This window comes from Cryptomeria japonica, chromosome 7 (genome assembly GCF_030272615.1).
Source record: "Cryptomeria japonica chromosome 7, Sugi_1.0, whole genome shotgun sequence".
In the NCBI taxonomy this organism is placed as follows: domain Eukaryota; kingdom Viridiplantae; phylum Streptophyta; class Pinopsida; order Cupressales; family Cupressaceae; genus Cryptomeria; species Cryptomeria japonica.
Window position 1 is genome coordinate 664,074,706 of NC_081411.1, and position 72,089 is coordinate 664,146,794.

The window sequence follows — 72,089 nt, forward strand, 5'->3', positions numbered from 1 at the left end:
ATACAATCTATACATAAAAGGGAGTCTAATTAAATTACCACTCAAAAAGCTTTGAAAAACATTATCCATGGACTCTTTAAGTTTAGTGAACTTCTTATATGCATTTTGTCTAAATAAAGGAAAGGTAGTACTAGTGGCAAGTTGATGAACATTAAGCTTCATTATTAGCTATTGAAAATTTGTTTGACTTTTGTTTCTTTCGGGACCACGATCGATTTTGATGTGCTATGTTTAAACCATTTTTTGCAAACAATTTTGATGAGAAATGGATTTTATATATGCACACAAGTCCATGGAAGATATAATTTTTTTGGATACATAATATAGTTAATTGGTTTAAGAAATCCCTTACTAAGAATATTTGCAATTCAAAATTATACAAGAGAGTAATAATATTAGAGCATAAGGATTGGAATTTTATAACTTTGTCACTAATGTGTTCATTTGGTCCTTGGGCACACTCAAACAGATCCAAAATTATAACCTTGAGGCCCATAATGGCTTTGTTGCTTTAGGAATACTTTTGTCAAATCACCAAATGTGTAAATAGAGCATCAGGGAAGTGAAAAGAGCACAATATTTTAAGGTTTGTAGAAATAAATTTGTTAATACATTATCCTTATATATGAAGTGTACACATGAATTTGTGAAATATCGTAAATGCGTGTTTTGTCATGCCCCCGTTATGAGGGCCAGAAGACAATGCAATAATATGCAAATATATTTATTTATTTTTTGAAGAAATGTTCTATGCATTACAATGAACATCATGAACACACAAGAAAAGGATATAATATACATCAACATAAACCATCATCTGAGTGTCCTCAAGGCCTCACAACGAAACGACTCACATAACAATAATCAAATTTACATGAAGGAAGGAAATACTTTTACAAATAATATTACGTAGTCTTGTTGAAGGAGCATGGTTCAGATTATATAACCATGAATATACAAGTGGTCATAATTACATTACATGATATCACAATGGATACAATTTTCTAATACAAGGATGCCTAAAACTCTATAACTGGAGTGCAAAGTAGGTCATCAACCTTCAACTCGAACCATCATGAACATGAAAGATCTCGTACCAAACCCAGTGGGTGTGAAAAGCACTCCACCCAACCGTGTGGTACCATAAGGTCCACCCCCCATGCTAGGAGGTATCAGTCAGACCCCAGAGACATGAGAGAGGTAATAATCACGAAGCAATAACATAATCAAGGCTTACATGGATGCAACACTATTATATGTCAGATAAGAACAAAGGTTCTCAAGATTACCGAAATAACGAAACCACGAGATGACCAAAGAAATAATCAAGAACAATAATTAATACACCGGATTCAGAGGCCCGACAAACATAGAAGAACAACCAAGAAAACCACTAGGTAAGCAACCGGAAAGAGTGTCATCACTAGGCGGTCATGGGTTACCTTGGCAAGTCTTCACTAGGTCCCGACCCCCATCCTGGGTTACCCTGGTAACCTCTCCCGACCCTCGGCCCCCATACAGCTCTAGTGGACCACACCAACCTCTTGTGGAGACGAGATTGGTGGATTCCATTCCAGGCCTTCTCGTCTTACCTCAAACCTATATGAGCATTCGGGAGTAAGAGAGGCATCCAAAACAATTATCTTGTTAAGTGTGAACTAACTACCCGTTCCCAAGTTTATTATATTATGTTATCACTTATTAACAGACTTCTATTGGGTTACCTTGGAGACCACTTTGGGTCCCGAGCCCCAATGAAATCCACTCTCCCATTAATGCACCTAGGAATCAAAAACCAAGATCACAAAGGAAAATACAATGAAGAAAAAACAGTGAGATACCATAGCAAGGCATTACCCTCTTGCTAGATTAAATAAGATGAAGCTCTAGAAGGATACAAGAAGGGCTAGGAATCATCATCTAGATCCCAAACTAACATTCAGACTGGCAACTAATTCCAAGAAAAGAACATGACCTCACAAGGAGAAGACCACAATTACCCTTCCCTGGCCTCTGGAATGAAACATAAAACCTTTGAACTGGAAGTATCCCCCACAAGAACCGAAAGACCAATACTCGATTACGAACACGTAAGTCAAAACAATGAGATACATTTCAACCAAAAGATGAACACTATTACATACCAAAATCTTTACATCAATACTTCACAAAAACAAATACCACATCTTCATTATTCTTGCCCAATCAAAATAAAAATCTTATTACAATGAAATACATTAAGCATTACAACTAGTCATAGTCACTCTTCCACATTCTTTATTTATTATGCTAATAAAAAGGGAAATTGATAATATTCAAAAACAAGTATTTCCTATTAATAAAATTCCCTTTCCATTAATTAAACTAATATCTCTCTGACCAAGACAAAACATTATTCCTACTTAATGCATATAATCCAATTGAAAAAGAAACCATTATATATATATATATATATATATATATATATATAAACATAAGTATCTAAATCAATATATCCACATTGATTGAATAGAATCACATAATTAATCTCAACTAAAAACTACACACACACACACACACACACATACCAAAAAAACTTATCGAAATCCAAACATCACCATAAAGCAGCGAATGTTACTGTCGGCTCCAAGGAAGTGAGCACAAAGGAAGCCATGGAGGCCACGACTGGGGGTGTAACCCCACAGTCATGGCTACGCCCACAGTTGTGGGTATTACACCCCACAGTCGTGGGGTACCCACGACTGTGGGTTGTAAACCCACAACTCAACACAAATAGTGAGCGATGATAATAGAATACACCACGACAAAAAATAAAAATAAAAATTATTTCGACATCGAATTTTCTTGGATGTGTTTATATATATATATATATATATATATATATATATATATATATATATATATATATATATATATATATATATATATATATATATATATATATATATATATATATATATATATATATATAAACACATATACACATATAACACAGATAACACAGACAGAGCTTCAAATACACAGGAAGCTGAAAATTAAGAGATCAATATATAGGGACAATTTGATCAACGATGAATATATATATATATATATATATATATATATATATATATATATATTTGCATACAAGAAATCTACAGTCACAGGAGAGATCTAAAACTAAGTTTTCCCGATTTTGAATAAACTGAAAATTCAAGTAAACCTTATTACTAAATTCTAAATCCATATCAAAAAAATATGAAATTCTTCTTTATGGCAACCCTCATTCCAAATGTATTGAAAGTAAAAAAAAACACACAACAAATTTGATTTCAATTCACAACAAAATTTTTCCCAAACAAAACATAAAAACTCGAAAACTTGTTTATATTTTGAAAACTAAATTTTTCAATTTAATAACCCAAATCTCAAAACAATATGTGGGTAAAATTTCCTACCTCAAAATCGCTTTCCCGAGAGAAAATCTGAAGGAGTAACCAAGTCAAAAAACCATAGCAGACCTTCAATGCAAATAGTGAGATCCACAGATTCAACCTAAGAGCCACTTGTATCTATCAAACCTCCTCAAATATATTTCCAGATGATTTGTACGACAATTCTAAAACCCCCAAAGAATTTCTTCTACATGGACCAGATTAATTCACCAAGAGTTTTTACCAATTTTTTTTTTTTTTTTCAAAAAACCCCAAATTTTCAGTAGAAACAATTTTTCACTATTCGATTCCCAATTTTCCCTTCAAAAACTCCAGAGAATGTTCATAGGAAAACCTTCTTCCCCCAAAACTCCAAAAAAAACAACATTAAAAAGCACGTGCCTTCCAGATTCCTCCTTTACATGCACAGAAGCAATTAATTGCCCCACTAACAATTCTATTAATTTTATTATTATTATTTTTTAAAGAGAGAGTGGGGAAAAGGACAATTCATTTATTTATTTTTCACTAAAATTTTATCATTATTATTATTCTTTGATAGAGCGAGAATTTAAAATAAGATACCCATGACCACTAACTTATTAAAACCTCTCTCTCTCTCTCTCTCTCTATATATATATATATATATATATATATATATAAAATCTTAATATCTTAAAACAATAACCAATCTAATTAAATTTAAACATGCATAACAACATTAATTAAACCAAGTTATAAAATGCTATATAGACTAGAATTAATTCTTTGATGTCTAAGTAATTTAATCTACGCTAAAACTGTTTTCATTTCATTAACTTTAGTGGATAAACATGAGCATGAAAATTCCATTAACTTGCAAGGTCAATTTCACACCAACTTACACAGAGAGAGAGCAACCAAGGTTGCCAACACCACACATGGGTAAATTGACATCACAAGGCTAACCACAACCTCAAGATTACCTGACAAAAATGGGTTGAATCTAGGGTCTGATTGATATCTCCGGTTCCACTTTACCATTGGGCTGATGAGCACACTTAGACCTGCAAGTTCAGATGGAGGCGATGCTCGGTACCTACAACTGCAAAAGAAAATGTTGAACATGTGCGTATAACATATAGCATCTCATCATGAAAGAGGAATGGAAGAGACGTAGCTTGCCCATAAAGAGCAGTGCAACGCTTTTCCCCTTCACCCCAAACACATCAAAAATAATAAGCAATGTAAGATATATATATATATATATATATATATATATATATATATATATATATATATATATATATATATATATATATATATATATATATATATATATATATATATATATATATATATATATATATATATATATATATAAAAGAGCATCAAGATAAAATTCTAACATCACAATAATATTCCATCTATAATTATCTAACACATAGAGTGAAGATACATCACATAACATCACATGCTCAAAACATCATTATTCTAACCATCCACATAACATGAAATATCAAAGTTACATAGAAATCTAGGAAGCATAGTAAAGCATCACAATCCAAAACCAAAATCGACCAACACTAAAAGGGTCGAAGCCACACACAGAAAACTCATAAATATAAGGTCTGTCAAGTCAAAAGAGAGGGGCACTACATCCTCCCCCTAGAATCAAGCTTACTCTTGGAAGCCTGCAAAAAGATGAGGATAAAGCTCACGCATACGAGGAGCCTCCTCCAAAGTAGTAGAAGACTCATCATTAGGGTCCCACTGGATCCTGACTTGCTCGTTGTCTCTACCTTTGAGAACCAAATGCCTGTGCTCCAGAACGCCCATAGGCTCGAGAGCGAGCTGCCCGTCCTCGACCTGAAGAGTAGTTCAATAAAGAATGTGAGATATATCAGAATGATACTGACATAGAACAGAAACATGGAAAACATCATGAATGGGCGAGAGACTAGGCGATAGAGCAAGTCAATAGGCAATTGGACCAATCCTCTCTAAAATCTCAAATGGACCCACAAAGCGTGGTGCAATCTTAGAGCCCTTTCCATAATGGATTAGACTCTTCTGTGGTCGCACATGCAAGAACACTCGATCTCCAATATGCGCATCAACATACTTCTTCTGTCGATCCTGCGTTACTGTTAAGTGTTCTCTGATCCTCTCAACTCGCTGCTCCATATCCCTAAGAATATCCAGACCCAGATGCACCCTGTCCTCTAATCGGTCCCAACTCAAGGGAGTCCGACAAGGACGACCATATAATGCCTGAAAAGGAGCCATTTCGATGGAACTGTGATATCCATTGTTATAAGCGAATTCCACCAAGTATAGATACTCATCCCAATGTGTCTGTTGATCCATAACATGCATTCGAAGCATGTCCTCTAGCACCTGGTTGACCCTCTCGGTTTGTCAGTCAATCTTAGGATGATAGGCTGAACTGAAATTCAACTGAGTGCCCAAGGCCTGCTGAAGAGACTTCCAAAGGGCTGACGTGAACACAAGATCTCTATCTAAAATGATCTTTCGAGGAATGCCACGAAGTTTGACAATATCCTCCATGAAAATTCTAGCCACCATTGCTGCATTATAAGAAAATTGAACAGGTGAGAAGTGTGCAACTTTGGTCAACCTGTCCACAGTGACCATGATGGCATCATGATGATGCAGTGTTTTAGGTAAACCCACAATGAAATCCATAGAAACAATGTCCCATTTCCATATTGGAACAAGGTGCTGCTACAAAAGTCTTGTCGGATGATGATGCTCTACCTTCACTCTCTATCATCTAAGCACCGAGCTACAAAATCTGCTATATCCCTCTTCATACCTGGCCAAAAATACAACTGTCGAAGATCCGCATGCATCTTCTTGACACCAGGATGAGCAAAATATGGTGCTCGATGTGACTCAAAAAGAACCAAAATGCGAAGATCCTCGGAAGAAGGTACATAAATACGTTCCAAATGTCGCAAAAGACCATCAAAATCGAGGGAATAACCTGCGAATCTCCCTTCCAACACTCTGCCAGACTCCACCTCAGAACAAACTTCTTGATACTAAGTGTCCGCAGGGAGTGCTGCCAAAATACATCCTCTCAAATCCACCTCCACAGTCACTGCTAAAATCTCATGCCGACGACAACTAAGGGCATCTACCACTATATTCTCCTTTCCTATATACTTAACCTCAAACTCGTACTCACAAAGAAATTCCATCCATCTCCTCTGTCTAGCATTTAGGTTCGATTGCGTAAATATGTACTGCAAACTATGATGAACTGTGTGCAAATCGAATCGATGTCCTAGGAGAAAGTGTCTCCATTGAACCAAGGCATGCACTACAACGACCAGTTCTAAATCATGCGTAGGATAATTAAGCTCATGGTTCTTAAGTTTACGGGACTCGTAAGCAATCACTCTCCCATCCTACATCAGCATCGCACCTAACCCTTCCAAAGATGCATCTATATAGACCAAGAAATCCCTAGATGTATTGGGAACTGCCAAAATAGGCGCACTGGTCAACTTCTCCTTAAGAATCTGAAAGGCTTCCTGACACTTCTCCGACCATACAAATTTCTTCCGTTTTCTCTGTAGGGAAGTGATGGGATGAGAAATCCTAGAGAACCCTTGAACAAACCTCCGATAATAACCTGCTAAACCCATAAAACTGCGAACCTCAGATATGTTCATAAGTGCAAGCCACTCAAGAATAGCTTGGATCTTTGAGGGATCCACCACAATACCCTCTCTAGAAATGATGTGCCCGAGATACTTGATCTTGAACTTAAAGAATTCACACTTAGCCATATTCACATATAATTGATTCTCCCTCATACATTGTAATATTTGCCTCAGATGCTCCTCATGCTCCTCCATGGTTTTGGAATAAATCAATATGTCATCAAGGAACACAAGGACAAATCAATCTAGATATGTCCTGAACACATCATTCACAAGGCTCATGAAAATAGATGGTGCATTAGTCAACCCGAAAGGCACAATGATGAACTCATAATGGTTGTAGCGAGTGCGAAAAGATGTCTTATGAATATCTACCTCCATGATCCTCAACTGGTGATACCCCGATTTCAAATCAATCTTAAAAAATACCTTCGCCCCCTTTATCTGATCAAACAGGTCATCAATCCTTGGCAATGGGTAACGGTTCTTGACTATCAATTTGTTTAGTTGTCAGTAATCAATGCATAAGCAGAGATACCCATCCTTCTTCTTCACAAAAATGATCGGCGCCCCCCAAGGAGAGACACTAGGTTGAATAAACCTTTTTGCCAAAAGATCCTCCAACTGCATCTGAAGCTCTTCAAGCTCCTTAGTTGTCATACGATAAGGAGTACGCGAAATAGGTTTAGCTTTGGGCACTAAATCATTTTTTTAAATTAATGTCCCTCTTAGGAGGCATACCCGATATCTCACTCGAAAATACATCTACAAATTCTCTAAGCAAGGGATGATCATCAAGAGATTCCTCCTGAATTTCCTCCATCTCCAAGTCATTCACTAACACAACAAATAATTGACATCCCTGACGCATACAATGCTTCAGCTGCATAGCAGAAATTAGGCGTAGAGAAATAGGTCTCTATATGCCAACCACTTCCACCAAGTTTCTTAAATGGTCGAGACAGTTCACTATTTTATTCCGGCAATCTATGACTGCCTGATTATTTGACAACCAATCCATGCCCAATACAATATCATAGGAACCCAAAGGCATGATATTACCAATCCATGCCCAATAAGTATGAAGTTTACCAATCTGTAATTCACATCCGTGAACCAAGGTTTCTACCCCGACCTTAACCCCAAAGGATAACTCTACTTGCCACCTAACACTTTGCTCTATTGTCGCTAGTCCACATCACTTAACAAGAGAAGATGATATAAAAGAACCAGTTGCTCTAGAATCAAACAAAACAGAAACAGAATTATCGCGCAACACACCAGAAGTCTCCACTACAGTGCTCTGATGTTCTACTTGGTGGTTGTCCACCGTTGCATGTATCCTATGGCTCCTACCAGCATTCCCAACTGTAGGCTCTGAAGTAGCCGGTCTGTATCTAGATCCTCGAGTTCCCTTCTGAGGGCAATACCTAGCAATGTGGCTCTGCTGCCCACAAAAGAAACATCCTGTCCCTCCGTCATTACCACTGCCACCCCTAGCAAGTGCACTCGACTGCTGATGACCATCTTTGCTAGCTGTCATCTAATTACTACGAGAAGGCTGGTCATTGCGGTCACGTTTATTCCTCTTCCAATTCCTGTTCTTTCTTGATTGAGCTCCCTCATTCTGCTGATAGTATGAATTCTTACGCTTCGACGGTTATTATTGACCTCAGAAAGATCCTGCTCCCTAATTCTGTGCTACTCTAGAACCCTATCCACCAGCTGATGTATTGCTAGACTGCCCTCCTGAGTGAGACCCATGAGCCCTAGAAAGTTTCTCCTCAACCAATTGGGCTTTCTCAACTGCAACTTCCATGTTTTTTGGTTTGAAAATCCGCACATCACCACTGATTCGGTCATTAAGGCCCCTAATAAAATGTTGTACTAGCATCATCTCATCATCTCCTATCCCGACATATCTCTTGAGATCATAAAAATGACGCTCATACTATTCTACTAACATGGATAGCTGACGCAAATCATGGAACTCATTTGCTCTGCGCTGCCTCCAATGATCTAAAAGAAACCGTCTCTGAAAATGTTCCACAAACAACTCCCAAGAAATAGTATTGATGTCCAAGTGAAGCTTTTGTTCTTCCAACTGCCACCATGTGGATGCGAAATTCCTTAGATACATGATTGCACATCTATCCTTAGTATTAGTACTGAAGGGGTGCATAGCAAAACATCGATCCAATTCAATCAGCTAGTTTTCAGCCTCTAAACCAGTTCCGGTACCATGGAATTTAGGAGGGTTGTTCTCATCAAGTCTCTTGTGAATGTCGCCTCCCGTTCTGACAAATCATAAACCGAAGTGGTGACTATTATCCTAGCGGGGACCCAAACAGTCAAGGAGCTGTTCTAGCAATATCTGCAACTGATTTCCTGCTGCCCCAGACTGCTCACGCTCCTGATTGCCAGAATCCCCTTGGGAACTCTGTGTGGGGGTATTATCGGTTGCTACCTCTCTGCCACATCCCCTACCTCGGCCTCTACCGCGACCTCTTCCATGTGCTCTCGACATCCTTTTGGACAAGACAACAACATGCAAGGGACAAGCTTAGGACTAGAATCAAAATCACACGCAAAAGTTTAACACTAACAACAAAGAGAACCCAAGTACACCTAGAGAATCCCAGTGTTTGAACATGGGCTCTAATACCAAGTGTCACGCCCTCGCTATGAGGCCCAGAGGATAATGCAATAATACATAATAAAATGCAATTTTTTTTTTTTGAAGAAATGTTCTATGCATTAGAATGAACATCATGAACACACAATGCATTACAATGAACATCATGAAGAAATGTTCAGTGTTCTATGTGTTATTATTTGAACTCACAATTCCAATACATTACTAAAATATTTAAAAAAAGAAATGAACATTCTCTCTCTCTCTCTCTCTCTCTCTCTCTCTCTCTCTTTGATCGATGATTGTTGTTGACTAAAGCTTTGAACCAATGTGGTCACAATGAGGGAACCCATCCTCAAGTACATCATGTTTGATTTTGAGGTATTAACACCTCTTTTTATCTCTTTCTCTTTGATACCTTCTCCATTCTCCTTATCTCTAATCTCTCCTTATCCCTCCTATGTGATTTCTCTCCACTCCTTATCTCCCCTCTCCTCTCCTTATCTCTCCACTCCTTATCTCTTGCTCCTCTCCTTATCTCTTTGCCCATTTTTTTATCTCTCCATTCCTCTCCTTATCTCTCCACTCCTTATCTCTTGTTCCTCTCCTTGTCTCTCCACCTCTTATTTCTCCACTCCTCTCCTTATTTCTTTGTCCCCTATCTCTCCACTCCTCGCCTAATCTCTCCGCCCCCTTATCTCTCCACTCCTTGCCTTATCTCTCCATTCCTTGCCTTATCTCCACCCTCCTCCTTATCTCTCCATCACACACCTAGTAATTGCACCTTATATCACGTGCACTCCGCAATTGCTGTCTCCTTATCGAAGCAAACTACACTTCCTTATCACTCCATCAGACTCCTTATCAATCCAACATGACTCCTTCGCCTACCTTCTTCTATCCTTTGCCACAACATCGTAATGCCTCCCTACCACCTGGCCACATTGAGGGAATAGAGGTTTTAACACCTCCAAGGCGTGCATGGTCATCGGCTGACATCTCTCCTTTAAACTACACAGGCACACATCGACTCGTCCAACTTGCATTCACATGTGAACCATTGACAATCTCCACTATAGGATAGACCCCTGGTGAGATTTTAACATAAGACCCAACCGTAACACTGGGGTGCAACTACTATTGCACTATGAGGTCAACCCCTGAAATGAACTTTCTCTATGTTCAACTAGGTCTAATCAAATACAATACATACACATAAGTACAAATTAACAAAAACTAAATAATTAAAATTGCAAGAGTTAAAATATAATAATAAGTGTCAAAGTTAGAAAAAATACATAAGAAGGAGATCAATGACAATTAAGTTTCAAATTGCTATGAAGGATGACTTTGATATGATATCAAAACCGATTTATATTTAAATTAGAAATGAAACCTCTTTATTTGTGTTTTGCCTCAAACTTTACACAATATTTTTATTTTTTATTTATGCATTTTACTCTCTAATTTCTTAAATCCCTTAATATGTTGATGTTAGAACTACAAGAATTATGATGTTATAATTACTGTCAAAATTAGAAAAATGAGTACAAAGAATATCAATGACACTTATCTCTAAAATTGCATGTGAAAGATGACTTTGATATGACACTAAAACTAATTTAAAACTGTTGTACATTTTACCTCAAACTTTACACAATATTTTGATTTTTTACTTATGCACTTTTACTCTCTAATTTCTTGAATTCCTTAACATGTTATTATTTGAACTCCCAATTCCAATAAATTATTAAAACTAGAAAAAACAATCCCTAACAATTTTAATAAATTTTTATTTCATGAATTGCCTAATATGTTATAAACTCCCAATTCCAATAAATTACTAAAACAAAATTTACCATTACAAATATACCCGACTCCGCCATATTGCGTGGCGTATAACACACTATAAACGCAAGAAGTTGACTGACGATCGACCTTTCGTTGCCGTGACTTGTAGTGGAGGCCAAGTTTCTGTTTTCTTCTAGATACTTCCTCCATCATTCACTCCTACTATGCCTTGTCACTCATGTACAAATATTTGTTAATCTACCTCCTCTCCACTTGGTATAAATATCCTCCTCCATCTCCACATGGAGAAGAGGGACAAATACATAGGTGCTAAAATTGTAGTTGTAGCCCCCAACACAAAAAACAAAACTCATTATTAATTCCAGATATCTTATTAATGCCCCACCCACTTCAAGTCACAGCTAAAGTTAAAAAAGGATCACATGATGGAAAAGGTTCCAAGGCCCTAGTGGCGGCCACAAGGGAATATGTATGGATCTCCTATCAACAAGCTTAAATTATAAGCCATTTAAAAGGAAATGGGAATAAAGAGATTGTCTTGGGTGAAGGTTGTTCTCATAATTGAGTTTTTAATTAAAGGATTGAAGGATATATAGATTTTTTTTTTTTGGTTTTTTGGGTTGTGTCAGGTTTTAGTGCAATGTCCACTTTCTTTGTTTTGGATGTACATTTTACTATCAAGTGGGGTGACTTTGGCGAGACTAGTTTTTGGGGATGATTGTAATGGTTCCCAAGTTATGATCATCAAGTAAATTCGACTCACAAGAATCAATCTGAAGATTTATATGAAAAGAACCTAAATTCTTAGTTATCTACGACATCCATAAAAAGACTTAAAAATTTGGATGGATGTAACACAATGTCATATTTATTAATTCTACTCAACTAATTAAATTAAAGAAATTATTTTTTAATTAAAAATTAGATGGATTATTTGTAATTAAATAACCGAATAAACTGTACCTACCATGTTAAATATTATTATACAATTCACGTCGGTGGAATGCCACAAGCCTTTACCAAAGGCGTTGATGGATTTCCGACAGTGAATATGACTTATTTTATAAAAGCTTTGAGTCCGGAGGAAAAAGAGCGAGCGTACAGCAGCGCTGTGCAGGAAAACATAAAGAAAAACGCATTTTAAAGCATTACGGGAAATATAAACAGTGGTGCAATGTAGCGATAGCGAAAGGGGAGGAAGTTAACGGAACGCTTCTCGCAGCTCAACGAAGAGGTACGTCGCGGTTTTGAGTCTCTTTAAGTTTGAGCACATTGTATGTAATGTGAACTGGGAAGCAGTTTTTAGCAGTGGATTTATGTTTTTTTTTTCGTTTTCTTTTCACTGTAAATCTGAGCTTCTGGACTTGGAAATTTTGTGGGCTTCTGTTTATATACGGAGAGATTGTACGGCTGATGCTATTTGTGAAGTAGAATGGTTTGATGAGAGCAATTCGTATGAGAAATTTAGAATGGTTTTAATTAGTTTTATTAATGTATGAGGTGTTAAAGCGTATGAGATTGAAGACATTGTTGCTTCTTTCGGAAGGTTGGATATTCTTTTGAATGGAATTTTGAGTTTTTGGTTTGTTTGTGAGAGTACTTTTTTCGGGTGTTTTCAGAGAGCTCATTGATGTCTGCTCTTGAGATATTTAGAAAATTGAGAAAAATGGTTTGAGTTGTTACTTCAGATAAATCTGTTTCAGTATTAGCTAAGCATTCCATTACGAAGAATTGTTCCTCTGTTTTAGTGTTCTGCATATAATATGCATGGATCATTTCTTATTTTGTGCTGAGCATCTTGCTTTTCTCTAATCTGAGCTTGTGTGAGCGGCTCTTTATTTGAGCTATAGATATTTGTTAGCGTACTTTTTTTTGCGTTTTCTGGCGTTTTAGAAAGCTCCGAGATGTTTAAGAGAAATACTTAAAAAATGGTTTGAGTTGTAAGGCTTTGGGAATAATCTGTGTCACATTTTTGAAAGAAATTTCAAGATTAACTAGGCATTCCGTAAAGCAGAATTGGTAAACTGTTATAATGCATGGATCATTTCTTGTTTTGCGTTTAACATCTCACTTTTCTCAAATCTGAGCTTGTGTCAGCAGCTTTTTATTTAAGCTATAGATATTGTACTGTTCCTGATTTAACATGTAAGCAAGTAGAGCTAAATTATAGTGTAGCCTTGCCTATTTGACTATTCTTTAAATTTGTTTGATATGATTTATAAATGTGCAGGGGATTGGAGGTGGAGGTCTATTTGAGGAAAGCAAAGAAAATTCCTTCAGAGCTCCCCGATGCCTGGCGCCTTTTGCATCTAACCATGCTTGGATCGTGAATGCATTTGGGGTTTGTTAATTTGCATAAATTTGAGTATATTTAGCTTCATTACAGAAATCTCAGTGCGTTTGGCAGCATTTAATGAAATTTGCTTAGCTGGGAAGAGTCGCTTTCTCATGTTTCCTATATGCGCTTGAGCTTTCACATAAATACCTATTGCTAAAGAGGATCGGAATGGATTAGGTGTTTTTGCATAAATTTGAGGTGTGTAGCTTACATTTCAGGTTCGTTTGGTCACATTTTGACGAATTTTTTGAGTGACTTCAACGGAGAGTTTTGTTCTATAGAGTATTTTGATCAGATCAGGAAGCATTTAATGAAATGTAACACAGATTCAGGGTGTTTAAGTATTATAAATGCTGTGATGTTGAGGATCTGTTACAAAGCAGCCGCTTTGATTGTTTTGAAAGGGTTTGAGTGATGAGGGTAGGAATTCCATGGGAAAATATGGGCGATCTGGCCAACGTCGCACAGTTGACAGGGCTCGACGCGGTTAGACTGATTGCCTTGATCGTGAAGGCGGCCAGCAATGCACGGATGCATAAAAAGAATTGCCGTCAGTTTGCTCAGCACCTAAAGCTTATTGGGAATCTGCTGGAACAGCTTAAGATTACCGAGTTGAAGAAATATTCTGAAACCAGGGAGCCTCTGGAGCAGCTCGAAGATGCTCTCAGGAGGTCTTATGTTCTCGTGGATAGTTGCCAGAATAGGAGCTATCTGTATTTACTGGCAATGGGGTGGAATATTGTGTTCCAGTTCAAGACAGCGCAGGTGGAAATTGATAGATATTTGAAGCTTATTCCTCTCATCAGCCTTGTCGACAATTACAGAGTCAAGGTCATTATCTAAAACTCAACTTTCCTATTATTTTACGCCATTCTTTTTATTTTTAATTCCTGTTATTAAGGTCAAGCAGTATATGTGGCTCTTCATTAGCAGGAGTGGGAATGTATTGTTATTATGTGGCGTTCTATTCAGTTCCTAGTATATTAGAAAACTGTATGGAAGGAAGTTTTATGCCTTGCCGTTCACAGTTGCTTCAAATCCTCCTAGATCCATAAAACTCAAGTGTCAGCCGAGATTCTCTGGATATCTTCAGAGATTTATTAATTTGGAGAAATGGAATATGGCTTAATGAATTTTTTAGAAGGTTTTTGTTATTAGTAAAATCAAACAAACAAAAACTCCACAGTTATATTTTTTGAAGTCTCCGGGCCTTCGCTGCTTGTCCACACTTAGCTGTCATAGCCAACATCAATTCCCACTGTTTTACTGAACAACTATATCACATTCTAACTCAATTGTCTATCCCGAAGACTATTTTTACCCTTGAAACAGTGCAAATGTATTTATATATAATTAAATTTGATTTGCACTTCTCCCGTTTTCGTGTGTAGTGTTTAAGCCTTTTGTTGCTCCCATAACCTGGTGAGCAGTAGACTCCAGATCTTTCTTTGACTGGTTGGAACGACTGGATTTAGGTACCCACTGGATTGCGTGTTTGTTAGTCAATATGACAGTTTTGAGCAACTTTTTGAACTAAATAATAATTCTTCCTAGCAAAGACTTCTGTTATAAAGGAACTTTTACGGATGACATACCGTTTCTCTGAAATGGAACTTTTACGGATGACATACGGTAGGTAAATGCCGGTTTTTACCCATTACATTTTCCCAACAAACAACATAAGGAGGGGGTTATTAATATATTATGGACCGCCATATTCCATGCTAAAACATCCACACAGTTTTCGGATGGAATACATGGTTGGTTTGAGGAAGAAGGGATAGACTAACTGGCATACACCTCTTTTTTAGCGGCTCCCCCTCATGCTGTCTTAGTCCTAATCATTATACACCTCTTTTTTAGCGGCTCCCCCTCATGCTGTCTTTGTCCTAATCATTTCATTCTGTTTGACAGGATATTCATATTAGATGTCCGTACTTTAAAATTATATTACTCCATAATAATGTCGGTGGAAGCTCCCTTTCTTTGTATTCCATACAAATGATCAAGTTATGTAATGTTGTTAAATTTTGCAAGCGGGTCCCGGCTGTCATTTCCCTCCATCTATGGACAGCATCGTTGTCTACGTGGTGGGGCCCTATTGAGTGGATTATTATCATCAATTTGTTCGTGCGACCGAGACCATTGTCGACCTTTGTATGTTTTGACTAAAACTACAATCAATGAGCAGTGCGTAACTACGTTGAAACTTTTCACGGGGGCCTTTTAGTATCCAATCTATTTTGGAGACTATTTTGACGGAATGCTCCATAGTAGGTGGCTGATGCATAACGTTTTTCTTATTTTTGACGTCTTTTAAATACTAAAATCCTCCGTTAACTAAGGGGACCGTTACTGATGGTAGGTGACAAAACGAAACAAATCGACGGGTGCTTTTTTTTCCCTGGGATTTAAATAGAGTGTGCGATGGGGCATTATCATCCGAAAAGGTAACTATCCGTGAGCAGATGTGGTATGTACAGTCTGCAGGTCAGGCACAGATTGCAGTCTCTCTCGTACGCTTGCCAATTTGATTATTATATTAATCAGTATTTATTGATGAAATGATATAGGGTTGGTGGGCTTCCTGCACGAGAAAAGAAATTGGTGACAGATGATCTTACCTACTGTTTAATCTGATGTTTTAGATCGAATCTGGTACATAGTTTAGGTTTACTAAACACCTAACTACTGTTTCTTCACACACATAGAGTAGTTGTGCCATCATGCCGATAGAAGCTGTATTTGAGCGACATGTTGCTTTAATTATGTTGGTCAAAGCTATAGTAAGAGATTCAGTTTCATGGTCATGTCACATGAACATTTATGGCATCCTAGTGTTTTACAGGGGGTTTGGGAAAATAATGGTTGGGTTTAGAAAGTTAAAGGGAGATTCCTGTTGCCCATTCATCTGGTGCAAATGAAACCCGATTGTACTTAGCCTGGAGGTCTACATACCGTGCCCTCTCCAGATTTGAACTTGTGCCTTGAAGATGGAAACAAAGGGAAGTTTTAAGTGAAGAGACCTGTAACTGGAGCTCTGGACAGCAATTACTCCGTGTTCTGTTTGCTTGTTTAACTAGCTGGTTTCTTTCCCAGGGTTTTGTCATCTCAATGAAAATGTATGAATTAGTAGCTATGCATTTTTTCAGTCACTGGTATTTCAAGTCAAACCACTGTGTAGCATGTTCAATATTTTTTGGAAATTACTTTGGCCTCCTCCTGAGAATTTGAATCTGTTTCCTTATATTACTATGAATATTTAAATTCAGAACCCCAAACCCACTTTTTCTTGTCCAATTATGTTATGATACTTTTTGCATCCTTACAATGTCTTGGAGGACAACAATCAATCTATTTATAAAGCCAAAAGAGCAAACAAAATGATAGACAAATTGCTCCAAGCAGGCTGTCGGCATTCTTAATATCTGAGCTGTTCCTTTGGAGTGTTTGCATTGTCACTTGATTTGCAAATGATCAATCTTCCATCAATCAGCATGGCCATCATGGCCAGCTGTAGTGACTTGTAATGTCCACACTTTGAAATAGTATTTAATAAGAAATGATAATATTAAAATTAAAATATAAAATAATAATAACAAAATATAATATTATATAATTACAAGTTAATTAAGTTTTAATGAAAGGTCAAGAGGCATGACATGGAGAAGGAGGGGAGCATGTAAATGAAGGAAAGATTAATGGAAGAAGAAAAGAAATGGGAAGTAGATAAGGAAGTGACTCTTTCAAATGGCAGAAATTATGAAGGGTTGCATTATTTCAAGAGGGTGCTAATTGTGAAAGGTTGTGTCTCTTTCAAAGGGCAGAAATGATGAAGAGTTGAAAGATGTGGTAACCGTGAAAGGTTAGGTTGTGTCTCTTTCAAAGGACAGAAATTATGAAGGGTTGTACTATTTCAAAGCGGGGAATTGTGAAAGGTTGTGTCTTTTGCCAAAGGACATACATGATGAAGAGGTATGACCTCCCCCTCACATTGGGAGATATAAAGGGAAGAAGGTTCATTTGAGTAAGGGATCCAAGGGAGATTAGTCTGGAGAATAATATATTATTCTCAAAGGTGGCAATGAAAAGTGGGGACTCCATTTTTATGAAAGGTGGTTCCTCAATCCTTGTGAAAGGTGGTAACTCTTTCACCAATAAAGTATAAAGGAAACATTATTCAACTTAGAGCAGAGGGAAGAACAAGATAGCAAACCAAAAATTTGCAGATCTGCAAATCAGTAATCAGCGACTGGGCAAAATTAGGTCATTGGAAATGGGGACATCACATGACTACATACATTGGGCATCAATATGTATGTTGGAGGTTCCATTCTGTATTCAGTTTCAAATCTATTATACACAATGACTGTCCCAACTTTGTTTGCTTAACCACTCACCATTTTTGAGACATGTCTTGATATCATTCTGTTAAATCCTCTTTCTTATACCAATCTACTATAGGTTCTTAGGCATCTTATTTCAAGTTACATTCAGTACCAATATTGTTTGTAAAGTCCATTCTGTGTCCAGATGTAAAGTTACTATAGATAATGCTGCATATGCTGCAATTTGGTTAACTATGTCCCATTAATTAAGGTGCCAGATATCTAATTTCCACTTTTTCTAGATCAAGTCAGATAATATGACTAGTTTGATCTCTTGATGAGGGTATATTCATATAATTCAATTCTCAGCACACGGTAATTTTATGATATATATCTAAGTAGCAAAACCTGGGGAAATCCACAGCTAACTGTGGACACCTGGCACTTACCACCTATACTGTGCCATTTAGAACCATTTTGCCTAGGTTATTCTATGAACGAGTCAACACTGGTCAAAACTGGGTCAAATTGGGTAAAACTGTCAAAAAAAGGCGAAACTTTGAAAACAGATGTTTAGGACATTGTTAACTGGGTGGTTTTATCAAAATTGTGGCAATTGTTTTTTTTTTTCCCTAAAAACCCTGCAAAATTCATTTTTTCGCTTTCAGGCAGCAGGTGAATAAATTTTCAGACTTTCCTGGGTGGTCATGAACATCAAAGCAGACATTTTGTAATCATCAATTTAGGGCTATTTTCAGGTATGGTTTAACATGATCAACCAGTTGATCTAGATGAGATTGATCCAAATTTGGAATGGATCGCAGCCAATGAGGAGCTTACATTTGATGAAGAATATTTGGATATCTTGAATGAGGTTATGGATGATTGTAACCATGCTAGTTTGGAGCAAATGGTTGCAGATGTAGGGGCATTGACTTCCGCTTCACATATCTTGTCATGGCTGCCTTAGAGGCTATTTGAATGTTGTCTTTTCCAATAATGTTTTGTATACAAGTTATGAGTCTATGACAATATGCACCCCAAGACTGGAAAATTGATACTTCAGGAGAATTTGAAAGTAATTAGCAACATTGAATATTTATTTTTCTTAATTAAAGTTTGGACTTCGTTCTTCTTTCTACTCACTCTATTTGGCATGAAAAACATTACTATTTTGTAATTTGGTTTGGTAAACTTAAGTTTTTACTCTGGTTTGATTGAGATCACTTATGGGGGGATCTCTTACCAATGGCTTTATCGCTAAGACTACTACTGGGGAGCCTTAGTCCCCAAGGCATTATCACCTTGTTTAAACCCATGAACACAGTGGCTCAGAAAAGGCCCATAGCATGTGAGACCACAACAATGTTGTGAATTGACCACTACATTGTGCCCTTATCAGCTCATTACAGTTTTTTTAATTACATGAGTTGCAGACTTCAACCCTGTTATAATTGGCTCTTGTTTGTCAAGAATGAGGAGGCCTTCGACATTGTTAAAGGATCGTAGAAAAACGTTGTTTGAGGAGATCACTATTGAGGGGCCTCAGTCCCTAGGGCATCATCACCTTTTTCAAACCCACAAGCTCAATGGCCCAATGAAGGCCCATAGCCTGCGAGCACAACCATCTATTGAAGGCACATGTTCTTTGAGTTTAGTAGCCTAGTAGGGGTTTGAACCTTGGTAATGTTGTGACTTGAACGCTACATTGTGCCCATATTGCCTCATTACAAATTTTTTTAATTCCATGTTTTAATGAGTATTTAGTGTCTTAATTTGTTGTGTTTTTCCTATTTTAAAACCCATGTAATTGAATTCCATTTGCACTTTTTAATTTGCTGTTTTGTTACCATGTAAGTACAACACTATTATGATAAATATTACTGCATATATAAAGTTGTCTTGACATATTACTCTCTTTGGAACTTGAGCTGCATTATAATGAAATAGAAGTTTGTTTTGGAAGTCTTTCTTGCTCTTCTATTATAGAATACATGAGTTACAGCCTTCAACCCAGTTATAATCAGCTCTTGTTGTCAAGAATGAAGAGGCCTTCAACATTGTTCAAGGATATTAGAAAATCATTGTAGGAACATTGGCTGGTATTTAGAAATTTGGCTTATAAAAGAGAGAATAGAAGGAGATGTGAAAGGAAGGAAATATTTTATTACTGTAATGTTCATACGTGCGAAAATGAATTGGGTGTTGTAGATAACACACAACATAGTTATCATTCAACATATAAACAAAACACAACTTTATTGAGTGAATACTAACCTAACTCACTCATGCCTTGCCCTTTTTGTAGCATTAATAAAACTGCACCAGAACAATCATTGTAGCAGCCCTCTCTGAAAATGAAAATTTAACAAACTAGAAATTTCTTTGGAACAATGCCCAACATCCTTCACCACGAAATGGCTTCTTTTTTTTCTCTTCAGAGGCAAGTAGGAGAATAGATTTCTCATCACTTCTCTTTGGCAAACGTTGGGAAAAATTCTCTTTAATAAAAGACTGAGGCAACTCTCTTTTAGCCATTTGTTGGAGGCAAAACTTTCATGTACCACTCGACACAACTTTTCTATTAGTAGGGATGATCCATACCCTCACTTATGGATTGTAACCCTAACGTTGGTGAATGAAGATGAATTGATGGAACCAAAGATAAGATTTCTAACTAGCAAAAGTGTGATTGGAAAGTTCATAGATTATTGGTCTATTGTGGAAGAATTGTGTATATAGAAGAAAAAATGGAAGAATTGTAGAAATGATATTCCCCCAAAAAAGGTTTGTTCGTAGATATCTTTCAAAATTTGGAAGGTAGAGATAGGGATTGCTAGGGAGAGTGCAAGTATAAAACAATCTGAAATTACTAGCTCATACACACATCATAGGTACAACAATTACTAGCTCATACACACATCATAGGTGCAACAATGACTAGCTTATACACAACACAAGTACAATAGCAACTAGTTCAAGCATACATCACCTATATCCATTGTGAACAATCCACACATACTTCACATGGTAACCTAAAGGTCAATTTACACAAGGGAAGTGAATGCAACCTATTGTATGCATCATCAAACTACCTGATTCACTAACATAGAAACCCGCAAGTAGATCTCATTGGGAAAAGGAATGTCTGTGCATCCCATACTACATTGTAGGTCCTATCCATTTTCCAATCCACTGTCATCTATGATGACAATCAAGCATCCCATACTACTAGATGTCCTCAATAACAAGGGGACATGCATAACAATGCTCACAATACCTAAGGTCAATAAGAAGATTCACGCAACTCGTTAATCATCTAGGTCATCAAACCACTATACAATTTACATAATCAAGATGTCTTATGGCTATACCAAAGACCCAAGGCTATCACATATACTATCAATCACACAGTTTGAATTAATATTCTAACTAGAATATCCCTTATTAGGCCAACACCGCATGATATGTTGATGCTAATGCTGAACTCTTGAGACGGGTAGATCTTGGCATCCATTGCTTTTATGTGTAAGGCTTGCATGCCAATTTAAGGCCTGCACGTTGCTGTAAGGCTCACATGTCGTTGATGGTAACCATTCAATCCTTTAGCATAACATTGGGCAAACATTGCCTACATTTTGCTAGCCCTAAGATTTGCATACCATTAGCTAAAACCATCCAGGTTTCTAGAGTAACACTAGGCAACCACGCTTGTATGTTGTTGGCTCTAAAACTTGCTTGTCACTAGTAGAAACCTACTATAAGCATTTAGAGTTACACATGGCATCCATCACCTACATGCTACTAGCCCTAAGATCTTGCAATGTCCCCACTTTGAAATATAATTTAATAATGAATAATAATATTGAAATTAAAATACAAAAGAATAAAAATAAAAATAAAATTAAAATATGAAAGAATATAATTAAATATAGTTAAAATTTGATTATAGTTAATGAATGGTCAAAAGGCATGAAATGATAAGTTGTGACTGTCCCAAATATGAGGTATAAAAGGGAGAGGAGAACTCATTTGAAGGAGGGATAATTTGGGAATCAGAAGTGCAGATTTGATTGTGAAAGGTTGTGTCCCTTTTAAAGGGCAGAAATAATGAAGAGTTGCCCTCTTTCAAAGGGGTGCTAATGATGAAAGGGTGTGTCTCTTGCCAAAGGGCATACATGATGAAGAGGTGTGACCTCTCCCTCACATTGAGAGATATAAAGGAAAGGAATCGAAAGCATCTAGTGACATCACCATGGATCAGATCAGATCAGAACTGTTATTAAGTTACAGGCAGTAACATCCTTGTTCTTGGTGGTATGCATGGGGATGTGCTTAATATGTATGCTTAATATATGAAGCCTGATAACATTTTTATGCAGAATTTAGTAGTAATATTAATATAGAATGCAATATGTATGACAGACATACTTAATTTCATATATATTCATAGTACAACAAGATATTGACATATTTACAGTCCCAAGCTCTTGACCAGTTCTAATTCCTTTTTCTCAAGGAGTGGTGTGATGCTGTTAGGGAGAGGCGGAATAAAACCATCTCATGATAGATGAGCCCCGAGGGTGAAAGAACTCATGATCTTGAATTCTGGGCTGCATGCTCCAAGGGTGAATAGACTGAGCTTCTGGTAATCTGGGCTGCAATAGGGAGATGTTATCATCGTGCCCAAGACAAGCAAGTCTCCCATCCAGGATTAGAAATTAGAAAGGGATTAAGATTAGGCCTGAATAAGGACAATGTCTGATTGTACTATGAGCAACCCTAGTCATTAATTCGTAATATCTGTAACATGGTAGGTAGTAATGTATGTTTCCCTTTGGGAATTGACAGCCTACAAATAAGGGACATTACAGGTCTGTATGCCAGTGGCATAAATTATCCCGCTATTTATGGGGTATGACTAAACAACTTCTGGACAGAGCAAGCTCCTTGATTGTGGTCAATTTGGAGCATCAATAAGTGCTCTCAAAGAGTCCTTATTCCACTAGTGTTGTGTTGTTTGAGAAATCAATTCCTATACCTTTCTCAATTCAGCATTGTGACATTAGAAAGTATTTGGACATAGATCAAAACATGTTATGGGAAGGGTTTATATCATGGCTGATTAATCCGGTTACTTTACTTGAAATGGATCTGGTAAACTATTCAATTATCTTCAAGGTCTTGGGACAATTTACCAACACATAAGTAATACATAAATCCATACAAGCTCATAAGGAATCAAAGTCTATTTACTTCAAACAATTATTATTTGAAATTATTAGACATGGTTAAACCATACATTAATATTAAATAAAATGCCATACCATGGTGGTAATACTTACCCTTGTAGTTGGCGAAGGCACCCTTAGAAATCCAATCCTCTGCTCAACACAAATCTAGGTGTATCTTGAGAGCGGGCAGCCATCCCTTGCAAATAAGAATACACGTTGATCACCTCATTAGATTTTGTTTGCTTAATTTTATATCATTATTAGATATGATTTATCAAGTGTCTTTAACTCATTCATAGCTACCTAATGCAAATTACAACATCATATTGAAGTGTTGTCATGATCCCTCTTTGATCGTTATATATAGCATAAATGAAACAATTATTATTATTAATTAATATAATATTTATCGACAAATAATTATTTGAAATTTATTTATTTATTAAATATAATTATTTTATTAATATTTGTTAATATTTATTATTAATAATATTCTTGAAATATTTAAATAAAAATAAATTAATATTATATTATAAACATAATTTATATATGAAATATTGCTAACTGATGTTGTACTCCCTTATTATAATTAATATAGAGATTCTACTATGGAGATAGTCTTCAGACATTGGTCACATATGGTTTCCAAATCTAAACAGTTATATTATTAAAGAGCAGCGATAACTCACTTATACACAAGCAGTGATTGAAAGACAATGTACAACAGTTAATAAATGGCACGATTTTATTATAAAGATTATTAATAAACAGAATCAGATTCTCGTGGAATGGTAGAATCTGTTTGAGTTTTGGCATCATGATTGGACTACGATTTACATCCTGAAGAAGTCAACGATGAAGATATGAAAGAGTGCCTCAAGACTCCACGTGGAAGACTCATAACTCAAGCAGCAATTTGATTAAAACAACTAGCATCGATCTACACCAAGGTGGCAGGAGTAACCAATGATCTGTATCAGAAATGATAGTGATGTTCATTAAGGAATATTTGGTTTTCGAAATACGATTCATTATGACTTGTTAAGACATACTATGATAACCAAAAGAGGCTGACTGTTCAAAGTGCTTTCTATAATGAAAACCGAATTGTCTTATTCCTTATAATAATTAAGGTTCTGAAGAAATCATATATTTATGGTTTTATTAAACCAAAGTCACATTCAATGGTTGATGGGATACAACCTTTCTATGAAAGGTTATGTGAGATTTATGTATAAAGGAACCAATCAGAGGTTGATTGGAGGGGGGGGAGGAGAAACGCTGAGAAAATAATTCAGAAAAGAGAGTATATGCTGAGAAGAGAATTATATCAGACTTTTAGATGAATATAACAAGGTTATCAGCAGACTCATAAGTAGAAGATTGTCAAAAGAGAACACACATGTGAGATTACAGTTTTCAGAATTAAGGAGGATATTGGATATTGTTTTCTTTACTCCAGTTTGGAAGAGCTTGAAGGGAATCGAACAGCTCAGAACAGAATGATTATTAAGTGACAGGCAGTATCCTTTTTCTGAGTAGTATGCACGGTGATGTGCTCATTATGATGTTTAAGATTTGAAGCCCGATAATGATCGGATGCAGAATTTAATAATAATATAAATATGGATATTAATATAATGGTTATAAATATAGATATTGATATAATAATAGATATTAATATAATAATTATAATTATTATAATATCTTTTAGAAACTGCTCTGCAATAATATATAATAATTCATATAACCAATAATTAATAAATATGGAAATGATTTATAATAAATCAGAGTAAGGATAACCAATGTAATAACAATAAGAATATATATATGGAAATAGTAATTTGAAAGAACAAGTAAAGCTGAGATTATAAATCAAGTTGGATTATCAATTCAATATCTGAAAGAAGATTATATTATCACTGATTTGATTCATGTCAAGGTGGAATTGTCTCCTAATATATTTAGTTTGAGTCATAAGTATATAGAAATAGATTAATTATGGTTAAAACATGCCTAAACCTAGTAGGGGACATTACAAGCGTACTTGAAAGGGAAGGTCAGGCACATTTCGGAACAACCCCAAACCTTGGAGTTATTTCCTAAACCCTTCCCCTATGGACTTGAGGTCATAGGGGCATTATTTGCCCAAGGATTGTTGAGACATGGACCAGCTAGGAATCGAACCTAGGACCTTCCATACGTTGTTGGAGTGCCCTACCACTGAGCTACTAGCCCCTTTTGGACCAGTCCATCGTCGATCCAGGTGTGGCTTATTTCCAACACCAACACCCCCCCTTAAGCCACATCTCTCGTGTGCTTGGGACTCCTAGCCTGTACTTGGCTCTGATACCATGTTGAGACATGGACCAGCTAGGAATTGAACCTAGGACCTTCCATACACTGTTGGAGTGCTCTACCATTGAGCTACTGGCCCCTCTTGGACCAGTCCATCGTCGGTCCGGGTGTGGCTTATTTCCAATACCAACACCCCCCCTTAAGCCACACCTCTCGTGTGCTTGGGGCTTCTAGCCTAGACCTGGCTCTGATACCATGTTGAGACATGGACCAGCTAGGACTCGAACCTAGGACCTTCCATACGCTGCTGGAGTGCTCTACCACTGAGCTACTGGCCCCTCTTGGACCAGTCCATCGTCGGTCTGGGTGTGGCTTATTTCCAACACCAACACCCCCCCTTAAGCCACACCTCTGGTGTGCTCGGGGCTCCTAGCCTGGACTTGGCTCTGATACCATGTTGAGACATGGACTAGCTAGGACTCGAACCTAGGGCCTTCCATACGCTGTTGGAGTGCTCTACCACTGAGCTACTGGCCCCTCTTGGACCAGTCCGTTGTCAGTCCGGGTGTGGCTTATTTCCAACACCAACAAGGATTGCTTACATGCTTGCTTCCAAACAAGATCAAAGTCACAAGTAGTTCTTACAAAATCTTTCATGGACTTACACACAAGTTCCCATAACCAAGGTTTCCTTAATGATTCTCTTTGATTAATAATACTTAACAATAGATAGGAAAACATAAACAAGCTTACAACTCAGCAATATGTAGTATAACACTTTCCTTAAGGATATTGAGTTCTCGAATCAAAGTCTACCCATTATTATTCCTAATCTAGCTTGAACATCCCAAATCTCTTAAAGGTTTGTCTCATCGGCATAGGGACTAGGCTTTTTATAATCTAGCTTGAACATCCCAAATCTCCAAGAAATTACCTTGGTTCACACAAACCCTTAGGGAAGCACTCCCATTTGAAATTCACATAATATATTCACTATTGAAGTTCTTATTTAAGGGGTCAGTAGATATTAGGTGGTCATATAAAGCCTTTACCCCATACCCAATTCCATTCTAGACTTATATGGCATATTACATTATTGCATTAAGCAAGGATGATAAAATGAAATTAAAGGAACTTCACCATGCCTTTTGCCAGTACAATAAAATGTCCCAAATGGTCACATAATTGCATGCATCTTGATATCTTCTCAATATAACTCTACATCTAGTGTTTCAAACATCACAAGTATCTAAAACCTCATTGTTTTAATGAATTAAAGTTCACATCGATATCAAGCCTAGGAAAAGATGAGTATTATCTATTTGGCATCGGTATAATTTCTAAAATAATGGCATCAGAACTCCTAAATAATATCTCACTTAATACCAAGCCTGCTATGAACTCTTCGCAATATAACACAATCTAATTACAAGATAGAGGTTAATGTCCAAGATAAGCTCCTTACCATGGATTGATAAACATAATGATTACACAACTTCTTATGCCACTGCTAGCTATAATCATTTAAGTTGATTATGACCCAAATATTGTAATGTTTCTTTTCTAAAATAGGATTTAATAATAAATAATAATAATTACATTAAAATATAAATAAATAATAAAACATAATATACTATAATTACAAGTTAATTAAGTAAAGAGGCATGCTATAATAAAACATAATATACTATAATTACAAGTTAATTAAGTCAAGAGGCATGCTATGAAGAGTTGTGACTCCTTCAAACATGAGCTATAAAAGGGAGAAGAGTTCATTTGAAAGAAGACAAGGAGGAAGGGGAAAAAGTATAGAGCATAGGAATTAAGGAAAAGTAAATGGAAGAAGGAATGGGAAGGAAATAAGGGAGTGATTCTCTCAAAAAGGCAGAAATAATGAAGGGTTTTGACTCTTTCAAAAGGTAATAATTATGAAAGGTTGTGTCTCTTTTAAAAGGTGATAATTATGAAGGTTGTGTCTCTTTCAAAGGGCACACATGATGAAGAGGTGTGACTCCTCCTCACGTCATCTGATTTGAAAGATAAGGCAGTGGATATAACCATGAAAGCAGTGATTATGAAGGGGTAGCACTAAGAGTTCTTAATGAACAGCAATTAAGTTAAGGGGTGATTAAGAAAATGGAAGAGACGCCACTCTTGGAAAGAAATGAGGCCAGTTCAAAAGACATAACCCTTCAGCAGAGAAGAATGATATTTAAGGAGAATCAACACAAGGATCATCGAACCAAGAAGAAGATCAATCAATCCATTCAAGGAAGCATTGAACTTCATAACTGATTTCAGAATTAATAAAGAGAGGAAGCCAGCAGACTTGATAATAGTAAGGATCTAAATCAAGATTTAAAGTGGGCAATTTACAACACCAAAAGGCTAACACAAAGCATGCCTTAGCTTTCTTTATTTTTGTGCTTTTAATGAATGGTTTGAAACAAAACATTTCAATATATTTAAGCATCATATTCAATGTTCTAAATTTCACAAAAGATGATATCCCAGTTTAGGTAAATTTCTTTAGTACACATGCATATACATCATAACAATAATGCAACAAGGGAACATTTGGCCAAGCTTAATTTTGCTAACACAACTATCAATAAAAGCAGCCATCCATCAACGAATTCAAATTACTTAATATCATGATATAACATAAACAATATCTATAAATCACTTTCCATAAAAAATATGTCACACAATCAAGACTTACAAATAATGATATTTCTAGAACTCAAGTTACAACCTCAAATCAAATGAACATTATTACATGATTATAGGGTTGTATTTGCATCCCAAACATGGATGGAACACACTCTAATACAATAATGATCCAAAAGTGCAATTACAAACTGATTCAAGATTACCATTTTGAATTTTCTCAAATATAACATGATATGGTAGTACAAAGTGACAAAGAGCTATAGAATCCTAGCATGAACTCCATGATACTATGCCATGATTCCAATGTGCAAGACCAATTGTGGTCAAGATAATCTATACTTGTCCTTTTCCCTCCATGGAAATACAACTAATATGAAAAGATTGCATCAAAGCAGAAGGGCATGGTGTTGATTAAAAAATGTACAACTTAGGGTCAAAAAGAGGAAAGACTTGTGTACATAAAAATTGGTTTTATATGCACCATTGGTACCCTTTCATGTTTGAATTAAAGAGATGAAAACAATAAAAGAAAGAGTGTGCTGGATAAATGAACAAAGCCACGAGCTTTTACTCCCACTTTCTAGCAGTGGGAATATGCTTGGAGCTGAAAAAAAACATAAAAAACAGGGTTAAAAAGAGGAAAGACTTGTGTATATAAAAAATTGTCTTTATATGCACTTGTTGGTGTTTGTTTTATCATCTACCAAACATTAGGATAGGATCGGGTATCCTATCCTCTCTTGAAAAATCACTACTGATTCCAAGGTCTATATGTGTGAACAAGCGACTTTAGTCGAATAGCTTCTTGGGTAGTGTATGCTGAAATTTCAAGGGGGACTTACGTTTAACAAGTATCTTGAATTGCTGTACTTAAATGGATTTAGCAATTTTAGGCTCTTCTTTTTTTTAGGATTTTCTGGGATTTAGACTTTCAAAAGAAAAGGAGAAAAGGATAGGGTTAAGAAGCTAATCTAATCCTACGAACTCCAGAGACGGTATCAATTGGGTGCTCTCGAGAAACCAAACCTTGCTTCGCCACACTAGGGACAACTACACAAGGTCGGTGCAATCTTCAATGGGTTGTGCTTATGATCGAGATGTTGGGATGCACAGGGGATGGGCTCAGACTAACTTTGGATGGTAGAGTGGAAATCATCCATTTACCAAAAGTATGAGCGGAGATACACCATCAATTGACACTTATCAAATCCTTCATTCAAATTAACAACAATGAAAGCAAATCTAAATTAATTCTAACTAAGTGTTGAGGAATTTGAAACCATGCAAATCATTCAAACAATAGGGATTACAAAGCAACGCACATGCAATATATTATCTGGAAACGACCTTAAGCAACAATACATCAAAAACCTCACACTCTCCAAATGAGAGGAGGCAACCTTATATAGTTTTTCAAAATAAATGAATGGTCGAGGTCAAACAGCGATCAAGGGCCAAGATTGAAAGTCTTAAACCCTAATTAGGGTTTCCCAAAATACTATCAGCTCAAATGAATGAAAGAGTGACACGTGGCGCAGTTGCTAATTTCACTGAGGTGAGTGGCCACTTCCTTCTTTCAAAGATTCAACGTATCTGGACACAATGAGCTTGACCTCCTCCATGGTGACACTTGGCAAACCGCCAATTTGGAAGTCGATGATGTCCACATCATCGGTACATTTGGCAAGAATGCCTTCCCACTCAATTGCTTGGGTAAGGAAGTTCTCATCGATGGAGAGGAAGTTTGCAATCTTTGAAAGATCGCCTTTGTCAATCATCCCTGAATCCTTGAAGAAGCTTGCCTGAATCCTGGCTCTCAGGTTCTTCGCTTGTAAATGTTTCTCCCTTGGGCCTTCCTTCTTCCAGATCTTTGACGCCACACGGAATACCTTGCCCAGGATCTCTCTAACACTTTCCTCTGTCTCAAAGCACTCGGTCTCGGATTTCTTCAGAACTTCAATCCGAGTGACAAAAGTATAGTACCATGTGCTGAAGTCGTACTTGTCTCCTGTCTGTATGATACCTGCATCCACTAAGCTTCTCTTCGACATGCCTCGAATAACCTTCAGATGAGGGAGTATTTCATTCTGAATTTCATCTACCTCTTCCCAATTGGAGGCTAGATCCTGGATACGATCGATCAATAAAAGCGCTGACTCGTGCCGATACTAAATTTTCTACTAGTGTGTCAGCAAGCACCAAAGCGTTTGAAATCCATTCCTTTGCTTGAGTGTATGAGCCCTTCATATCATCATAGTCTTTCATTGATCCCTGCTGAAGAGGCTGTGGCGGAGTAATAGGGACCTCACGGTTGAGTGGCCTGGTAAGATGGAGAACATACTTCCTCCACTACTGGTTCTCTTCTTCAACCTTCTTCCTCTTTTCTCTTTCATAAGCTAGACTCGTCTTTAGAACATTGCAGGAGTTGTCAAAATATTGGACCTCTTGGTCCTGGGTGGGCTTACCCAGCTCTATGGTGGTAACCTTGTAATCATCCGCGGTGACATTGCCTCTAGTCTTCCCTTCTTTGGGCACCGCTATCTGGACTGTCCTGAATCCTACACTGTCTCTCTGAATTAGGGAAAACTTCCTGGCGGGTTTGGGTGGTTTAATTATAGTGGGCTCATTCAACTTCTCTAGAAATGCTGTAGTGACCTCTTCGGAGCGGGCCTCCTTGGGAACCTTGGCCTTTATTCTTTCTCTTAGCCAATCCGGAATGGTTGATTGCTCTACAGTGTTCCGGTCAAACTCATCATCTGCCTCTCTTGGGTTTGCTGGTATGCTATCCAAGAAGACTGTAGGTGCTTCAGTTTGCTCTTTGTCTGGACTTTGGATGACCTCTTCCACTACTTCCCTAACTGGTTGAGAAAGCACTCTTACTTCATCATCAATCATGCAGATGTTCATCTCTTGCTCCCCAGTTGCATTCTGATTGGGCACAACGGAAGCAACACTTAGGATGGAATGGCCTTTGCTGGACTCTCTTCTTTCACCTACAACCCTTTTCCCTGTAACCTTTGTGGAGCTTCCAACCAACTCCTTCCTCTTTCGAGACCCAACACTTTCTGGATTTCGAACATCACCGACGGAGGTACAAGGATTGATGGACAGAGTATCATCTACTCCCATTAATTCGTAAGTCAAGGTCACACCTTTGGCCTTCAACTGCCTTGTCTTTTCAGACGTCCACCACCTCGAATACTCAACCACCGACCTCATGAGGTCTGCTAGATCTGATTTCTCTCCCTTTGTCCAATCTATTAAAACTAGGGGTTCATTTTTCATCTTTTCAAAATCCGGCTGCTGAAGTTATAGGGTTTCTTCTACCTGATCGGCAACTCTGAATACTTTTGTTGCTCTCACCATGCTCAAAGGGATTCTTGACCAGAATCTCTTCCTGATCTCGAAGCTATCGGCTGCATTAGCCCAGTAGTCTTCTAGATCTAGTTTGTGCTCAAATGTTGTTCCTTCGACCTTCTTTATCCTATGGAATGGATCGAAATTCCTTCTTGCCTTGTATTGATAGAAGGGATACCAGACCAGCTCCTTCTCAGCGGTTGCAGCAGCTTGTGATGATGGACATGTTTCCAGCCCATTGCCAATTGTAAGTGAGGATGTTCCTGCCTTTTTCTATTTATCCCTTTGAATCACTATATACTCCTCCAATTGTCTCACAACCTCGAGCAACACCACTCGGTTGGTAGGGTAAGCTGGAAGCTTGTATGGAGGCCCGAAGAATCCCTGAATTCAGAGGTAAGTGAATTTTGGATTTTGGATGTACCAACATCCGAACCGATCGATGAAGTCCATAGACTCTTGAGAGAGCCTCTGGTGCAGCCCACCTTGGAGTGTCCGAGTAATGTGCATCAGGAAGGTATCATTCACTCTTTTGAAATGGAATTTCTCTTCCATGTGGAGCTGGGGATAGCAATCATACACTAGAAACCGGTTCTCCTTGTTCCCAACTTCTCCTCTACAAGTGAGACCTCTGTACCTGTAGGTCCTGGCCAAGGAATAAAACAGGTAAGAACTCATGAAGAAAGTCCTATTCGTCTCTAGGTTCCTCAGTTGGCTTTTTAGGTTGTTGCTGATCATCTTGGCCCAGTCTATCATTTTTACTCCATTGATTATTTCATTAATGGAATTATACATCCAGGGTTCGAATGGAGCTCCTTGAGGATTTCCCATTATTCTATTGAGCAGGACAATCATGTCCCCAATGTCCTCCTTGAAGTATGCTCGCACTAGGCTCTTCCTCTGGAGTTTGGAGGCGCCCTTCCTCCGCTTGTCTAGCCAGGAATGGTTATCTATGGCATCATATTCCTCTAGGTGGTCCTGGTACAAACTGTCAGATTTGTCCTTCGTCATATACATTGTGTTGTGATACTCTGGGATCCTGAAGGCCTCTCTGATGGCCTCATCACTGATATTCGCCAGCACTCTTCCATCAGGTGCTAATGTCCTTACTGATGGGGTTGTAGTGTTTGGCACATTCGACTACTAGTTCATTGCACTGCATGGTGGGGAGGAAGCCAGCAGCATGCACAATGCCACTCTTCATCATCTTTCGCACAATGGTGGTAGGCACAAGGTTGTCCAGACCAAACATTCACTTCTTAAATTCCCTCAAATTGATGTGTCCGAGGTTGGTGTCGCTGATGTTCTTCCATTTTGAAGTCATCCTTGACTTTGGAGGAGCATCTTTGTCTACTTGAAATTTCATAATGTCTAGGATCTGCAGACAAACAATGAAATTTCAAGTTAGAAAATAATTTGCAAAGTTTCAAAAATAACGGGGCTGCGAAATGGCTAAGTGTTGGAAAATTTTCATTTTTTGTTCCCATACTTAGCCAAAAAAAATTGAATTTTCACCTCAAAAATCCTCAGTCTTAAGGCTGGTTGTGGTTACCACCAAGTGTCAAAACTTTCAAAATTTTCATATTTAGCCAAAAAAAAATGATTTTCTTTTATCCAAAATTTTCGAAAAAAATCATTTATTAAATCCTGGAAAATATTCAGAAAATTCATAATTTTAATTTCACCTCCGACTTGGATAGAAGTAAGGCTAGAATTTTTTCCAAAATACTCAGAAAATTCAGAAAAGTCTAGATAATTCTTCCTCATACTAGTTGCTTTTTTCAAAAAATCTGTGAAACTTTTGTTAAAAAAGTTATCCTACTTCCAGCAATGTCAAAAACTTTCTCTAGATGATCTTCAAACTGAAATACTTCGCTAAGCTTTCCTTAGTAACTTCGAACTTCTTGGTGTAATAATGAAGTTGACAATGAAGTATTTGTAGACAAGGCTAAATCTTCAAGTAGAAACCTTTAAAATCTTCCAACTCATACTTCTAATTTTAACTGCATGTTTCCAAGTTATAAGAAAATATCTCAAAAAAAACTTTCCATTTTGATTTAAGTTTGAAAATATCCAATAATCCTCCAATATTCTCTTTCAAAAAAACTTTCCATTTTGGATTTAACTTTGAAGATATTCAATATTCTTCCAAAAAAAACTTTCCATTTTGAAGATATTCAATAGTCTTCCAATATCTTCTTCAAAAACTTTCTATCTTGATCTTCAAGTTCAAAATCCTTATGGATTTTGATGACATCACTGGCATCTTGTTGATTTTGTTTGACTTTCATGTGTAGGCGGACTTTTGGAGGCTTACCTTCTTCATCTTCAAATTTTGGCGAACTTTCCTTACCTCTCCAAGGCATGGCAAAGTTTAAAGGGTCTCCAACATAGGGCGGACTTTGAGCAAAGCTCAATTAAGGCGAATTTTTGGCTAAGGCATAGGGCGGACTTTAGAACACACCCCCTATGGCGGACTTTAGAACATCTCCAACATGGGCGGACTTCTAGACATCTCCAACATGGGCGGACTTCCAGACATCTCCAAAATGGGCGGACTTCTAGACCTCTCCATCATTTTGCTAGGGTAGGGCCGATTTTAGAGGTGGCTCCAACGATATGGCGGAGTTTAGACTTCCCTCCCTTTAGTCTTCCTAACCTATGGCGGACTTTGGAGGGTTGGCCATCAAGGTGCTAGGGTAGGGCGGAGTTTTCACTAGGTTCCCATATGGCAGACTTTGGAGAGTCCCAAGACATGGCGGACTTTGGTGGCATCTCTTCCTAGGGCCGACTTTGGAGGCTCTTCCTACCTTGGGCGGACTTTGGACATCTCTCAACATGGGCTCCCCAAGTTGCATGGCAGACTTCCTTGAAGGCTTCTCTTGGGCGGACTTTGGTGGCTTCTCCACCATTTGAAGACCTTGGGCGGAGTTTTGGGGGTCTTCCACATGACTATGGCGGAGTTTGAAGACCTCTCCCAAGGCTTATCCAAGACAATGGCGGACTTTGGAGGGGGCTCAAGGCATGGCGGACTTTGGTGGCATCTCCCCGAGTACCCCACACACACATGGCCGACTTTGGAAGGTGCTTCCTCATGGCGGACTTCTAGCAAGGCTTCTCATAGCCTTCCCAACATGAATGGCGGACTTTGGAGACCACCCTCGAAGCTTCTTCAAGACAATGGCGGACTTTGGAGTGTTGGCCATCATGGCCTCTTCAACACATGACCTCATTTGAACCTGCAAAAACCCTTGTTAGCTAGACTTAGAAGAATTCTTAGAAAAAAATTCAAAATTTCACATCTTAATCAAATTTAACCGGATTAACTTGAAATTTGTAATCCATGCCTAGGTGGATCATCTGAAGCAGTATGATCCCTAAAATCTAGGGATTTAGCTTTTTAGATCAAAACTTGGAATTTTCGAGTTCCGGTCGAAGTTGGTCAGTGGTGCAAGTGTAAACCCTAGGTTTGCATCCCGAAAAAGCAAAAAACAGGGATCCCTAAAATGTAGGAAAAACTTTATAAAAATAGCCACACCGGGGATCGGCCTGAAAATGCCAAAAACCAAACTTCCTAAAAAATAGGAAAAAGCAAACTTTCTAAAAATAGAAAGCTGTCCAAATTCGTCCAAATCAATTGCGATCTTCGTCCTTTGGCCTTTCCAAGCACTCTGGTGGTGTTCGTATTTTGGAATCACATAATTTGCAAAAACTAACTTTCAATCGTCAGGGCCTGAATTGCTCAAAACTGGACAAGGCTTGGTGAAACTGTAGCGGAAGGTCATAGGACACTAATAAAACCCTAGAAAGCAGGAAAAGAGAGGGTCCCCATTTGCAATGGGGCGATGTGTGAAAAAGCTCACAACAGCACCCAATGGTGCCCTTTCATGTTTGAACTAAAGAGATGAGAATGATAAAAGGCGAAAGAGTGTGCTGGATAAATGAGCAAAGTCATTAGCTTTTATCACCACTTTTTAGCAGGGGGAATATGCTTGGAGCTGAAGAATGGTGATTGCAATGTATATGCTTAAATTTGATATTTTAAATTCTTGTCATGTTTTTATTTTCAGAGTTTGGTCATTTTGCACCAAGAGTTGGCATCTTGCCAGCAAATTTTCTGGTCCAATGTCGATGGTCGGTTAACTCTAGGTAACTTTAGCATAAAAAGAAAAAATCTTGTTTGAGTGCGAAAAGAAAGAAGCAGTTATCTTTAAATCATATATTTAAACAAGTTATTAGCGTTTTTGGTAACTCCCAACATGGCATAAGGAAAAAGAAAGAAGCAGTTATCTTTGAATCATATATTTAAACAAGTTATTAGCGTTTCTGGTAACTCCCAACATGGCATAGGAAAAAGTAACTTTATTTGGTTAATGCTAAGTGATTTCCCTAAACGTGGAATGCTCTCTACTATCTTTGTTGACAAATGTATTAACATATTTTGAGTTCCCATGTACGGCTGCCAGTGTGTATGAAGTATATGCTCTTCTATAATTCCTTTAAATAACAGTCTTCCCATATATGTCTGTCAGTATTTATCTTAGCACACTCTGCTGTTCCACATGAATTCTTTGGTAGTGTTTCACGACTCACTGTGTTGTTATGAACCCACTTACATTGCTCCAAATTGGTTTGTCTTCTTGCATTTCTTGCCAGTTTTTATTTAAGCACACTGTGGCAGTTCCTTGGGATTGCTTCCTTAGAATTGTTTTTATGTTGTTGTCTCTGTTACAATCTCACCATGTGCGAATATGTCTTAAATCAGTTACAGCTTCTATTTTAAGATTTTGCTGAAAATAGACAAAGCTCATTTTGTTTTGAAAATCAATAATATAATGTTTTTTACGACCTGTGTTCCTGTAATATTGATAGCTCACTCAGTGATTCCAAGCGATAGTGTTTCAAGAACCAATATTATAAACAGTTCTGTGATTGATTACAATACGAGAATAGTTTGCATTTTGCAACATGTTAATATTTCACAAAATGCATGGTATGGCCACTTATCTAATTTAGAATTTTGATCACTTTTCAATGTTTTCATCTGTACATGCATTTTGTTTAATCTAATTGGATTTGGATTTCAGATAAGTGGATACAAAACTGAAAAATTTGAAAACAATCTTAATCCATTCCATAGAACATTATTAATAAACTTAATCCTATGCTGACCATAAAATTGTGTGTCCACAGGAGCGACTGCAAGCTATTGAGAAGGACCAGCGAGAATACACCCTTGATGAAGAAGAGGAGCAAGTTCATCAAGCAATCCTGAATCCAGAATCTTCAATAATGAATGCTGGAATGTTGCAGAAATCACTGTCCCGTAGGTATCCTGACTTGGGATTTGAGGAGGCTCTTAAGAGAGAGAGTGAGAAACTGCAAGTTGAATTACGAAGATCACGATGCTTGAACAGCGATCAATGTGATGTGATTCAACATCTCATTGAGGTTACCGAGTCTGTGGTAAATATTCCTTCCGAGAAGAAACATTTACGTCATTCAAGTTGTGAGGAAGATAATCATCCTTGTGCAGATTGTTGTGAAGAGCAACCCTGCTCAATGGATGGAAGTTATCTTCAGAAGCAAGATGGAAGGTTGGTATCCCATCAAGTGTTCTTAAAAGAGACAAGTTGAGCCTTATTGGTCTTTGTTAATCTAGCCTTATTGGTCTTTGTTAATTTTTGGTAAAGAAAATTGATTATTAATGCTTAACAATTTTTAATATGTTTAGAATTCTAGAGGTGTCTTATGTTAGTGAAGATAAGAGATACTAAGGAAGCCTTCCTGTGGTGTACTGCTAGGTTAATTGGCATTTTGTGCTTTACTGACAATTTCATTATTGTACCATGATTAATAACGATAGATTCAGAACTGCAGCCTTTATCTATAAGCTTGATATTGCATTTTCAGTAAGATTTGAGTAAAAGCATTTAGGTGGATTAATTAGTGGGACTCTGAGAATGGCGAGTGCTTGGAAAACTATGGGCTGGTCCATGCTAATACTGATTTAGAGACATACTTCTCCAAGAATGGCAAATGCTTGAAAACCAGGGGCTGGTATATGTTAATGCTAGTTTAAAGACATACTTCACATGTAACAATAATATCATAGATTCATAGTAATCTAGAGATGAGGTAATATCATAGTAATCTAGAGATGAGGTGTGAATGTGGGCAGGGATGTCATTTCTCAGTAAATAGGATACAAGGGGATGGGGCGTGTCACTAAACAAAACTTTTAGATGTATAAAAATTTAATAAAATAAATATAATAAGAATATTAATAAATGAAAATTCAAAAATTTGAAGTGAACTTTAAATCAGAAAAAAACATATCATGAATGGCCAGCAGACATAAAAAACTGCTTGATTCAACAACTTTCAAACAAAATCAAATAAAAAAACCTTTGGGCTCCACAAGGTTTCTGGAGACATAACTCTAATCCATAGCTTTAGAGATTGTATGTCTATGATTGTTCAAAAGAATTATCTAATATTTGGTCCTGCACTTTGTTGTATGGGACAGTCCTACACAAATGGTACTGTTGACAATGCATGATAATCTTCAAGGCATTGACAAGGTTTGAATAATTTTAAAGGCCTTGATAAGATCTGAATTATGAACAATCTTGAAGGTGTTTGACAATGGATGAATACTCTTGAAGTAATTTTAGGAGAAGTTGATAATTATGAATAATTCCCTTATCCTGTTTTTTAATTTGTCTATAAAATTTTAATTGCAAAGTAGTTAACACAAGCTACTATAGAGTACTGCCTTTTGCACCTTGTCAATTGATAATAATTCAATATATGAACATGTAAACCCCTTTTATTGTTTCTTCTTCTTAGAGGTACTCTTTCGTCTTGGATGATGAAATTCTCTTTTGCAACATATGCCAATACATTATCAAGCAAAAATACTTGCCAAAGTTTTCTCTCTTGTATCTTTTTTTCAATAGTTGTAAGCACAAAGCAAGACAAAATATCAATGTTCACTGGGGACTAGACACCTATATTGGAAATTTAGATGTCTGGGATGTCAGGAGAAGGGGCAGGGACAGAATATACCCCCACTCTCCTCTGCGATAATTCTCCTTTTTGATGAAATTGGGAGGTCCCCATATTTTTCCTACAATTGGGGTCTCGTGGGATTGCTCTCATATGCCCGTTTTCCTAAAATTGGGCACACCTGGTATCATTACGATGTCATAGGGTCCATAAAGAAAAAAATATTGCAGAAGGCTTCCTATGAGCATTTTGTGACTGAGATCAAGCCTTCTGATGGGGGGAGTAGATATGAGAGTGAGGAACAGGTCCCTCCATGCCTGCATCTTTTAAACAGAAAAAAAAAATGTTTTGGAAGGCTTCTGAATCTCTGATGAGCTTGTTGTGGCTGAGATAAGGCCTACTCAGGTGGAGTAGAAAGGAGAGTGAGGAATCTAGGCCGTCCTCTGTATTTGGCTAAGCTCATTTGATTGTGCACACCTGCTGAAATTTACAACATGTGATTCCAATGTTGTTTGTTCATTAGAAAAAATCTGGCTGAATCAAAGTGGATTCATAAAAAATTTGAAGAACTTCAACTCTTTGTGGCATCCATCTTGCTATACAGAAGCAAAAACATAAACAGGAGAGCATTGCTGGCTAGAGACTTGTTGAAAGGAAATCAAACTTGTAATCTCATCTTATTGGTAGTGGTGACAACTTTTAGTTGAATAACAGTTTAGAGCCATTTTGTACATGGAGGTTAATTCAACATTAAACTGTTAGAGCACGGAAGACTGTCCACAAAAGATCTGCTTTCTGGAGGAAATACGTTGAACCATTCAATCTGTCTACACGACTATATATATGTGTACCAAGTGTAAGTTCGTGGATGTCATACTTGAATCTGTTTATAGATACACAAGCCCAAAATACAAAGATCTTTGTTTTCAATATCAAGTCAAAAATGGATCATGGGAAAAAATGGAAAAAGAAAATAACAGAATAAGATGGGTTGTCCTCCTGCCAATTAAGAAATGAAGACTTTGGAGAATTAATTGCTCAGCCCTCACGCTATCAAGTTGAGCGGTGCTTCTGTCTGTTAAAAAACACGAAGCCAGCCTGCACTTTACCCAGAATTTAGACATGTTAGAAAGATTTGAGAAATGACTTTCAATGTTTTTTGACTTTGTATTATTTTTAAATGTTTTTCCATTGTCTCAATTATTGCATTTCCTAATATATAACAGTATATTTTGTCAAAATCTACTACTGACCAAATTGGGCAATGTATCTGGAGAAGATAGATAATAAATAAGTAATTGATATTAATGTCCATGGGTGGGCAAATGCACTGAATAGGACTGACAAAGCACAAGCGTGTGAAATGATATCAAAAGGGTGTGCATAAGGCATATCTAAGTAACCTTAAAAATACAAAAGGAAAAAAGGGATAAAGGAAAAAGCAAAAAGCCAAAAAGAAAAAAAAAGAGTTCAAAGAGAAGGTGGGAAAATTGTTCAAGAGTCAAGAGTGAAAGAAAAGGAACTTAAGTCTACAAATATTACAGTATATCAATATCCATATTCCACATTACCATGAGAGGTAACAATAATGGAGGCATAATGTCGAGCATCAAAAGAGCAATTACTGTGGGTATACATGGAGTAAAGAATGCGACATTATGGATATGCTTGGCACTGAGAAGCCAGTGGCTTTGGATTGCTGTGCTGAGACTTGGTGAGGTCTTGCAGATCCGAATGTGTGTCAATCTTGCTAAGTTAGTAGGCGAGACTTACAGATTTGGTTGAGTCTGACAGTAAATATATGCGATTCTGTTGAGACTCGCTTGTTTTAGGTGACTCGCAAGTCTTGACTATTGACCCAGCCAAGTTTGCCAAAAAATAAAGAACAATTCAAACTTCAAAAATAAACAATTATAAGTCAAAACCATAATTTATGCATTATATATGTTTTTATAAATCACTGAGATTTTGCCAAGATTTTTCCCCTTGTCAAAGTCAAAGAAACAACTTGCTGAGTTTTATTGATTATGAATCTCTACACTGTATTATATTTTCAGCTTTGAACATACTACAAATGAAAGAACCAACAACCATGGTTATGTATCATGTAGGAGGAGCAACAACTGTGGACAAGTGTGAATCAGAGGAGTATAGTAGATACATGGTGTTGTTGAGGACCAATACTTATTGGGATTACATAAGGATGATGTTCAGTGTACACATATTTAAGAAGTCTTACCACTACCCTTATATTTTTTCCATTGAACATAGTAGACAAAAGATTACAATATAAGTCTAGTCTGTTTCAACAGAAGTAACTGAGTTTTAGAAAATACTAGAGAACTAACCCACAAAAAGAAACTGATCAAACCACCATAACCAAGGAGTTTATGGAATACATACAATTGACTGTTTTAATCAAAATCAAACAAAGAGGTTACCCTGAGTCATCCTAATCCCATGACCCCACAATATTATTGCTACATTCAGCTTTGTCACATTCAAAGACCCCTTATATTTTTGAGTGTGAAAAATATTAAGGGGCATGGAATGTTATAGGCCTAAAGACATAACTTGTAACTATAACTATATTCTGATAGAATGGGCGCAAAGGGTAACGGTTGTAATTATTCAAATGGATAACTTGTGAGATAAGTTGTTTCTAGTTATTAGATGGTCACTGGCTGAATGTGTAAAAACTTACTATCCCGAACTATTATTTGGTAAACGGTGACATATATGGGACATATATCATTGTAGATGGATCATAAAATATCCTATTAAGTAGCAAAGGTAGAGTAGAATAGCAGGTTTGGATCTGATTGTGAAAATAATGTTGTTGGAGTTATTCCTTTTTTAAGCAGTATTTTAACATATTGATACAAACTTATCTTAAAATATATCTATTTATGAGTATATTAAAGATCAGGGCATGTTTGCCCACAATATTTCTCTTGTACATTGATGTAAATTAATATATTGCAATAGTTTGGTATATTGGATATTTGTTTTCCAACACTAATCATTTTCCCAGGTGGCCACTTGAACAAACCAATGAGAAATCTGAACACTAATGATATATGAGACATATATCATTGTAGATGGATCATAAAATATCCCATTAAGTAGCAAAGGTAGAGTAGAATAGCAGGTTTGGATCTGATTGTGAAAATAATGTTGGAGTTATTCCTTTTTTAAGCAGTATTTTAACATATTGATACAAACTTATCTTAAAATATATCTATTTATGAGTATATTGAAGATCAGGGCATGTTTGCCCACAATATTTCTCTTGTACATTGATGTAAATTAATATCTTGCAATAATTTGGTATATTGGATATTTGTTTTCCAACGCTAATCATTTTCCCAGGTGGCCACTTGAACAAACCAACGAGAAAACTGAACACAAAAATGTCTTTCAGGAGAACTGCATACAATCCCAAGAAGATCAACCAAACAGATACTATAAACTTCGAAATATGGGACAACAGGTTGAATATTCTCTCCTATGTGATCCTCCTTCAATCTAAGAAGGAAACCCTACGACTGGATGTAGAACAAGAGCACCAAAATATGTGAGCAAGGGAGAAACCATTAGAAGTTGAATAGAAGATTGGTTGGGTAGAGGAGTTCCCCTTCCCCGCCATTTTTATGTAATTTCTTCTCCTTTGCAAGAAGAATGCATGGCCACAACTTGCAGTATTTTTGCATATGTATATGGCAGAAACATGTGAGATTACCCATTTGAGCTGATATACAGTATACACAATAAACTAATTCAACTCTCACAATGTTCAGAGTCCTGAAGTAGTGCAATATACATTGTCAGTTCAGAATTTAGAGTCCATCTGGGCAGCATGAAGTCTTAAAAATGTGAAAAGATGACATTTTTAATGAAACAAGAAAGAAAAATTTGGAAACTATTGTAATAGTATCATGAGTGCAACAAACAAGCATAAGATCCAATGACTTTGGCTTTGGTTAAAGGTGAAAAAAGAGCATTGGATTTCTTTGTAGAAGGCTTAAATCATATGCATGGGGGAAGAGGGGGAAGTGCCCTTGCTTAACCTCCTCTCATAATACTTGGGTAGTGGAAACATTATTCATAAGGAGAAGGTTGTGGCCTTTGTAGTGATGGCGTGCCCTAGAGCTCCCCTACTATGAAGCAACTTTACAATCTAGAGAATTGAATTGATGGGGTTGGTAGAACAAGGTAGAGAATAGGATACTGCAAATTGATGGCCGGATTGTTAATTATTTGGTCCCAATGTTGTGGTAGATGGTGACATCCCTGCTCAACTCTGAAAAGTTATACCCAAGCTGTAACTAATGAAGGTAAGGTGAAAGGAGTTGTTGCTGACTAGTCGATGAAGATGTGCGATTAGAATGGAGGGTCACTATAGATGGGGCCGCTCTTGCCAAAAATGCCAAAAGTCCATGCCATATGCTAAAGACAAAGCTAAAACATCTTCCATCCTCTCCTTGACCTTCGGGGACATATGATGCAGCAGTAGGCAACTCCTTAGAACCACCATGTGCCACAACTTAATTATAAGTTAGGTCAATTGTGAGGATAGGTGAGGTGATTGGTATTATTATTGGAAGAGATTAGGTGATTGATGGCCAATCATGTTACGTCCTTATCTTTGACAAACGAGATTCAGAAGTCCCTATATTATCTTGGGATCTCTGTCATTTACTTGACTTAGTGCTTGTAGGAGAGAGAGAGAGAGAGAGAGAGAGAGAGAGAGAGAGAGAGAGAGAGAGAGAAGCAAGCCCCACCAAAATTGTGTGAGAGAGAGAAGCATGCCCCACCAAAATTGTACAAGCTTAATTCACAGGAGCCACTGATAATTATTGCTCGCTAATGCTTACTTTTAACACTCGCTAATGGTGGGTGTGGTTGAGGTTGTGTGGTGGAAGTTCCTCTCGTAAGCTCACTTAGGCCAAGCCCTTGGTTCTCATTTGAGTGTATGGGTATGGAGCCAACAAGCGGATTGGATGAGCATAGGTACTTATAAGTCTTTACTTGTTGTAGATGTTGCCAAAAGGGCTGGTTCATGTGCACTGATTTTGATGACAGCTGTGAGGTATCTATTTTTGTGTTTGTGATGAATGAATGAATGGTCTGTTGGAAAGAGAAACTAAACTGCTTGATAGATTTTGAGGTTTGACTTAATATGGAGATTAATTGGGTTCTCGATGTATCCGAATAACCAATCAAGAGGATTTTTAATAAGACAATGTTTAGAGATAAGTGGTATGTTTAATGTTCAATGTTCAATGAAGATCAATATTTGATGTTTAAAGAGGATTTTAAGGTCACTTTCCTGTATTTGAATTGTATTGATTTAAAATATATATTTTGAAATGGTTTGCTTTCTGCTATTATCAGTTCCTCATCTTATCATAGCTTGTTAGATATATCAAGGATGCTAATAACAACTATGTCTTACACTCAATCCTAGCAAAATTTTAGGATTTCATATTTGCATTGGTGAATTCATTAATGTCATTCTGGTGTTAGTGATCCCAATACAACATAGATATCATTCAAGATTTAAAAGAAACACCATCTTTAAAATTCCACAGATTATATAGAGTTATACATGCGACACAAACTTCTCTAAAAGGTCATAATCCAAGATCAACATGATCCAATAATGTAGTACAAAGGAGAACATAATAATTAAAGTTGATTGCTTTTCCCCTAAGGCCAAGAAAATATTCCTTTGTTTAATCTACTAGCACTAATGCAATAATCCCATAACATTTCATCATCTATCATCGCCAATTACATAAGATTTATATCTTAAATGGATTTTTCTGTTTTGTGGTTATACATTAAAACAAGTATTTTAAGCCCTCCCTTTTGAGGAATCCGAAGGCCTGCAAATGTACAGAAAAAGAAAGCCAAAGTCTGCTCGGTGTCCATTGATTTTATGATATATCTGAAAATTTTTGAACTTCTCAGAAAAAAATATGTCAACTTTAATCATTAACAGTAGAAAATGATTCAACCAATTAATATATACTCCAAACAATTTAAGAAAAAGGAAAAATTAAGTTAGCCATTAAATAACTCAATTTCCAGGAATTAAAACTAAATTCTGATCAGCTTTCTTGCCCTCAAAGATTCATTTGACTCAATACTACCATGGCTTATTAATATTTATTCCTTGAAACAACACATACAAGTCACTAATATTCAAAAGTTGCCTTGAGTATTTTTTGCCCATGTCTTGCATGTTATGATTTTTAAATGGTGCTTTTTTGGTTTTTATGTGATACAAAATATCCTCTTTAGCTGGGACAAATTAATTCAATATGTCCAAACAAAAACTTCACAAGTATGTCTGTTGCATATTTGCTAAAGTTTCAGCAAGTATGAATATATCAGGATTTTAAAATGTTTCTTGTTTTTTTATTTTTTTCATCAAATATGTAAATGTTTTGTAAACCAATAATAGAGCCGAAGCTGATGGACTATGCAGTGTTTCTGATGCAGACAGGATTCGTTAGTTTCCTCAGGACGTGATTTGATATCGGAAAGAGGTTCCCATCGGTATGGAGAATGGCAGACAGATCTCTTTGGTTGTTGTATGGAGCCTTCTTTATGTAAGCTCTTACTTCGTTGCATGTATGATCCCTTTGTCTCCTTGGATTTTTTTTAATTAACTGTTTGTTTCCATCCATGCTATCGAGATTTCTTTTCATTTACACTTTTCGGCTCAAAACATGGAGCTCATCCTATTTCTTGAAAATTAGTGCTGCAACTATGTCAAATAATTTTTTAATTGCAATAATAGTGAATTGTAATGTGCATGGTCCTGGCATTGTATGTTGTCCATTTATTTGATTTAATGAATCTGAGTACGCCTTTTTAAATATAATGTACCATTAAAGTGTGTTTGTGCATGGTCCTGGCATTGTATGTTGTCCATTTATTTGATTTAATGAATCTGAGTACGCCTTTTTAAATATAATGTACCATTAAAGTGTGTTTTTCTTGAAAATGAGAAGGAAATGAGTGACTAGATATTCATGATACAATAAATGAAATTAGTTAGTAAAATTCTAAAAAGCTTCTAATCATAAAGCCCTTTGTCACATCAATCATACAAATGGCCTCAACATAGCTACAGAAGTAAAAATTAAACTTACTCAGATGAGATATTTCCTAGCTTTTTTCCTTCTTTGAGATTTCAGGGTAAGTTTAAAAGTAGACAACAATGCCACTTTATACAATACTTCCAGCGTAAATGGTTGCTGATGTATTACACAGTAAAAGCAAACAGACAACATCGTCCAAGGAGAAAAAGAAACCATCTTTTGGAGATAGCACATTCTAATTTTTAAATGATTCTGCCACTTTGTCCGTGTCAATTGGAATTGTAAGTTAAAATGAGATGTTAGTCAAGTAAATTGATTAACAGCTAAATTGACTTGAATGCGTAATTATTACAAATTTCAAAATCCTTGATGATAATCTGATAGGATTTTGGTCAGCTTATTCTTCCCAAATTTTAGAAGTTGTCAACACGTTGGAATGAATAAAGGGATTACTGTGTCATGCAAAGTTACTATGGTATTTTATTACATTCCCACCGTTATTATTTTATAAAAGATGTAAAAAGTGGGGACAAGTAGTCAACAAATGTTTGAACTTTGAATATTCAAACATGACAAATTATTTAATATGATATAAGTTCAGATGCAAAGAGGTAAAGTTCAATCAAATAAATGTTAGGTATGAAGGTCAAAACTTTAAAACTGTTAATGGCACAACATCAGAGCAATAATTACAATTTGGTTATTGGTTATGGTATTCAGGATATTTCACAGCCAAAAAACTTATCTACAGTCTATAAGAAGTGTAGGAAGAATGTGCAGAATTGTAAGGATATGCAAATGTTAATATGATTGTCGTTAAAGTTTGTATTTTTTTTGTTATTTGTAATTCTAAAAAACGCAAATGATCTCTATTTTTTATATTTTTAAATTTTAATATTTAATTTACTGTTTTCTTCCATATTTGTGGTTTTTTTTCAATTAACTGTTTTTTTCCCATACTTGAAGTCTAGAATAAAATGCTCCTTCTGAACACTTGTACCTTGATGTCATGTAAGAAGATAATTGAAATTAAGATCAAAGGTTATTTCATCCAACTAGAATTAGTAGTTTTTGACAAATTTAATCCGAAGAGAAGGGAGTTGTGTTAAAAGCAAGCCAATCAAGTCCCAGGTAAATGATTGACAGCTAATGTGTCCTCCAATCCTACAGAAAGGATCAAAGACAATATTGCTAATTGAGAACAACATATATTCAAGAAATTACTGCATTCAAATGAATCAGACAAATGAAATGATGATAAACAAAACCTATCTTACTAAAGGATGAGAGAGTCTACACATTGTTCTCAAACATGTCACATGGTAACAAGTTGCTCAACTTCTGAAGCTTCAAATAGTTAAATAGGGTAGATAATTTATATGGTTCAGATTTACTCAACTTTTCAAACGCCTTCATGGATTTTGACTGCTTATTTTGGATGGCCACTCTTGGTCTGATTGCCTCTACTCATAGAACATGCCTACTGAATATGTAAAGGATATAAAAGATGACTATTTTTCAAGGATTCTTACATTTTGAGTGAGGAAAGTATCACCCCTCTTCATCCATGTTTGTAGCATACACAGCTTGAAAGTTGAAGTTGTCCTTCAGGTGTATAATAGCTGCATGTTTACATTTTTGCAATCTGTATGTTGTCTATGTTTAGGATATAACTAAATGCATGTAAAAGAATTATTTTCTTTCGAATTTACCTAGAGATTGAGATTGAGTTCTTGGGGTAGAAGCTAGGGACATAAATCTTTTTGAAACTTGTAAGTCATTGCATGTTTAATATCTCTAATGTTGATTATTTTTGTGCTCATCAAATGTTGTTACAGGTTTTAGAACTTGCATTTACCCATGTGGGACATTTTCAAATATAGCTGCAGTGGCCTCAAATGGGAAAATCTGTAAGTTTATTAACTCTGCATTACAGCACATCAAATGTTTGTTGGTTTATAGACATATTTACAGACATCTTTGCTCCTTGATATTGTTTTCCAGAAAGTGTTCTCGTCTTCCCCTTAGTGTAGATAATTTGAATTCATGAATAAATCTTGAATACTTTAAAGTGTCATCACTATATCTAGAGCAATGCAAAATTCTCTTAAGTTGCCCTTAGGCTTGCATGTGTCTCTGATATGACACACATGTTGCTTCCAAGAACTTGGATGCAGAATTGTTTGATTCTTATTCCTCAATGTTACTTTGTAACCTGGTCTGCCAAATCATCATAAGGATGATTAATGATAGTTAATTGCTTGAAGCTAATGCTTCCTCAGCTCATCTCTGATCAATAAGGCGGTTCCATAGAGAATAGGTAAATTGATTATCACGTGAAAAATGAATTATGTTTAGATTACCACAGCATAAAATAATCAACAAAACCACTATAAACTCTAATGTCATTTAAAACATAAATAATAAATATTATAAAATATTCATTGTTCAAACTTAAATTGCAATTTTAAAATAACAATTTCAAGTTCAACAATCAATTTTCAGCATCATAAGGATTTTCTAAATCATCAACATCAGCATCATCATTGACATTAGATGATGTAGGAACATTTGAAGAACCACAAGCAATGCCACTACCAGTCCACTTGCACTAAAATTGTGCTCACTTTTGGACTCAAGTGCAACATGTTTGAAAGTAGAAGCATCCAAGTCAGTTTGCTCTAGCTCCATATCCAATAGTTTCGTGGGGATTCAGGGACAGTGCCCCCAGTAGGGTGTGGAGGTCTGGGGCAGCACCACCAAGCCCAAATGAGGACCTTCAAAACCACAGACCTTTATGGTGCACACCATTTTCATAATTTTTAAGGCAAAGTCAAAGGTGGAATATTGTTTTGAAAAAGCCAAAAAAAAACGGCAAAAAAAACAGGACGGGTTCATCCTCAGTTTGCCTGGGTTCTTCCAGATCCTCCTTGTGTTCATCCCAAATGAACCCAACACCCCTCTCCACAGGAAGATTAGACCAGATAATATTGAACTCGGATCCGGCTGGTCTACAAGTGGATCCAGTAACATAGCTTAAACTTGATATGTTGAAAACATTTGATGATGTTGAGTGGGGTTTTGTTTGTAAGATGCCGCTGAGATACAGATTTGATGACGAATGAGTTGGTTGGATTCACAACTTTTCTTCTATAGTGCCCTCATCTATGCTTGTCAATGGGAATGCCTTGAAAACTTTTAAAGCTAACTGGAGATTTAGATACGGTGGCTGCTTATTTCTGTTGCCCTTCATTATAATGGCAGAATCTTTGAACCATGGTTTTGCAGTTGTCAACTTCACAAATAAGCTGTTCAGTTATTTAGCATCCATCAGAACAGGAGCTTAGACCAATTCGAATTTGCTGATTATATCTAATAGGTAGATCGTGTTGTATGAGCTTAACATTGTAGTACGTTAAGTCTGAAGTTTGATTGTATCTATAATGAAGGAGAACATAGGTGCAGAATCTGCAGATAATGATATGTGAATGCATTCCATCAAAGCCAATCACATGACCCAGGCACACACCATTGAATAAATATACAATAATGTTCATTATTACAAGAATCTTAAGTACAAAAATTGTACTTGACCAGAAAGTGGGGTGTGCTACTGACAGTTGAGTTCTCTGAGTGGTCTACAGATTTTTGCATGTAAGTACCCAACTCAAAGATTAAATTCAATGAAAGGTTTGTTATGAATGTGGTGCTCCATAAAGATCAAGTTATGGTCACATTGGTATAGAATTGTCCCAGCCTGATGATTATTGGACATGTTACCAGTTACATTATGATGTCTATATATATAAATACATAGTCTGTTACTTCATCAATGTAGGGTGATCACAGGCTCTCTCAATAATATTTAGGTTAATTTCTTTAGGCGGTTCAGTAACTCATTTTCACCAATAAAACTTCAAGCACTAATAGCCATATGTGCTCGGTTGAGCAATCACTCCCTATAACTGGTAATATCTGGAAAGTATTACAAGATGGTTTGCTCATATATGGAAGAATAAGGAATTGGCATCATTTATAAATTAGCAGAATCACCACTGAGATAGAAGACAAAAAATTCATTAGCAGACCTCGATTTCTTGCAGAGGAAATATACATGCTTTTGCCCTATGTTGGCAGAAACGAGAAATGGGAAATAGAGTGAAACATTTTGGCAGAAGAAACATATTTACATATAAAATACTGATCTGTATATCAGATATCTATTTCAATCTCTTGATATCCATCCATCTGTCCAACATCAATACATCAGAAAATTACAAAGTTCTAAATGTAAATCTGTCATGCACAACAGTACTGATTCAAATGTCATAAATGCCAGATAAGTTGAAATCTGCAATGTCTCTGGAAGCCTAAGGGTAAATCAATCGGCAAATAGCAAATTCTCAGGAAAACTTGGCATACTGAAAACATGTAAAACTAAAGAAAAATCACTACAACAAAAAGTATCCTGTATGCCACTTGAAGCTTGTTTTCTAGTGCACAAAACAGAAACATGAGTGTCAGGTTGTAGTTTTTGCAATTAGGCTATACCCAAATGAAGGAAATACCCTGTATAAAAATTTGACAGGTTTCTGATGACAAATACATGGATTAATGGTAAGTGGAAGATTGCTGCAGACGTGCATGATCTACAATACCATATTACTTGTCCATACTGTGAAATGTCGCTTTCAGCTGGACTGCAGGCAAAAGACACACACATTTTATAACATCTGGCTACTAGAAAGGCTAGTGTATGGTCAAATTCTAATGCCATGTTGGAGTGCATTTGATAATACTGTTTTACATCACCACAGTTTTGGTGGAATTTCTGATCGTTATAAATAAATATCTCTAGGTGTTTGCACTCTGCATGTTATGTATTTTATCCTTTAATATCTGCTATCTGGTGATTAGGGTTATAACTTACAATGAGAGATATCATGATTTTATCGTAAGAGAGTTATGTCTCCCGTCTCCTGTAAAAGGCAGCAGTATGAATTCTGTTCTTCAAACAATCTTCACCAGATTTATATCTTGATTTGTATATATATTGGTGTTACAATTTTAGCCTTTTTGGCCTATGCACTAATGAAGCTAAATAGTTCCTTACGTCAACTGTTGCATCTTTACCATATTTTGATGATGGTTGTGCTCCATTTTACTGACAACGTGGTATGTTAATCTCCTATTAGATATCAGCTTTGTAGAGGCAGTCAAATTCTCTGGCTCATGACCATGATTTCTCACAATTGATGGTTGACCTTAGCAAGACTAAGGTAGTAGTTTTTAACAGATCTGCAGATGCTTCAGAAGTGTCACTTAAACCTTTGGCAGGATCTGGTTGATGTTGCTAGAGCTTGTAGGTTGCAGTTTGATCGACCCTTTGTTCACATTGAAGGCAATTTTTCAGTTACAGATATGTAACAAATATGCATCTTGAGTAGTCTCGAGCTCCAGATTTTGAACTCTGTTTCTAGGATATTTTGTCCAAACTAATCTCCTGATATCTATTACAAAAGCTACTATTCTCTATTGTTTGGACATTTGAACCCCTAATCTTGAGCCCATTGATGAATGTGTTCAGAGAGAATTTAGCCATTATTGTCCAATGCATGTTCTGATGCAAGTAAACAATTTCCCAAAGCATTTTTCAAAACATTAATGCTCATATTCCCGATTTAACAGTAGCTTTTGACTCCTTACCTCCAAATAGTTCAAGACGTGGTAAATTAACTTCAGGTCAATGGAGTTGCAATTTCCTTGCCCACTTCTCTATTTTGGAACTTGCTCCCTGTTCTTTTCCTTGTTCTGAAGAATTAGGCAATTGCTGGTACAATGGGGCCATCCTTGATCATTCTCCTATGTGCAGGACTTCACATATGATCCTCCCCAACTTCTCCTTTCTCAGCTGAAAAAAGCATAGTTGTTAAGAATGTTTATCTGGAGTTGATTCGGGTGATTTGCTTTATCCCCCTCAGCATCTCAGCCCCAAGCTAGCACCAATCACACACCCTTTTAGCTAAATGATACTTCACGCTGTCATGTTTTATATTGAGACTAATCACTGTATCCCTTAAGAACAGAGAATTTGCAGAATTTGTCATCCTTAAGCTAAGTTACTGGTTAGGGTGTGGGTTTGTTATATTAAAATTTGAAATATATAGAAAAAGTAATACACATTTTATATATATAAATGAAATGTAATAAAAGTCAACATATTTAATATAAGTGTCCATAAATAAATAAACTTAAAATTTCATCAATATAAACATACAATTATCCACCCACACGCTTATTTCATAGATAGAAGCTTCATCACTTAAGTTGAATCAGCGAACCCCTGCAGAGGATTGAGTTTCAAATAGCAAATGATAGTGCTGGAAATAGCATTGTTCAATGCATAAATAAGCATTCATTCTTTATTTGTTTCATAGCAGCAGACGAGTGCAATTTATTTTTATGCTTTCAGTCTACAGCTGTTGTATTTTCATCAGCGACTGGCATCAGCCAATTTTTATGCAGTATCAGGCTTCTTTGTAGCAGGTGAATGTTCATCAGGTCTGCAGAGCAGGGTCACATTAGCATTCAGCAGAGCAGGGTCACATTAGCAGGTGAATATTCATCAGGTCAGCAGAGCAAGGTCACATTAGCATTCTACAGAGCAGCATCAATGAATTCTTTATCAAATCTCCATCAAAAGGACTTGCTAGCAGCCACATCGTTGCCAGATTTCAACATATGTATGTTCTATTTAACACATTCGAAACAGTTGACATTGAAAGGGTTTCTATTTTCAAGAAATCCAAATTTTCATATCAAGGCAGCAATTAGGGTTCCTCTTTTGATGCTGGATATTTCTGATTTTGACATGGGTCCCCAGATGGACCCACAGGGTACTTGGGGTAGCCTGACCAAACCTTGGGTGAACCCAAGCTGTCCAGGGCCCAAACGATCACCCAAACTAATTTTTTGCAATTTGGCACCTGTTTTCAAAGACATGGTAACTTAGTTCTTAAGAGATGGAATTTTAGGAACATTTCATATTATTTTGTTCAGTCTATGATTAAGAAACTTTGGCAGCCACTATACTTCCTTCAAATACTCTTATCATAGATATACTGCTCTTCTATTCAAGAGTTATCAGGAAATCCAGATTTTCATATCAAGGCAGCAATTAGGGTTCCTCTTTTGATGCTGGATATGTCTGATTTTGACATGGGTCCCCAGATGGACCCACAGGGTACTTGGGGTACCCTGACGAAACCTTGGGTGAACCCAAGCTGTCCAGGACCCAAATGATTGCCCAAACTATTTTTTTGCAATTTGGCACCTGTTTTCAAAGACATGGTAACTTAGTCCTCAAGAGATGGAAATTTAGGAACATTTCATATTATTTTGTGCAATCTATGATTAAGAAACTTTGGCAGCCACTATATTTTCTTCGAATACTTTTATCATAGATGTACTGCTCTTCTATTCAAGAGTTAAAGACAGGTATCAAAACACAAGGAGATTCTCCTGGGCCTAATAGTGTATTTCGTTGTCTACTCAAATCCTACTTCATAGTTGTCTAGAGCATTTTACAGCCTCCCTTGACTCATGAAAACCACAGTATAAGACCAATTGAGTCCCTCTGTCCTAGTTAGAAACCAGCTTGCACCATCAAAAAACTTAACTAGAACAAGTCAACAGCTGGACACCTGTGCTGTGAGTCCAGGTCCTATAGCCAAGAATCTCTTCCAAGAGGCCTTTGATCCTGATTGCAAAGAGACCATAGAGTATTCTTTTACTTCAAGAATAGCTCTCCAGGTTTTCTATCAGCCCAGCCACTTGTGATCAAAATAACGTTCTTTATAATGCAGACAGAGTTACAAATTATACTGTGGGAGATGATTCGGGTGCCTGTTCCCTGTACAGATCCTGTTTTAGGTTATGATAGATGATTAGATATCTCGGTTGTTGCCAGCTGCACTTGTTGAGGAGCGTTCTTTCTTCTAGATATTATATTGCTATTCGCTCTTGTACTTTTATTTATAGGTTTACATTCTCTTGGTAAAACTGTAAAAAGTTTTTGTTTGTACTGTTCATTTCTTTCACTTTGGTGCTTGCTTATTTGTTATTTCCTTCTCCATCTTTACTGGGTGTAAATCTGTTTCCATTGGTAACCTATGAACGCTAATATAATTTTATCTCATTTCTAATTTTAGAAATGCTGATGCATTAAACTAGTTCTACAGGGCAACAATAGTTTTTTTTTCTGAAAATATACCCCTTGCCTTTTTTTAAGAAACATTCATCCTCTAGTATTGTCTTCTCTTATATATGGGCTTCAGTGTAGTAATCCATTTATTGTGTGTTTTAGATGTGATGACCATATGGGTGTTTTTGATAGAATCATGTTTTGTTTAATTACTACATTGCAATTGCTATTATACGAGCATTTTATAGGTTTGGTTCGTTGCACTTCCAAGCATCAGTTGCGATTTATAGTTAATGCACTACATTCTAAGTTAAATGCTTTGTTATATAATGATAATTATGCCCTTGACTCTTTCCCTTTTTTAACAGCTCCAGAGCAGGCTTGCAATGACCTGATGACATATTCACTTGTATTTGCTTGCTGCTGTTATACATGCTGTATCCGTCGGAAGCTGAGAAAAACGTTGAACATTGCGGTAAATCTTCTTTTCCTATCTAAATTCCTACTCTTTATTTGTATTGAATTCATTTATCAGAGAAGAAGCTCTTGGATAAACTAAGTTATTGAGAACTACATGTTGAGAAATTTCTAGATTAAACATAAGCTTTTCAGTCCCTAAAAGATTTTCTTGAATGGCTGACATTCTGAAAATAGAAACAGGTTACACCATCATGTAACTCTTTCTTGAATTTTTAGGAAGGGGTCGAGTTCCATCATACCGATTGGATAGAGAGTTTACCTAGTTATAGTCGTGAGCATGGAAACACAATCTAATCTCATATCAAAACTTAAATTAAAGCTACACTTACTGTCATTGCTACCATTCATTTTTTAAACAACCAACACTATTTAACATTAACATGGGGTTGAGATTCAATTTTAATAACACATTTTCATCATTTGTAGTCGCAATTTACTATCGAAGAAATTGTTGAGTGATTTAATGAGCCATTTGTAATTTTACAATTTGAAAACAGTTAAGTTGCCAGTTTGGTTACGGGTTCAAAGTTCAGGTATGCAATATGGTGGATTTTTTTTCCCAGGTTGGGTACAGATCTGTGTGTGTGTGTGTGTATGTATTAATTAAAATTTAAATTATACAAGAATAGTGAATACCCATTGATATAATATAAAATATAATGTAATTTTTTATTAATGAAATATAATAAAAATTGATATAAAATAATTGTCCATTTGGATAAACATAATATTTCATTAATATAAGCATATAACTATCCATCCATATTTATTTCATTGATATAAACTTCATCATATAAGTAGAATCAGAGAACCACTATAGAGGATTGAGTTTCTAATAGCAATTCAAAGCGCTGGAAATAGTATTATTTTATGCAAAAATAGCATTCACGCTTCATTCATTTCTTAGCAGCAGACCAGCGAAATTGATATTCATGCTTCCAATCTACAGCAGTTGTATTTTCATCTGCGACCAGCAACAGTTAGTTTTTATGCAGCATCAAATTTCATCATAGCAGGTATGATCTTCATCAGGTCAGCAGAACAGGGTCACATTACCATTCAACAGAGCAGCGGCTTTCAGAAGCAATAAATTCTTCATCAAATTTCCATCAAAAGTATCTGTTGTCAGCAGCAATTTTTTTCCCCAGGTTCCAACAGATTTGTGTTCTAGAGCAGATTCCAAGAGATGCCTAACATCAAGAGGATTTTTATTTTCAGAAATCCAGATTTTCATTCAAAGGCAGCACGTAGGGTTCTTTGTTTGATGCTTGATCCCTATGGGTTCGTCCAAGGTTTGGCTTGGGCACCCTAAGTACTCCAGAGTGCCCAAGCTGAACCCTGGGGGAACCCAGACCACCCTGGCCTGAAGTAGTACCCGAACCATATTTTAACAATTCAGCGCTTGTTTTTGAAGAATCAGATTGCTTAGGACAGTAGTTTATACTTTTGACATGCATGGCTTAACATTTAAAATTAGTATGAGACTATTTGCAGGATTGCATATCGAGTGAACCTACACTGGCTTCTTATCCAATAAATAGATTTGGGATTTGGTTCATGTATTAGCTATAGTATTACTACAATTATCTGAGTAGCAAAGTACTATCAAGGAAAGTAAAACTTGCTAGTCCCAGTTTTACCATAGTTATCCATTAGCAAGGTACCGTCAAGGAAAGTAAAAGTGGTTTAATGAGTCATTGCTTAGTTTCATAATTCATAATTTGACATATTTCATACTCAGACATGCATGGCTTAATCTAGTAACTTGACATAGTTCATGGTGACTTCATACTCTGACATGCATGGCTTAAAACAAATTAAAATGATAAATTGTATAATACTGAAAACGTGGTTTCTTTCACAGTGGACTAGTGCTTTATTTCCAACACAAGCTGACAACCAACATGATTTTATACCTTTCAAGGCATTAGTTTTTTCTAGGAAATTGATTTAGTCTCTTAACAGTAAATGTTGCCCTGTTGGAATTTAAATCATTTGCTCTGCTTGTTGCTTGCTGCATTCTTGTAGGGAGGCATGTGTGACGACTTCTTAACACACATCACTTGCTGCTGCTGTGCACTGGTTCAAGAGTGGCGTGAAATTGAATGTCGGGGACTGGATGGTAAGTTATGAAGCTCTTAATGAATTCTTGCTTCCATTCATGTCTTGTAATTACAAATTTCAGTAAGAAATCAGACACCTATAGGACTTACTGTTGTCTGGTTTCACAGATTCGCACAAGAGAAAGATGAGTCCACCACCTTCCCAGGAAATGGAGTCATGATATTATCTTCACTGCCTATCTGATAAAGCTCGATCGAATATTGTTAACTGATCCAGGAAGCACTTGTGAATTTTCTGGCACATTAGAGCTCTTTCAGCTAAGCAAATGATATGTACATTCTGGTGCTGCTAGTTCATTGGTTTACTAAAAAAGCTTTTTTTCAGGAAATTCTAAATCTGTATACATGCATGAGCCAAATAATGACATTTCTAAGGCTGGGCAATAAATAGAAAACTATTGAAATTTGTATCATTAGTATTTTGTTCCTTCCTTTGAGGATATCTTACCAGGACATTCTTGGATTGTTTGGGCAGGGTTTAGGTTATCATACAGCTTCTTAGAGTCCCCTCCTCTTTCTGTAAATAAATGTCTTGTAGGCGTTGGGCAGAATACTAGAACAATTCTGTATACAGAGATTATGTGTCAAGATTTTACATTGATTTATATGAACTATGTGTGATTTTCTGTATCTTTTTATAAACTTTTGAACTAGACTATTTAAAACGGTTAATTGCTCAGCATAAATTATTGGTTGCATGCATTAGAAGTGTTAGGGCTTTTAAATCTTTAATTAACTATATTTCCATTATAGCTAACGAACGAAACTCTTTTATTAGTTATCATAATTCCATTATTTTTATGAAGATTAGAATACAGATGCAGAAGAAAAGGAAAAATAGACTACGTAATTTTATCAGGATTAGAATATGGAAATCACGAGTCTACTTATTGACACACAATTTTTATATAATTTATATATAGCATTTTTAAAATAAGGTGTCGCTTATTTAAAGAGACACTTTGACACTTTGATTGAGTAACTTTCACAAATATATTTGGCCAGACAAGCAGGCTCGACCATAAAATTCAGGTGTAATTGTATTTAACGAAAATGACCCTATGGTTGAGCATACGCCAAAGTCGTGTTACTACATGGTGATATTAGTATCAACTTTTTATCGAGTGAGATGCAATATAATGGTTTTCTCGTTTTTAGTGTATTCAAAATGCATTTTCCCTCTACTTAAGAACATCAAGTTAAAATAATAATTTTAATTATAAAAATATTGGATGTACATCTCCAATATCTGGAAGTTGTAAGAGGTTAATAAAAAGATATAAATGTGCTTTAGTTTGATTAAGTTGACATGTGAGTTGTTGAGGCTACACAAGTGCTAGAAAAAAGAGAGGATAGAGTTAAAGGAAGTTTGTTTAATTTGACTTAGATGTTTAAGGTTGGGAAATGGAAATGGGTACATTTTGGACAGTTGATTCCAATTCTGAAAAATATGATAGTTGATAGTATCCTTTGGGGAGTTGTTATTGTGTTCCATCAAAATTGTGTCCTTCTAAAAGTTGTTAACATTTGCCTTGCTCTATTTAGAACTCGTCAAATTTGAAAGTTGGGGAAATGGGATGCCAATGTCACATTTGGGAGCTTTACTCAATAAGTACTCATTTCAATAAGATGTTGAAAATTTGTAGTCTATTTCAATAGGATGTAGTTGAAAATTTGTAGTCTATTTCAATAGGATGTAGTTGAAAATTTGTAGATGTGTGGATCAAATTGTAACAATAGAGGTGGTGTGTGCAATGAAGGATACCCTACATGATCATAAAGGAGGAGAGAGGGGAGTGGGGAGGGGTACTAGAGAATGATGGATGGATCCTTTTCATTTTGTTTAATTCCCTTAAATAAGCATGCTTAAGGCTGATATGAATGTGAAAAAAATGAATTAAGGTTAGGGTTCTTAGAAAAAATAGTAGTTTAGGTAGGAAAAACAAGTTTAATGTTGTGGGACACCAGTACATTATGCTAGCTACCAAGTAATGTGAAAGTGTATAACATGGATGGTTTTTCGCAATGTGATAGATCATGTTCAATTGGGACGATGATGTGTTTTGGGGGTATTTTTGCTTCAAGAGTTGAAATTATTTCAAGGGACACCTATTTTTACGAGACATTGAATAAAGAGTAGTGTAGACACATTTTGCTTGTATATTTTGCCTTCACTTTAGTGTTCATGTGAACTGTAACAGATCAAGTATGCTATAAAGTAAAAAATTAATTTTTTGTTTTAATATTCAATAAAATGTAAGACAGATGAAGTAACTAAAGAGCTCCACTTGACATCATTTCTCTATCTTTTGCTCCTGTGTCATCTTTATATTTGTAACACACATGAGAGGAAATTGCTAGTCATGATAAAAACACTTAAAATAAGTTGAGCATATTCTATATAGTTTTCACTTTAGGACCACTTCTATAGTGACATGTTTGATGGTTTACAATGTAGGAGAGTATTATAAAAATCTTAAATTGATTTGATGTGATAGAAGGCAATCAATGTAATGAGAAGGAAGTTGTATACGTGAAGCTTGTATGAGGTTGATTTTAGGAAGAAGGGAAAGAGTGTAATCATAGGATAGGAAAAAAGAATAGTGGAAAAATAAGTGTTGCAACCAATGGTGCCCCTCTGCAAGAATAGGCATGTGGGGAGGTGAGAGGTAATGAGCAAAAGACTAAGTAGAAATTGACCAATGGATAAGAACGATAAGAGGCATACTTTGTGAATATTGTGGCAAAGAACACAAGGGGAATACAAGGGCATAGTTGAAAAAGGAATGTGGCATGATATAATTTGTAGACACATAAGTTTGTCCATATTCAATCACACTTGACCTTATCCCATTCTAGTCAATTAAATAAATAATTATTAATCCGTTATCTTAACCCACCACCTTAAATTTAGCCTTCACCCTTAATAAAATAAATTTATATTTATTTAATTATGTCTAACATTGTCCTACAAATCCTCCTAAATTAATTATTTAATGCCTACTTAATTAATTGATTTAAGCTAATTAGTCTTTTACCATTTACCCTATTATTAAATCTCTCTATTCATTCTCTCTCCTCATGTCACATCCTCCTAACTTGCTCACTTGCATCCTAATTTTCCATTATAACCTAATCACCTTCACTAATCATTTGCACATTCCTAATGTCAACAACATGCCATAAATGGTTCTTCCATCTCACCTCCCAGCCTTAAATGCCACCCACTTTTGTCTATCCAAGGAATTTTGAATTCCTTGAATCTCACCATGCATCCTCTTCCCAAGGAATTTTTAATTCCTTTTATCCTTTATTCTTCCAAGACTCCCTATTTCCAAGGAATTTTTAATTTCTTGTTCCTCTTCCCAATGTCCTTTGTCCTTCTTCCCCATGTCCTTGAGGAGTGTGGAGTCAAGGAATGCCTTTATGGTTAAATCTCTTGGATCTCCCACTTTTCCTCTCCTCTCACATTCAATCCTGGCCCTTCATTATCTTTTGATCTTCACCGCTATCATTATGTTGTCAAGTTTATCACTCAATCATCCTTATCATGCCATCATGTTGTTGGATCAATGAGCAACCACATCTCCAACCAATCATCATCATATCAACATACTTATTGTTTTGAGGTTTGCATGTTCTTGTTTGAATAAGCTTAGTTTATATGCATATTCCGTTTATAACATTTGCATGCAATAATGACATATGAGAGTAGGCAAGAGAAAGAGAGTAACGAGAAGGGTGTAAAATGTAGGTGTGATGGGGTGTTTGAAGATAAAGGATGGTGTAGACAATAGAGATAAGTCGTGTATATGAAGAAACAATAAGAATGAGACAATAGGTGTGAACAATGTTGAGAGCGGGGGATATAAAGAATTGAGAAGAACATAGTGGGGTAATGCATTTGGGTTAACATGAAAAGAGGAGGTTTGAAGGATGAGATCATTTAAGTACAAGAAGGGGGGATAATAATGTTTTTCCTGAGTGTTTCCCAAGTGTTGCAACTTTGAGATTGTATGGTAAATAGCAACACTAGAAAAATATCCTATAATAAGGAAAAATGGGCTTATGTTTTGATATGTAAAATAGGTTCACGAGTACAACATAGTAGACATTAGCAAACACAATCTCTCAATGTATGAAATTATTCACAGTGTCTCAATGTATGAAGTTGTTTAGAAATGGACATTTATTAAGCGCGGCTTAAGATGCTATTTCTTGTAAGTTGCTATAGGAGTACAAAGAGAGTGAAAATGATGACATGATATAAGAAAGGAAGAAATTGAAGCATGTCACACACAACACTGGACACATAAGTTTAGGAGATGCAACCTTGGAGATTTAATGTTGTTCATTAGATTGTTGATGGATATAAATGACAAAAAAGGAATAGAAAAAAAGTAGCTAAATGTGTGTAAGATTTAGCAATGAAGCACAATAAGTGAATCATTTTGTTTAAAGTTCTGAGTGGAAAATGTTGTGTGGAAGCTATTAAATTATCCATATTAATAATATCTTTGAAACCAATGACATGCATATCAAGCAAGATGAAACAAGGAAGTAACTTGTAAGTCAAGATTGTGCAATGGCCTCCAATTGCGAAAGACCTAGAAGAATGAGGATGGAAATCATGCATTTGATTAAAGACCAAGAGTAAAGTACAAGATATCTTAAGTGGAAACATAACATAAATGATGCAATTAAGAAAATGATGAAGAAGATATGATCTATAAAGGTGGAGCAATTTAGGTGTTTTGGATAGGTGGGCCATACCCATAAAAGTATGATTAGCCATAGGTAAAAGGGGATAGAACTCATTGTGAGAACTATGAAGAACACCTTTATGATGAGCAATGTATTTTAATACGCATGGTAGAGGCTTAGCTGTCCATATGTGTGTGACGGGACTCACAATCATTAACTTGACAAATCTTGTGATTCCCATAGGCATTTGTGTCATTCTCTACATTATGTTTTAAAATTTTAGAGTTATATGATACTATGATGTAGAATTTTGTATTGTGAATTGGTGATTGCTTGTGAATACCAATGTTATAAGGACCTTGAAAAATTGGGCCATATAGAAAAGAATAATTGAAGAAAATTGGGCCATAAGGTGATTGCTTATTCTATCTTTTATATGATTACTATGGATGAAGATTTACAACTTTAGAAAAGAATGATACATGGGATCTAGTACCATTTTATGAAGGATGAAAGCCTAATGATTGTAAATGAGTGTTCAAGAAAAAATATTGGTTTGGATCGAGGTATTGAGAACTATAAAGCAAGGTTGGTTGCAAAAGGTTACTCTCAAGTTGAGGGTTTTCATTATAGTGAGATTTTCTCCTATGCAAAAATGACATCCTATTGGATGTTGCTGAGAATTTGCTGGAATGATGTGTTGTCATTGATGTCAACATATTCTTCTGTGTATTCCAGTGTTGCAGTTAGATTAAATGAATTGGTTTGGTTAGTGTGTTGCTATTGAGCTGATGCAGTTTAATGTATTTTAAGATAAGTATCTCTAGTTGATTCAACATAATTTTTAGTGATCTACATGATGTTTTGATAGAGGTATGAGATCCGGTATTGAGATTGATATTCAATTGTTCGTGTTATTCGGTATTCTGGTTTGTGCTTCGTATTGCTTCAGAATTGCTATATCTTTAGTTGCAGATGTATGGGATGTGTTCGGGACGTTAATGTGTATCCTTAGTTTGATTGGTTCCTAATTTGGATGTCTACAAGCAAATCTTTCATGTTGACAACTAGTTTTGATAGTGTTGTTGAGCTCCGGTGATGAGATTGTGATGATTCTGGTAATTCGAGTTGTTGCGGTTGTTGTGGTGCAATTCACGTTGCTTGTGAATATTTCTAGATCATGTTTTATGAGTATTGGTGGTCCACATTGATCGTTGTGCACGTTATTGAAGATTTTCTTGGTCCGATGATGTTCTTCGTGTTATGCGACATTCTTGGTGGTTGTAGCGTGTTGCAGATGATTGAGGCATAATTGTTGGAAGTGTTGTGAGTTTTTGCTATTAATTTGGGTCCAGACTATGTCTTAGCTGACATTGTTTTGGTCCGCATATGTTGTTGTAGCGTGTGAGGTTATTATTTTGTAATTTGTATTGAGGGTTTAGCCGACCTTGAAATATAGGTTGATGTCTTGTATAAATAAATGTAATAATCATGTAAGATGTATGTCTGTGATCTTTGAAAGTGTGTATGATCAAATTGTATGTGCGAACAAGTGATTTTATCTTTCAGAAGTGAAGGAGAGAAGAGAAGTGTTGCAGAGCAGACTGTGTGCTTAAACGAAACTGTACTTAGGCATATGTAGATGCTATTTTTGCAGTTCATGTAATCCAGATTGTTGTCCGAATGCTTTTGTAAGTCAGTGAGACTTCTTGTAAGGCAGTGAGCCTTCCCTTAAGGTTGTAGCCTTTTTGGGTTTCTTGTTTGAGCAATGAGCTCTAGGCAGTGTGCTTGAATGCATGTGCATTCCCCATTGTAATATTTTATTTACTCCTAATAGCGTATTATCTCATTGTGGGTAGGTTCCCACCATGGTTTTTCCCTTAATCGGGTTTTCCACATCAAAAATCTTGGTGTTAGGTGTGATATTGATGTGGTGTTATTTTATATTTAAATTGTTAATTATCAGATCTGATTTGTGGTATAAGTTGCACAAAGTTTTTGTGCAAACTGATTCACCTCCCCTCTCAGTTTGCTATAGGTTTCCAACAATTGGTATCAGAGCTGGATCCTCCGAAAGAAGCTTGACCGCTTGAGGAAGATCCGAGATGACAACCTTTTCTTTCAAGAAGGACAACCCGAGGTTTGATGGAACGAATTACACTCTAGAAGAGCCAGATGCAAGTTCATTTAAGATCTGCATAGGAGAAGAGTACTGGAAGATCACTAAGAATGTATATAATTTTCTACATAATGCTCCTACTACTCCAAATGAAGTTAAGGAAACAAAATATAACATCAAAGCGAAGGAAGCATTGCTGAGTGCCTTGTCAGATTCCGAGATGACGAATGTAATGGACTTAGAGACTGCACATGAGATCTGGGTAAAATTGGAAACTTTGCATGAAGGAGATAGTCATGTAAAGATTGCTAAACTACAGAGCCTGAAGGGTAAATATGAGAATCTGAAGATGAGTGAAGATGAGAATGTCACCTCTTTTATGCAGAAAGTAAACGATCTTGTGTGCGGAATAAGCTTGTGTGCGGAATAAGATGTGCTGGTGGAGTGCTAGAAGAGTTTCAGCTTGTTGCCAAGGTACTAAGATCCTTGCCTCTTGCCTATAAAAATAAAGCTACTGCTTTTGATGAGATCCAGACTGTGACAAATGTAACAAGAGATATGTTGATTGGTAAACTTGCTGCTTTTGAGCTGAGTGAGTTTGGAGATTCCCTTCCTAAGACCGAATCTGCATCCAAAGCTACTGTTTTTGGGAAGCAGAGATATGATCCGAGAGAAAGTTATACAAGAGTATCTAGATATAAGAAAGAGATGGAAGATGAAGACAGAGAGCTTGAGGAGCTTGAATCACTTATTGCCATAAGATTGCCTAAAGGTGCTGATAAGTATGAAGGTAAGTTGTTGCTTAAATGCTTTTCATGTAATAAGATAGGTCATTTTGCATCAAGGTGTCCGGAAAGAGATAAAAATCCTAAGAAGCCATTTAAGCCATATAAGCCTAAGTATCAGAAGAAGTGTTATTATGCTGTCAATGAAGGTGTGACAGACGATGAGTCAAATAAGGGAAATTCAGGAGATGAATTTGTGTTCATTGCTATCAAGGAAGATGATCTCGTAACTATAGATTCTACAAGCTGCATTAATGAGAAGAAAGCTTTAGTTGATAAAGTAGAAGAGAAAGATGAATGGGTAATATGTAGTGGTTTCTATCATCATATGACAAGTGATAAGAGTAAATTTGTGAACTTTGAAAAGTATGATGGTGGTTTAGTAAGATTTGGTGATAATAAAGCTTGTCTAAATCGTGGTACAGGTTCTATTTCTCTTGATGGTAAGCACAATACTGATGATGTGTTGTATGTTCAAGGATTAAAGCATAATATTTTGAGTGTTGGTTAGATGGTTGATAAGGGATATAACTTGCAATTCAAGAATGACAAATGTGAGATCTTGAGTAGCTTCAGAACTAAGATTGCATCAGGAAAACAAACTAAAGGTAATATCTTTCACTTGAATGCTGGAGGTAAAAGTTGTTTGATTGCTCAGATGGATGAAAGTTGGTTATGGCATAAAAGGATGTGTCATGTAAATTTTGATTGCATGGTAAAGATAAGTTCTGCTAGAGCAGTAAGAGATCTACCTGAGTTGCTAAAGCCTTCTAATATGGTATGTAAGGAATCTCAATTAGGGAAGTAGACAAGAGTTACTTATAAGAGAAAACAACATAATTCTCATACTGATTTGTGTGGTTCCTCTAGAACAAGAAGTTTGCAGGGTGACATGTATTTCATGTTGCTGATTGATGATTATTCAAGAATGATGTGGGTTACCTTCTTAAGGGAGAAATTAGAAGCGTTGGAGAAGTTCAAGATTTTCAAGACTATGGTTGAGGCCGAGACTAGTTTGAAGCTGAAATGTCTAAGATCTGACAAAGGTGGAGAATTTACTTCTGGTGAGTTTAATGCATATTGTTAAGAGCATGGAATCAAGAGACATTTATCGGCTCTGAGGACACCGCAACAAAATGGTGTTATAGAAAGAAAAAATAGAACAATTCAAGAAGTTGCTAGAACCATGATGATTGAAGGAAATGTTTCGCATATGTTTTGGAGATAAGTTGTGAGTACTATAGTATACACTCTTAACCCAGTAATTGTCAAAGTTGGTACTAGTAAGACTCCTTATGAGTTATGGTTTGGTCATGCTCCTAGTGTTAGATATTTCATTATTTTTGGTAGTAAATGCTATATCAAAAGAGATGAAGATCTTGGAAAATTTGATGCTAGATGTGATGAAGGAATCTTTCTTGGTTATTTTGCTAAAAGTAAAGCCTACCGGTGTTACAATAAAAGATTGAGAAATATTGTTGAAAGTGCTAATGTGAAGGTTGATGAAGATAATATGTATCAGATTAAATCTTGCGGATATGATTCTGATGATCAGGATGCCAGTTCAGATAAAGGAAGACAAGTGCAGACCCAATTGCAAGTTCAGATTGCTCCCGAAAAGCTTGAGAATGAAGGTGCAGATGTTGATGCAGAAGAAAGAGTTCAAGAGCCTAAAATTCTATAAAATTCTGAAACTCCCAGGTATGTAAGATTGAATCATTCAGAAAATCAGATTATTGGTGATAAGAATAAAGGTGTGATGACTAGGAGAAGACTTGCTGAAGAAATTCGTTTGATTTCTAAAATTGAGCTTAAAAGTGTTGATGAAGCTTCTAAAAATGAAAATTGGATTAAAGCTATGGAAGAAGAATTAAATCAAATTGAGAAAAATGATACATGGATTCTTGTTCCTAGACCTAAGGATAAAAATGTAATTGGAACTAAATGGGTATTCCAGAATAAGTTGAATGAACAGGGTGAAGTTGTTCGAAATAAAGATAGACTTATTTGTAAAGGTTATTCACAGATGGAAGGAATTGACTATGAGGAGACTTTTTCTCCGGTAGCTAGGATTGAAGTTGTTAGATTATTTCTCGCCTATGCTGCTCACAAAGATTTCAAGGTTTATTAGATGGATGTCAAATCAACCTTTCTTAATGGTGAGTTGGAAGAAGTCTACATTGAGCAACCAAATGGATTTCTATTGACTAAAGAAAAGGACATGGTTTGTCAGTTGAAGAAAGCATTGTATAGATTGAAGCAAGCCTCTAGAGCTTGGTATGCCAGATTGGACAGGTATTTGATGAAACTTGGATTCGATAAAGGTACCATTGACAGTAATCTGTATTTCAAGATTAATCAAAATAAAATTTTTATTGTTGAAGTTTTTGTTGATGACATTATCTTTGGAGGAAATGACTACCTATGTAAGAAATTTGCTGAAGAAATGCAGAATGAATTTGAGATGTCTATGATTGGTGAAATTAAATTCTTTCTAGGATTGCAAATTACTTAGTTGGATAAAGGTATTTTCATATCTCAGTCTAAGTATGTGAAGGAACTACTGAAGAAATTTGGTTTTGAGGACTCTAAGCCTGTTGGTACACCTATGGTAATCGGATGTAAGATGACAAAGGATGATGATTCTTCGAAAGCTAATCAAACCAGGTATAGATCTATGATTGGTGGTTTATTATATTTGACCCAGACTAGACCTGATATAATGAATATTGTGTCATGTTGCTAGATTTCAAGCTGATCCTAAATAATCTCATGTTACTGCTATAAAAAGGATATTCAAATATTTGAAAGGGATAGTTGATTTTGGTTTGTGGTATTCTAAGAATGATGATTTCACTTTGAGTGCTTTTACAGATGTTGATTAGGCAGGTGATTTTGATGACTGAAAGAGTACTACAAGTGGTGCATTCTTTTTGGGTAAGAAGTTGATCTCTTGGGTAAGTAAGAAGCAGAATGCCTTTTGCTTTATCTATTGTAGAAGTTGAATACATTGCCGCTACTAGTAATTGCACTCAGGTTATTTGGATGAAATAGATGCTAAAGGATATAGGAGTTATTTATGATGAGCCTATTGCTATATATTGTGATAATTCAAGTGCTATCAATATTTCAAAGAATCTAGTGCCGTATTTCAAAACAAAGTATAAATCAATGAAGTTTCATTTCTTGAGAGAGAAGGTGAATGGGAAAGAAGTCAGACTGGAGTATGTATCTACAAAGGAACAGGTTGTTGATATCTTTATGAAGCCTTTGCCTAAAGATACTTTTGAGTATCTCAGAGAGAAGTTAGCGGTAATTGCCCCTCCTGATAAGAACTAAGATGCATGAATTTGCATCAGTCCGATGAACTTCATAGAGATATCTTGTGATCCAGATTGATGGGCGAGGTTGTTGCTTAGGGGGAGTAGTCAGTGTTGATGTTCACATTTGTATGTTTATCATGGGGTGAGAGAATCAAGATTTGTGTTGTATATGTCTTTGGCTTTGCTGTCAAAGGGGGAGAGAAGCATGTCAAAAACCCTAGAGAATTCTGAGTTTTGTAATTTGAGTTGATGGAAATTGCTGAGGGATAATTTCTTTCTTTGCATTGATTTTTTTTCACATTCATATGTTGCCATCAATGCCAAAGGGGGAGATTGTTGGATGTTGCTAAGAGTTTGATGGAATGATGTGTTGTCATTGATGTCAACATATTCTTCTATGTATTTTAGTGTTGCAGTCAGATTAAATGAGTTGGTTTGGTTAGTGTGTTGCAGTTGAGCTAATGCAGTTTAATGGATTTTTAGATAAGTATCTCTAGTTGATTCAACATAATTTTCAGTAGTCCACGTGATGTTCTGATCGAGGTATGATATCCGATATTGAGATTGATATTTAGTTGTTTGTGTTATTCAGTATCTTGGTTTGTGCTCTAAATTGCTTCAGAATTGCTATATCTTTAGTTGTGGATGTATGGGATGTGCTCGGGACGTTAATGTGTATCCTCAGTTTGATTGGTTCATGATTTGGATGTCCACAAGCAAATCTTTCATGTTGACAGTCAGTTTTGATGGTGGTCTTGAGCTCTGGTGATGATTCTAGTAATTCGAGTTGTTGCGGTTGTTGTGGTGCAATTTACGTTGCTTGTGAATATTTCTAGATCGTGTTTTATGAGTATTGGTGGTCCGCATTGATCGTTCTGCACGTTATTGAATATTTTCTTGGTTTGATGATGTTCTTCGTGTTATGCAACATTCTTGGTGGTTGTAGCGTGTTGCAGATGATCGAGGTGTAATTGTTGAAAGTGTTGGTAGTTTGCGATATTAATTTGGGTTCAGACTATGTCTGAGCCGAAATTGGTTTGGTTTGCATATGTTGTTGTAGCGTGTGAGGTTATTATTTTGTAATTTGTATTGAGGGTTTAGCCGACCTTGAAATATAGGTTGATGTGTTGAATAAATAAATGTAATAATCATGTAAGATGTATGTCTGCAATCTTTGAAAGTGTGTATGATCAAATTATATGTGTGAACAAGTGATTTTATCTTTCAGAAGTAAAGGAGAGAAGAAAAGTGTTGTAGAGTAGACTATGTGCTTAACCGAAACTGTACTTAGGCATATGCATATGCTATTTTTGTAGTTCATGTAATTCAGATTGTTGTTCGAATGCTTTTGTAAGTCAGTGAGACTTCTTGTAAGCTAGTGAGCCTTCCCTTAAGGTTGTAGCCTTTCTAAGTTTCTTGTTTGAGCAATGAGCTCTAGGCAGTGTTCCTGAATGCATGTGCATTCTCCATTGTAATATTTCATTTACTCCTAATAGGGTATTATCTCATTGTGGGTAGGTTCCCACCATGGTTTTTCCCTTAACCAAGTTTTCCACGCCAAAAATCTTGGTGTTATGTGTGATATTGATGTGGTGTTGTTTTATGTTTTAATTGTTAATTATCAGATCTGATTTTTTTACAATCTCTGACACCAATAATGAATCAGAGGAAAACTGAGAAGGGGGGGGGGGGGTGAATAAGTTTTCCACAAGTTAAACAGTTAATGCAAATTATAAACCATTTATCGGAGCACAATATAAACATCACAGTGAAAGATAAAGAATGAAAGCACAAAACACACAACATCAATATTTTTGATGTGAAAAACCTAGTAAAGGGAAAAACCACGGTGGGAAACCCTACCCACAGTCAGATAATACTTCTGCAACAGTATGTGAAATAATTACAATGGGGATTAAACTTGCAATTGGGCCAACTGCCTAGAGATCATTGCTCATCACAAAAAGAAGTCTCATTGACTTACATAAACATCGGACTACAATCCAGAGAAAATGAACTGTGAAAATATCATCTCCTAATGCTTGGTATAGTTCTGGTTAAATAAAAATGTTTGCCCTGCAACTCTAAATCCTTTGTACCCTTTGCTGAATGATATATCTCTGTTCACACATAAAGCTTTCTCTTATAATGCAGACATAACCATACCATACCATCCTCTATGCAAATTACATGAATAAGACACCTATAAATACAGATCATCAACCTTGATAACAAGGTCGGGCAAACCCTAAACCCATAAACCATAATTACAAAAATTACATCACATGATACCACCAGACTAATATTATGATATACATTACATAGCATGGACCTAATACAAATTTCCAATCAATTATATCTGCCGAAAATTCCGCTCAAACCAATATCTACACGTTTCACCAACCGATAGAAAACCTGAGTGTAATAACACAAAATAACCAACCGGATCCAAATAGGATCACCAAATCATCACGCTAGCCAATGCGAAGCCACCAAAAAATTAGGACACAATCAAGAACATCTTATTAGGAACCATTTCAGTAAGCCAAACCAAAATCACTTAACCATTTCATCGAATATCACCAACCGATAAAACCAACCAGTTTCAAGAATACCAACCAGTAATCCAGAACATAAGCAATATATTCCTGAGCACCAAATCCTAAACCAATTGAATATGAAAAGCATATAATCATGCCGAATAACCATCCAAAACTGAAACCAACGATCTGATCATACCGGATAAAAAATCGGCCAAAACCAAGTCCAACCAGAACATGAACCAATTGGGATAGCAACAACCAACCAGGAAAGAACCATATCCAATTAGAGCATAGTGTTGATATAATTAACAACACATAGTCACAATTACCAATAGATTTGTGGTATAAGTTGCAGAAAGTTTTTGTACAAACTGATTTAGGCCCCCCCCCCCCCCCCACTCTCAGTTTGTTGTCGGTTGCCAACACATCCATTATATCCTTTCTTTCTATTGCTATTGCTTAGGATTTGGAGGTTGAGAAAATGACTTTCCATCATGGTGATTTAGAGGAAGATGCTTATATGACACAACTAGAGCACTACGTGGTGAAACATAAAAGTACTTTTGTTTTTAAATTGAAGAAATATTTTTATGGTCTCAAACAAAGTCCTAGGACATGTCACCAAAAATTTGATATGTTTGTTGAGATTGGGATTTGAATGTTCTAAATCAAATCACCGTGTTTATTATAAAATTGATGGTGGTTGTTTTTTATGATTGCATCATATGTTGATGATATGTTATTTATTAATAAACTGAAATGAATGATTTTAGAACTAAAGTCTCAACTTGCAACTAAATATGAAATGAAAGATCTTGGTACAACTAGGCACATTCTTAGGATGAAAATTGGAAGAGATAGAGTAAATAGAAACTTATGATTTGGCTAGAGTAAGTATGTTGATTCAGTGTTATAGAGGCTTAACATGTAGGATTGTAGACAATTATGTGTTCCTTTTATAGTCGGATTGAAGTTATCTATTTCAAATTATCCAAAATCTTTGTCGGAGATGAATAAAAAGAACAAAGTGCCTTACCAAAGTGTAATCAAAAGTTTGATGTATGATATGGTCTACAATATCACTCAATTCATGGTATAATTCATTGGGATGTAGTTAAAAGTGTTTTTTAGATATTTGCGGCATACCACAAAGTATTCCTTGTGCTATCATATGGTAATTTGATAGAGATGACATTTCTCATGATATTCATGATTATGTGGATTCAAACTGGGTAGGTGATGTTGATAGTAGACCATCCTCTAGTACTTATGTGTATTTTATTTGGTGGCTCAATCAACTACATGAGTAAGTGATAGGATGTGAATGTTTTGCCCACTATTGAATTTGAGTATATGGTAGCTACTCATGCTTGTAAAAAATTCATTTTGATTGAGAGATCATGTTCAAGTATTGGAATAAAACAAGTTGTAATAGTTTATTATGATAGTCATAGTGTAATATGCTTAGCTAAGCACTCAAAATTTCATGTCAGGATCAAGCATAATGATTTATAATATCATTTTGTTAGAGATACGATTGAAGATAGTAGAGTGAAGCTACTTTAATGTAGAGATATTGATGAATGTTGCATATTCTTTAACTAAGGTTATGAGCATATAGAAGTTCAAATGGTGTTTCGAGTGTATGGGCCTCTCAACACCTAGACAAAGGCTATTATTGGTAGTTGAGATAGGGAGATTGCAAGTAGGGTAGCCCATTATGAGTTTTGGAGGTCACACAACTTGATGCAGATTTATAGGTAGTGCCCTCAAAAGCCTTATTTTATAGTTAGAAATCTAGACTGTTCATCATTGGATGTTAGATCTAATGATGGAGATTATGTTGGATTTTCTTTCCCTAGAAGGCAACCCTATTTTACGAGGGCATTGTATTATGACTAGGTATTGTGATATATTTTGA

The 72,089-nt window shown here is 36.2% G+C and overlaps 1 protein-coding gene across 3 annotated transcripts; it reads left to right on the forward strand.

Annotated features, from left to right (window-relative positions):
- Nucleotides 1-12,570: 12,570 nt before the first annotated feature.
- On the forward strand, nt 12,571-57,299 carry LOC131071180 (protein MID1-COMPLEMENTING ACTIVITY 1). Of its 3 annotated transcripts, none has more exons than XM_058006896.2 (8): nt 12,571-12,768; nt 13,765-14,703; nt 36,956-37,359; nt 45,284-45,393; nt 47,727-47,798; nt 54,460-54,566; nt 56,600-56,693; nt 56,803-57,299. In XM_058006896.2, exons 2-8 carry the CDS (start codon nt 14,287-14,289, stop codon nt 56,853-56,855), a joined length of 1,257 nt encoding a protein of 418 aa, XP_057862879.1. In that variant the 5' UTR covers nt 12,571-12,768; nt 13,765-14,286; the 3' UTR covers nt 56,856-57,299. The 3 variants fall into 3 exon arrangements, with proteins under 3 accessions (XP_057862879.1, XP_057862880.1, XP_057862881.1); XM_058006897.2 differs by lacking the exon at nt 12,571-12,768 and adding an exon at nt 12,811-13,080; XM_058006898.2 differs by lacking the exon at nt 12,571-12,768 and adding an exon at nt 13,130-13,553.
- The last annotated feature ends 14,790 nt before the right edge of the window (nt 57,300-72,089 follow it).

Coding starts and splice junctions, on each gene's coding strand:
- LOC131071180 (XM_058006896.2), top strand. CDS start 14,287: ATGAGGGTAGGAATTCCATGGGAAAATATGGGCGATCTGGCCAACGTC. Junction 37,360..45,283: donor CTTCAGAAGCAAGATGGAAG/GTTGGTATCCCA, acceptor TTTCTGATGCAG/ACAGGATTCGTTAGTTTCCT. Junction 56,694..56,802: donor TGAATGTCGGGGACTGGATG/GTAAGTTATGAA, acceptor CTGGTTTCACAG/ATTCGCACAAGAGAAAGATG.